At 36.5% G+C, this 71725-nt stretch overlaps 4 protein-coding genes, 1 long non-coding RNA gene and 1 pseudogene across 16 annotated transcripts; all 6 read left to right on the forward strand.

Moving 5' to 3' along the window:
* The first annotated feature begins 9121 nt into the window (after positions 1–9121).
* On the forward strand, positions 9122–17396 carry LOC147384464 (ADP-ribosylation factor-like). Of its 9 annotated transcripts, XM_086425684.1 has the most exons (10): positions 9126–9578; positions 10545–11045; positions 12240–12335; positions 12727–12919; positions 13001–13148; positions 13617–13846; positions 13953–14045; positions 14862–14979; positions 15258–15375; positions 16629–17396. In XM_086425684.1, exons 7-10 carry the CDS (start codon positions 14029–14031, stop codon positions 16763–16765), a joined length of 390 nt encoding a protein of 129 aa, XP_086281810.1. In that variant the 5' UTR covers positions 9126–9578; positions 10545–11045; positions 12240–12335; positions 12727–12919; positions 13001–13148; positions 13617–13846; positions 13953–14028; the 3' UTR covers positions 16766–17396. The 9 variants fall into 9 exon arrangements, 4 of the variants coding, with proteins under 4 accessions (XP_086281812.1, XP_086281811.1, XP_086281813.1 ...); XM_086425686.1 differs by having other exon boundaries at positions 9122–9578; positions 12727–13148; positions 13617–13778; positions 14190–14979; positions 16629–17395; XM_086425685.1 differs by having other exon boundaries at positions 9123–9578; positions 12727–13148; positions 14190–14979; positions 16629–17395.
* Positions 17397–24496: 7100 nt separating this feature from the next.
* LOC147384465 (syntaxin-121 pseudogene) lies at positions 24497–25845 on the forward strand (annotated as a pseudogene).
* Positions 25846–31418: 5573 nt separating this feature from the next.
* Positions 31419–32667, forward strand: LOC147384466 (uncharacterized). The gene is made up of 2 exons (XR_015172941.1): positions 31419–32086; positions 32168–32667. It is a non-coding gene; the product is annotated as an uncharacterized LOC147384466 (long non-coding RNA).
* Positions 32668–35038: 2371 nt separating this feature from the next.
* Positions 35039–47448, forward strand: LOC147384467 (uncharacterized). 4 transcript variants are annotated; one of them, XM_086425184.1, is made up of 13 exons: positions 35039–35169; positions 35270–35432; positions 35560–35620; positions 35701–35801; positions 38971–39028; positions 39171–39214; positions 39339–39419; positions 42781–42851; positions 42962–43072; positions 44710–44792; positions 45315–45531; positions 45732–45815; positions 47104–47448. In XM_086425184.1, exons 4-13 carry the CDS (start codon positions 35706–35708, stop codon positions 47171–47173), a joined length of 915 nt encoding a protein of 304 aa, XP_086281310.1. In that variant the 5' UTR covers positions 35039–35169; positions 35270–35432; positions 35560–35620; positions 35701–35705; the 3' UTR covers positions 47174–47448. The 4 variants fall into 4 exon arrangements, with proteins under 4 accessions (XP_086281310.1, XP_086281308.1, XP_086281312.1 ...); XM_086425182.1 differs by having other exon boundaries at positions 35560–35580; XM_086425186.1 differs by lacking the exons at positions 35039–35169; positions 35270–35432 and adding an exon at positions 36047–36116 and having other exon boundaries at positions 35560–35580.
* A 151-nt stretch (positions 47449–47599) lies between these two features.
* Positions 47600–53589, forward strand: LOC147384468 (pyrophosphate-energized vacuolar membrane proton pump 1-like). The gene is made up of 4 exons (XM_086425187.1): positions 47600–49037; positions 50618–50997; positions 51109–51195; positions 51300–53589. Exons 2-4 carry the CDS (start codon positions 50663–50665, stop codon positions 51304–51306), a joined length of 429 nt encoding a protein of 142 aa, XP_086281313.1. The 5' UTR covers positions 47600–49037; positions 50618–50662; the 3' UTR covers positions 51307–53589.
* LOC147384469 (cation/H(+) antiporter 15-like) lies at positions 52395–53426 on the forward strand. The gene is made up of 2 exons (XM_086424942.1): positions 52395–52541; positions 52908–53426. Exons 1-2 carry the CDS (start codon positions 52395–52397, stop codon positions 53424–53426), a joined length of 666 nt encoding a protein of 221 aa, XP_086281068.1.
* Positions 53590–71725: the final 18136 nt, after the last annotated feature.

The following is a 71725-nucleotide window of genomic DNA, read 5'->3' on the forward strand; positions in this document are numbered from 1 at the left end:
CCCTCATCACAGAGATCATTCTCACAAAAAATTAGCCTATTCCAAATATTTTTGTCCATAATAAGACAAACACTATGTCGCAATGTGAGTCGTAATGTGTGTCGTAGGAATCCCACCCTATATATATATATATATAGGGTCAGGTTCAAAGGACAACCATTTTAACACACATATAGACAACGTGTTTTGTCTTATATGGGCAAAAATGTTTGGAATGGGCTGATTTTTTGTGAGGATGATCTCTGTGATAAGGGGATCATCCTGGCAAAAAATCATCCCATTCCAAAACTTGTAACCCCATCAAAATTGATTTACAAAAATTGGACGGTCTAGAAGTTTCATAATGAGCTGATTTTTGGCAAGGATGATCTCCTCATCACAGAGATCATCCTCACAAAAAATCAGTCCATTCCAAACATTTTTTGCCCATATAAGACAAAACACGTTGTCTATATGTGTGTTGAAATGGGAACCTGACCCTATATATATATAGGACAACCATTTCTACACACATATAGACAACGTGTTTTGTCTTATATGGGCAAAATGTTTGGAATGGACTGATTTTTTGTGAGGATGAACTCTGTGATGAGGGGATCATCCTGGCAAAAAATCATCCCATTCCAAAACTTGTAACCCCATCAAAATTGATTTACAAAAATTGGACGGTCTATAATTTTTCAACAAAAATTGGACGGTCTAGAAGTTTCATAATGAGCTGATTTTTGGCAAGGATGATCTCCTCATCACAGAGATCATCCTCACAAAAAATCAGTCTATTCCAAATATTTTTGCCCATATAAGACAAAACACGTTGTCTATATGTGTGTAGAAATGGTTGTCCTTTGAACCTGACCCTCTATATATATATATATAGAACAGCGTTCCTAAGACTCATATTGGGACTCACATTGCGACACATCGTTTTGTCTTATATGGGCAAAAATATTTGGAATGGGCTGATTTTTGTGAGGATGATCTCTATGGTGAGGAGATCATCCTTGCCAAAAATCAGCTCATTATGAAACTTCTAGACCGTCCAATTTTTGTTGAAAAATTATAGACCGTCCAATTTTTGTAAATCAATTTGGATGGGGTTAGAAGTTTTGGAATTGGATGATTTTTTGTCAGGATGATCCCCTCATCACAGAGATCATCCTCACAAAAAATCAGCTCATTCTAAACATTTTTGCAATGTGAGTGAGTCTCAATATGAGTCTTAGGAACGTGACCCATATATATATATATATATATATATATATATATATATATATATATATATATATATATATATATATAGGGTCCCTTTCAGCAACAAACATTTTGACAAACATTTTGGCAAAACATTTTTCAAAACATGGGTTAGAGGTTTTGGAATGGGCTGATTTTTGGTGAGGATGATCTCTACGGTGAGGAGATCATCCTCATCAAAAATCAGCCCATTCCAAAACTTCTAGCCCCATGTTTACAGGTTGAAAAATCGTGGACCGTCCATTTTTTGTAAACCATTTTTGATGGGTTAGAAGTTTTGGAATGGGCTGATTTTTGGTGATGATGATCTATTCCCTGTAGAGATCATCCTCACCAAAAATCAGCCCATTCCAAAACCTGTAACCCATATTTTGAAAAATGTTTTGCCAAAATGTTTGTCAAAATGTTTGTTGCTGAACATTTCCCATATATATATATATATATAGGGAAATGTTCAGCAACAAACATTTTGACAAACATTTTTCAAAACATGGGTTAGAGGTTTTGGAATGGGCTGATTTTTTGTGAGGATGATCACTATGGTGAGGAGATCATCATCACCAAAAATCAGCCCATTCCAAAACTCCTAACCCCATCAAAAATGATTTACAATAAATTGACGATCCACGATTTTTCAACTTGTAAACTGGGGCTAGAAGTTTTGGAATGAGCTGATTTTTGGTGAGGATGATCTCCTCACCGTAGAGATCATCCTCACCAAAAATCAGCTCATTCCAAAACCTCTAACCCATGTTTTGAAAAATGTTTTGCCAAAATGTTTGTTGTTGAACTGGACCATAAATATATTATATATATAGGGGTCTCGTTCGTCACCCTAAGCTTTACCCTACACTTTAACAAACGTGTTTTGTCTTATATGGGTTAGAAGTTTTGGAATAGGCTGATTTTTGGTGAGGATGATCTTCTAATCGTAGAGATCATCCCACCAAAAAGCAGCCCATTCCAAAACTTCTAACCCATGTAGGACAAAACACGTCTGGTAAAGTGTAGGGTGTTAAACATTTCCCTATATATATATAGGGAGCGGTTCGGCAGCCCTAAAGTTTGCCAAACATGGTGCCAAACATTTTTTGTAAATCACTTTTGATGGGGTTAGAAGTTTTGGAATAGGCTGATCTCCACGGTGAAGAGATCATCCTCACCAAAAATCAGCTCATTTTAAAACTTCTAACCCTAGTTTACAAGTTGAAGAATCGTGGATAGTACAATTTTTGTAAATCACTTTTGATGGGGTTAGAAGTTTTGGAATATGCTTATTTTTGGTGATGATGATCTCCTCATCCTAGAGATCATCCTCACAAAAAATCAACTCATTCCAAAGCTTCTAACCCATATTTTGAAAAATGTTTGGCACCAAACTCGGCAAACTTTAGGGTTGCCAAACTGTCCCATATATATATATATATATTCATATCTGATTTAATCAAGATAACTAGTTCAACTCATATTTTATCAGGGTTTTGAACAAGAACAAATCTGTCAAGCACTTTAACAAGATAAAGGCACTTCGAGGGGCCTAACCTCCACAATAATTTGAACTCAAAAGCAAAAAATCGTGTTCATTAATCTAAAATCAACAATATAAATAGATGCAGACCCATAAACTGAATTGTAACTACCCACTATGCAGCAACAAGGTTGCTGACTTAGTGATTCATAAACTGAATTATAACTACCTACTACACAATAATAAGGTTACTAACTTAATGACCCATAAACTAAATACTTAGACTGGAAAAAACAGAAAGTGGCCTAACGACCCACAACCTATGCTAAAGACTCGGACCAACAAGACCAAACACATAGACTAATTCAACAAGAACATTCCAGAAATTAAAAGCTAGCACACACAAACATCCATTAGATCAATTGGACGGCTGCAATAAGAGAATACCATGGGTCTCATGACAAACCCTCCCTCTTCGAGAACCTTGTTCGCAAGGTCCCCAAATCTTGTCTTGAAATCATGTAGGGTTTCCCATGTTGAGCTCTCGTGTCCTAACATTTGCCATTGTACTAGATCTTCGGTGATCGCCTTGTTGTGTGCTCATTTCAATTAGCGATCTAAGATCTGTACCGGTTCGGGATGAATGGATCCATCAAGATTAACGGGAGGGAGTTTGCTTTGTGGAGTGATTGAAGAACCCAATCGTTTTTTTAAACAAGAAACGTGGAATACCAGATCGATTTTGGATTCTGGTAGAAGAATTAATCGATAAGCAACACTCCCAACTTTTTTCTCGATTTGAAATGGACCGTAAAATTTGGGGGCAACTTTTTGATTTCGACGAAGGGAAGCGGAAAGCTGTTTGTATGGCTTCAACCTGAGATAAACCCAATCGTTTTCCTCAAAGTTCTGTTCCGTGTGTTTGAGATCAGCATATTTTTTCATCCTATCTTGTGACTCCCGCAAATTATCTTTTAAAGTCCGCAGTGCTGCCTCTCGACAAGTTATCGTCGACAACTTGCACCTTGGTAGTACCGGGGATATACTAGAGGATTTCTGGTAGAGGGAATCTGTAGACTGCTTCAAAAGGACTGGTTTTTGTATAGGAATGGGTATTGGTATTATACCAATACTTAGCTAACGACAAGCGAACACTCCATGTGCGTGGTTTCTCCCCAGCAAATCGGCATAGATGACCTTCTAAGCATTAGTTAACAATCTCTTTTTGTCCATCAGTCTGCGGGTGATAAGTCGTGCTTAAATTGAGATGCGTCTGTTGTAACCTGCAAAACTTAGATCAGAAATGTGAGATAAAAATGGGGTTGCGATCGCTGACTATGGATTTTGGGGGTTCCATGGAGTTTAAAGATGTGGTCAGTGAAGAGTTTGGTTATTGTTTGGGCTGTATAGGGATGGCTTAGGGCAATGAAATGGCAATATTTGGTGAGGCGGTCCACTACCATAATGATGACATCTTTAGTGTGAGACTGTGGGAGGCCTTCAATGAAATCCATACTGATGTCGGACCATGGTTGGGTTGGGATTGGGAGTGGCTGAAGAAGGCATGCAATGTGGCAATGTTCTACTTTGTATCGTTGGCAAACGTCACAATCACGGATATAGTGTCGTACCATTGTTTTCATACCAGGCTAGTAAAAATTTCTCCTTACCCTTGCTAGAGTTTTGTGATAACCCGAATGCCCTGTTAATGGTGTATCATGCATTTGATGTAGGGCCTCCCGATGAATGTTTAGACAACCACCCAGATGAATATGCCCTTTATACAGGACTATGCCATGCTGTAAAGACAAATTCTTATGCTGCAATGTGCCCTGTTGTAACTGTTGGTGCAGTGATTGCAGCTGTGGATCTCTCAGGTAAGTTTTTTGAACTCGTAGTACCCATGGAGTCTGTGCTTGAGTTAAAGTAACTCCCTGGACTGATGTCTCTGATTGATGCATTTTGGACAGGGCATCTGCTGTTTTATTCTCGCACCCTACTTTGAATTCAACGCTGAATTCATATCCCAAGAGTTTGGATATCCACTTTTGCTGAGCTGGTGTACCGATCTGTTGCTCCACCAAATATTTTAATGCTTGTTGATCTGTCCGAATGTTGAATTTCTGTCCTAACAGATAAAAATGCCATTTTTTAACTACTAGCATAAGGGCAAGAAGCTCTTCTTATAGGTAGAGAAGTGGAGGTTTTTGCCCTATAGTCCTTGGCTGAGATAAGCCAACGGGGTGACCTTCCTGCATAAGTACAACACCAATCCCCTCTCTGGAAGTGTCACATTTAATGACAAAGGTTTTTGTAAAATTGGGTAGGCCTAGGACAGGTGTGGTAGATAGGGCTGTTTTGAGGTGGTTAAAGGCTAAGGTGGCTTTTTCATTCCATTGAAAGGAGTCTTTCTTGAGAAGTTGGGTTAAGGGAGTGGCTTTGGTGCCGTATCCCTTGATGAACTTGCGATAATACCCGGTTAGGCCTAGGAATCCTCTAAGGGCATGGACAGTTTTTGGTAGGGAGCATTACATCATAGAAGCAATTTTAGAAGGGTCGGCCTTAACTCCATCAACAGAAATAACATGGCCAAGGTATTGAATTTCTGAACACCCAAATAGACATTTTGACAATTTAGCATAAAGTTCGTGATATTAGAGTAGATCTAGGACAATACTGAGATGAACTAAATGTTCATTTAGACTATTACTATAAATTAGGATGTCGTCAAAGAAGACCAACACAAATTTACGTAAATAGGGTCTAAAAATATCGTTCATCAAGCATTGAAAGGTGGAGGGAGTGTTAGTGATCCCAAAGGGCATCACTAGAAATTCATAGTGCCCCTGGTGAGTTTGGAAGGCTGTTTTTGGAATGTCTTCGGGTGCGACCAAAATTTGATGGTACCTAAAGCGGAGGTCAAGTTTGGAAAAAATTACAGCCCCACATAATTCATCGAGAAGTTCATCAATAAGGGGAATATGGTACTTATCTTTGACAGTGACCTGGTTAAGTACTCGATAGTCTACGCACATCCGCCAACTCCCATCGGCCTTTCGAACTAATAGGACTGGAGAGGAGTATGGGCTTTGGCTAGGTTAAATAGTTCCATTTTGAAGCATTTCAGTTATTAACTTCTCAATTTCTCATTTTTGGTAGTAGGGGTATCGATATGGTCTAGTGTTGATTGGTCCTGCTCCATCAAACAACTAGATCCTGTGGTTATGGCTGTGGTATGGTAGGAGTCCCTTGGGCTCCTTGAAAATTTTCGTGTAACGGTGCAGCACCAATTGTATCTCCTTAGGAATTTTTGCTATTGTTGGGCCTGGTACTTGCTCTATTAGGTGTATAACTAAGCCTTTTGGATGCAACCCATTACTGGAACAAAACTCATACATTCCATTAGGGTCGGGGTTGATGGGCTTAATCCTTGTAGTTCTATCGAAAGATCTCCCCACTTAAACCCCATTGTGAGACTACTGAAATCCCATAGAATAGGGCCTAGTGTGCATAACCAATTGACTCCCAATACCATATCACACTCTCCCAAGGTTAGTAAATAGAGAATTGTATAGAACTTGTTACCTTGTAAGATGAAGGGTACTGTCATACAGCAACCTTGGCAAGGTAGGCGGTCTCCATTGGCCACCATTACTGTCATGTTTCGATTTTCCAACATGGGCAGTTTGGCACGTCTTGCCACATTCGGATTAATAAAACTATGGGTGCTTCCCGTGTCGATTAAGACTGTTACACGTTGATTGCCCACATAACCGATCAACCTCATTGTTTTAGGTGCTGGAGCAACTGAGATGGCATGAAGAGATATCTCTACATTTTCATTCGGACTAGTGATCTCCTCAATTTTTTCTTCCTTTGGTTCCTCCATTCCACCTAAACAGTCTCCTTAAGATTTGTCATCCTCCAATCCTTCTAGTAGGAACACCTTGGGCGTTCTGCATCTATGCCCCGAAGAACAATTATCTTCACAATAGTAACATAGGCCTCGTTCACGTTTGTCCCTCATCTGGGTTGAGGAAATTCTTTGTATAGGTAAGGTTGTATTGGGTCTAGGAGGAGGTAAGGCCCAATTATGAGGGCGGTAAAGGTGAGTAGGAATTAATAGGACGTGGGCATGGTAGTCTGGGAAAGGTATTTAAGGATTGAGGGTTATTTGGGCTTGTGGTTTGTGTGTTGGGCAGATGTGGTAGTAAGCACCTCCACACTTCATCCTCGTAAATTCTTGCTAGGTCGAAAGGTGTGGGAATATCATTGGGCCTGAACATGGTTACTATTGTACGAATTTCATCCCAGAGTCCACTCAAAAAGGTGTTTACCCGATATTCTTCCGTTAAATTAGGAATTCAGTTGGATAGCAGCTCAAATTGAGATTGGTATTCTTCCACCGTGGAAGATTGTCGCAATTTAGTAAACTCAACCACTGAATCATCAAAAGATGTGGGCGCAAATCTCATTTGCAAGGCATCTTCAAAGCTGTCCCACGTAGTAACTGGGTGTGCTTCCTCCAACCATTGGTACCATGTCAAGGCCCTTCCTTCCATATGGAAGAAAGCCAATTGCACCATCTGTTGGTCAAGAACATTATGGAAAGCAAAGAACTATTTGGCCCTGAAAATCCAACCAATGGGGTTAGATCCATTGAATTTTGGGAAATCTAGGCACATAACACGTCCTTGGATCCCAGTGTTGGAGTCAAAAAAGGGGTTGTCATGGCTTTTATAATTGCTTCCTTCTGGTTTCGAATTGGTGTTATGAGGTGAAGGTTGGTTCAAGGTGTGGGATATGGTTGCGTAACTGTTGGCTAGAGTGGCAACTTGTTGGATTAATTCTTCCAACAATTGTTGTTGCTGGTGTGGGATAAGGTTACTTGTGTTTGGGTTTCTTTGATGGATGCGTTTTCAGCTCTCAATTGGGAGACAGCTTCGAAAAGTTGGGTGAGTTGAGTTCCATCAGCCATGGATTCGATCTGGGACCTATGGGTTATGGGCCCATAAAGTAATCCGAGAATTGTCTGGCTCTGATACCACTGTCAAGCACTTTAACAAGATGAAGGCACTTCGAGGGGCCTAACCTCCACAATCCAATTTGAACTCAAAAGCAAAAATCGTGTTCATTAATCTGAAATCAACAATATAAATAGATACAGACCCATAAACTGAATTGTAACTACCCACTATGCAGCAATAAGGTTACTAATTTAGTGACCCATAAACTGAATTGTAACTACCCACTACACAGCAATAAGGTTACTAGTTTAATGACCCATAAACTAAATACTTAGACTGGAAAAACATAAAGTGGCCTAACGGCCCACAACCTATGCTAAAGACCCAGACCAACACGACCGAACACATATACTAATTCAACGAGAACATTTTAGAAATTAAAAGCTAGCACACACAGACATCCATTAGATCAATTGGACGGCTGCAATACGAGAATACCATGAGTCACATGACAAAATCCAATATAAGGTTCTGATACCAATTTTTGGGGAAAAAAATAGTATAGGCATAATATTCATGGACCTAAGGTTTGATCTTGAACAAAACATAATCCGCGAAGAACGCTTTGTTCTTGATTTGTGAAGAATAGGCTTACTACCCCAACTCTGCCTACACCTTTGATGATGGGAACTTCTATCTCAATAATAAAATAATTTGTGTGTAGAAAGGGGGGAACAACCACCTATTTATAAAAGAGGATACTAGGTTTTCTATCCATCGTAAAATTCTAGTATTAGGTGAATACCACTTAAGATTTGATAGGATGTTTACCAACCCATCATATTTGATGTTGGTAACGAATGCCAGACCACAAACATAATTTTCAATTTTACCTTTAATGTTTTGAACAAATTACAATCCAGTATTTATATAAAATTTGTATATGTGAAAGGGCCACAAAATAATTTTAATAATGAAAATAATAATAATAATTCCAACACTGCCTTGTTGATAGAGTCACTTAGGTATAATTCAACTTTTAATATCTTCTCCTGCATACTTTGTTTTTCATGATTCAAAATTTGAACATCGAAACTGGCACTACATGCCTATAAATCACTACTAGAAAATAGTAAATTTGGAACAATGGCTTATAATGATTTTAAGTCGTTTATAAGTATAAGATGGTTTTAAGTCATTTTAGTGGGTGTTTGATACCATTTTTTAAAGCAGCTTTTTAACACTTTTTGCTATTAAAATGTGCGTTTGATAACACTTCAAAAATCTACATTTCGAAGTTTTTGATTTTTTTAAACTGCAATTTTGAGAGGCGGATGAAAGGAGCTTCTTAAAAGCGTTGAAGTAAAAAGACGTAAATACCCTTCATCAAATAACCAATTTCCAACAAATGTTCGACTGTATAACAGAACCCAAACGATCATTTTTCGTCTTCATTTAACCTAAACTCACGACAACAGGCATCTCCGATTGACGCCATCGACAAAACCCACACACGACGGTAAGCATCTCCGATCAGCAGGCATCTCTCTCTTAAGCCATCGATTCTTTATTCAACCTAAACCCTACAAACACCACAAGATCACAATTGACGATGGCAGGCATCTCCGATCGACGTCATTGACAGAACCCACACAACTCTTTCTCTCTCTCTCAATCGGACCACTTCTCTTCTTCTCGTCTCTGTTGACAGAACCCACAAGATTTTAACTCGATCTCTCTCGTTTGAACGAAGATTTTCAATAGCCTAACTCGATCTGTCATGGCCTAATCCTTCTCCATCACTGCTTCTTCTTCTTTCATTTTGTTTGTGAGACATAATTCCACGTCTCTCTCTGAAGCTTTCGATTTTTCTCCTTGAAAAGATCGATTAGGTACATTTTTTGAAGCTTGTTTTGTTGTTCGATTAATTGTTGCTTGTTTTGTTTGAATTAATCGAGTAATTTTTGTTTGAATTTGTGTGGATGTTATTTACATAGGCATGATTTCATATATTTGTAAAAATAACTTGAAATTTTTCTGTTTGTAAATTAACTACACAACTCAACTCTCAGTATTAACTTGGAATTTTTATGTTTGTAAAATTAAGTTGGGATTTTTTTATTTGCAAAAATTAGGTACCTGACTCTCATAATTAACTTGAAATTTTTTTATTTGTAAAATTAAGTTGGAATTTTTCTGTTTGTAAATTAACTACCCAACTCTTATAATTAACTTAGAATTTTTCTGTTTGTAAAATAACTTGGTTTTTTTTCTATTTGTAGATTAGCTACCCAATTCTCAGAATTAACTTGAAATTTTTATGTTTGTAAATTAGTGTTGATATTAATGTTGATAGTTAATATGTCATTGATATTAATGTTGGGTGCGTATCTATATTTGGTGAGATTGATATTAATTAATGTATTATTTTACTTTATAGAGACATGCAAGACTCTTTTGTGTGGACAGATGAAGTTAATATTATAATTAGGAAAATTTCGTATGTCCATTTTTAAGAAGAGATGCAGTCGAAATTTCTATAGAATTATAAAATTTTTATAATTTTTTAAAGAATTATAAATTTTTTAAAATTAAAATAATTAATTTTATAAATTTTTAATATAAACTTATTATATTTAATACAATTATATATTTATAAAGATATTCAGTAATTTTTTATGCATTCTGTATGCATTATCAACTTTAAGGGTATTCTGACCATTTTACCCTAATATAATAAATTTTAGAAATTATATTAAATAATAATTACTAGATTTTGGTAAATAGTGCAATACTTTTACAAAGTTCTATTAGATAAATTTTTCAATATTTCAGCTTCTGACAGTAAATTGTGGCAGCTGAATCAAACGGGACTTAATTTCCAAAATCGTTTTAAAAGTTGCCGTTTATCATGAAAATCGAAAACTCTTCAGAGCTCACATTCTACCTGGATTAAAAAAAAATGTGAAGATCATTTTTGATCTTCGATTTCGCTTTTCATCTTCACAAAACCCTAATGCTTAGCCCTTTCAGATTGGAACGAACCCTAAAAGCTCAAGATTTCTTCCTTCTTCATTATCTTCTGTTTTCTCTTTTCAATCTTCACAAGACCCGAATGCTTAGCTGTTTCAGATTGGAACGAACCCTAAAACTTGAGATTTCTCTCTTCATCATCATCATCTTCCAACATCTCTTTTTCGATCTTCAATTTTGATTTCGATCTTCACAATACCCTAATACTTAGCCATTTTGGATTGGAAAAGCCTAACGCTCAAGATTTCTAGTCACCAATGATTGACAGAGCACTTTTGATCGATTTTTTACTTTCCCTTCAATGGATAACAATATGATTTACTATGGTGAGTTCAATCATCTACATTCACCTAATTATATTTTTTGTTTTCTGTTCTATTTGATCTCTGCTGTAATTTTTGGTAGCATTTCTTTCTTTCTTTTTTTTCTTCAATGCCTCTGAATTTGTAACTTCTTATAGCTTGTCTATTCCATTTATTTGATGATTTCTAGGGTTTTATAAAATTTAAGGCTTTATCTTTAAGTCCAATCTGGTAATATTAGAATTACAATTCCTTGTAATTCTATTTAAATACAGTAATGTGTGCAGTTTGAACCAAATGATTGGTTTCTTTATGTAGTTTCTAGTATTTGAATCCAATCATTTTACGTATCTGTGATGAACCATGGGTGAGTAAACCCCATTTATTTTAGGTGCGGGCTTAAGTTGAAATTCTTCATTGGATTTGTCTAAACTATGATGTTTCTTACATTTATTGATGAAAATAATGCAACAAAAGGTCCTTCAATGTGCATGGTGGAGCTGTATCTTTGGGACTTTCTTTGGGTTGCAGTGGAGATCGTATCTTGGTCTCTTTATTTAAGGGTTTCATGATTTTTTTACATCTGTTTTTGATGACCTTTGTACCTTATTTTCGAGTTGATGAATGATTTAAGATGACGAGTGCTGAAATGACAATTTCTGGTGATATATTGGCGGTCACAAATTTTGAGTAATATTAGAATCAGATTGAGATGATCAACAATTTAGAAAAAAAAAAAAATCATATTCCCTACATAAAAATTGAAAGTGAGATGGTGATCAGGTATTTCTATAGGTTTACAGTTTGTTTGATCTATAGATTTGTGCCATTATTTTAGAAGGTGTTTGAGATTTAAGCATTGAAGATTGTAATGGAGTCGGGGTTCATAAAAATGTCCATATCTTATTGAAAACATTTGTAAGCTCATGATACATTACAGAAAACTCACATACTGAGGCTTTTTGAGAAAAGGTGGATCTTTATGAAGTATACACCTTTTCTAGCCTTGTGTATGGTTGCAACTATTGTGGGATTCCTTTAATTCTCCGAACTTGCTAGCTAGTGGTTACATTGTCACTCAACTAAAATTAAGCTCACCCCATAAAAGGTTTATTGAGAATTTATAGGAATTACTTAAATAGAAGGTTTTATTATTTGTTTGAAATAATTTAAAATAATTTAGTCTTTGTTTTACTAATCTTTTGGTTTACTTTGAAGATTTGCAATTTGCTAGGTCTTTGGTAAGGAAGGTGAAGTTGCAATATTTACAAAATCAAGCTTATATACTAATTATAAACTGGTCTTCAACTTAAGGTGTCCTCGTATTTTGGCTTATGCTCAATTTCGTTTCATATTTCTTTATTCTCTCATAAAATTTGTTATCTCATATTTATCCTGAATATGTTCTAATTGTAACATGTGTGGTGGTGTTCAAGTCTAATTCAAGTAGAATTCAGTAAGGGTGTTGTAGGATACCCTATAGTTGGATTTGGATACATTCATTAGAACCCAAGTAGTGTCTAGGTCAGATCTTGACATAATGGTACCTGACCATACTCTAATATTGCATGCACTTACATCCCCTGTAGCCAATATGTCTCTGCATAAGAGTAGAATATGTGTGTGACACATTTTTCATTTCGAATCACAACCTAATGCCATGTTTTGTTAAGTTGTGCTAATTATTCTCTTTGATGTTTTCCAGACAGCTACCATTTCCATTGGATTGTCTTTATGCCGATCCTGACCGCAAGGTGACATTATTCCAAATTATCCCCCTAGGTTAATTCTTCGACTGATAATAAAGTGGTCTTATGAACCAAAACTTTTCTTTTTCATGCAATGATACATTGGGCTTATATTATGGTTTTGACTGCACATTCTTCAACCCAGCCAGTGTAATTTTTTCTAGACCCAAATTCCGTTCTATAATGTGTCTGATATTCATCTTTCAGTGGGTTAATACTGCAATGTTACAGGCTAAGGTATTTTCAAGATTTGAGGTTCTGTAGAAAGCTGTGAAGAACTATACCATTGAAGCTACCCCAAATGATAGAAGTAGTGTCTTGCAACAGGTCTGCAGCAAAGGAAAGCAATTGTTGTATGCAAGGAAAGACGAAGGGACAGGTGATCATGCCCCTTTAAATGAAATCATTGTTCAAAATGTTGACCCCTTCAAGAATATCAAGATACATGCTTATATCCAACTCCCAAAACCACTCATCACTTGCTACAACTAAACTTGGTGTAGCAAATTTGCTTAGTATCTGCATTTCCTTGTACAACTAAACTTGTTTTTTTTTTTTGCTCTCTCCTTGGTACTTATTAGTACTTTGGGAACTAAATTTCAACTTAATTTCACTTCTTATCAGGATGTATGGATATGTGGGGTTTTCCAATTCAATATTCTTTGCAAAGCCACTAGCAGAGCTTATAAAACCACAAATAAGAAGATTCTTATTTGTCTAATGCATGCAATTCTTCATATTTTTATTCTCTGTGGATGTTTTCTAGGTTTCATTTAGATGCAAGTTACAAAATTTAGTGGTTAGCTTTTGTATGAGAGCAATCTAATGTATTAGCCTCTGGTTTCAGTGGACCGTGGAATCCTTATTGGAACAGTAGGGGTTCCTTGAGCCAAAATGTATGTCCTTAAAGCAAGAAATTTTGTGTTTGTGTGCCATGAGTGTTGTGGTGAATTGGCCATTTTATGGGACAACCACATATCCATGATGGTGAACAATCCATTTTCTCAAGGTTAGATGGGATATTTGTTGCTTATATCCTTCTTTCCAGAAAACTCCACATCTTATGTACTTTATGAGGTTAGATGGATTGCATATATTTATTTACACTATGGAGCTGTGCTTATTCTATTGATTGGCATACTAAATTTTTTTTTTATGATTTTCCAATCATCTTTTAATGTAGATGGATCCTTTGAATTGAGTATTCAAAAATCTTGAAGGTTCCAATACTGGAGGCACAAAATCAGCAAAACAAACTAATGAGTTTCTTAGAAAGGTAAGGAAGCCGAGCACATAAATGGCACAAGACCCAAACTAGTTTCCAAGATGATTTTCCTGAGATTTCATTGCGTAATTAAGAAGTATTATAACTACTGATTGTACAAACAAAGAAATGACCTCCATATGGTTCCAAATGCAGAGGAAGATTAGATTGCCCATAGAATATAAGATCGCGTTTTACGAAAATAAGTGAGTATTATAACAACTGATTGTACAAACAAAGAAATACCTCCATCAAGAAAACTTTGTGATTTTCTAATTATGTTGATGTTCCTCGTACATGGTGATGGCTGATTTGGTGGTAATGCCCCCATCCACCATTTTTTTTTTTTGCATTACTTTACTTTGTAAGTTCAATGTCCACAGTGTGAGTTGTCTTGAGGAGATGGTTGTTGGTTTTAGTAAGAACGAAATAAGTATGAAATTTAATTTATTTTGATGCATTTTCATCTAAAACTTTTGTCTATTTTATTTTTGTAAACGATGGCAATCTGAACTTTAGAGCCATTACTAATTTTACTATGAAAACCGAGCAGAAAACTTTGAAATCTTTTATAATATAACTTGCCTTTTTTTCACATCGTCACTCTAGACTCACTCTAGACTTTAGAGACAATTTCATTTTATGGGTCTGCATAGACTATTTGCTTGTTTTCTATTATTTTTGTAGTAGGTCATCTCGACTGCTTTTTCTTTAATGATATATTTACTTATAAAAAAAAATTATATTTTGACTATAATTGCTGCAATTGTAGAGAGTAGATTTTTGCTGAACTGATGCTATGGTCCTCCCATGAATGTTAAAAAATAGATTAGGCCACTATGGAGGCACTATTTCCAAAGTGCACGGTCTCATCTTTGTTGTTGACAGCAATGATAGGGACCGTGTAGTTGAGGTAAGAGATGAGCTCCACAGGATGCTTAATGAGGTAATATCTTCCTTAAAATCAGACATTTGTTTAATCACTTTCATAAGCATATTGAAGATCTATGGTCTAATTCATTTTAACATTTTAGTGGGGATTCATTTCTAGGATATTGTAGGAATTTACTGTGGCTTGAGTCTCGTTCTCTGTCATAGTTTTTTTATATTTAAAATCATTACTAATTAATGCCCTTAGATATTCCAGTCATATTCTTTGGGTTTAATTTCGCTAGTGTTATCATATATAAATGAAAATTTATTTATCTATTTGGATGGTTGTAGGATGAGTTGAGAGATGTTGTGTTACTTGTTTTTGCTAATAAGCAAGATCTGCCTAATGCAATGAACATTGCTGAAATTACTGATAAGATGGTTTGCATTCCTTGCGGCAGTGAAACTGGTAAGATGGTTGTTTTTTGTGATTTAAGTTGGGGGTTGATCCATTCAACCAAGTTCAGGTGGCAGTTGAAGTCACAATTGTTGTTATAAGATTGCATGATTTTCTTACTTCGTCACAAATGATAAATGCATTAAAGGCTTTTGACACTAAGAAAATTGTTAGGGTATGTTTGATTGCATGGAAAGTGACTTTCCATGGAATTTGAAATCCATGGAAAATAGGTAGGGTTGGAAAATCAAATTCCATTGTTTGATTTCACTTGGATAAACTCATGGAAAAATATGAGACAAAAGAAGAAGAGGAGAAGGAGGAAGAAGATGAGAGGAGGGGGAGAGGAAGAAGAAGATGACGAGGAAGAGGGAGGGGGGAGGATGTGGTTACGGTGGCGGAGGCGAAGACGGAGACGGTGGCGGCAACGACGGTGACGGAGGTAAGTGAGGAAGATGGGGGGGAGAACGTGGTGGTGGTGGTGGCGGAAGAGATGAGGGATGGAGATGAGGGATGGAGAAGAAGGAGAAGAAGAAAAAGAAGAAGAGAGAGAGAGAAGATGGTCGGAGACGAAGCCGACGGCTACAGCGAGGTTAGTGTAATGGTGGTGGTGGTGGTGGTGGTGATGGTGGTAGGGAAGAATTGAGGATGGAAAATATGAGTGGATTTCATTTTCCCACCCATATGGATGGGAAAGTGAAATCCATGATTTAGTGGACTTTTTGAATGGGGTGGAAAATGAATTTCCATTTCCATGAGCAATCAAACACTTGAAAAATGTCATTTTCCATGGAAATTGATTTTTCACCATATTTTCCATGTGCAATCAAACATACCCTTACTAGAAATATTTATTGTTTATGGTTTCCATGTTATTTATAATTGGAAGATCATTTTACATAACTTGCGCCTTGCAATACCTGTTCCTAGAAATTTAAAAATCTTTTTTAATGCAAGCAATGGATCCGTTCAGGAGCCAAGTGGTCTATCCTAAAATAAAGAATTTTTTTTTATTTTTTTTATTTAATTAATCAGCTATAATCAACATGTTAGTTTGCATCCCTGAGTTCTCTTTACAAATTCTGAGAAATCATGGTATTCTAATCACGGGTACATCCAGAGCATCTATGCTACATCTGGTGAGGGATTGTATGAAGGGCTATCTCCTTCTATTGTATACAATAGAATAGGAGTGTCGAGGTTGCATTATACATTGTGATATCAATCTGGAAAACATTCTCCTTGACAATGAATTCATCGCGAAGGTGTCAGATTTTGGAATGGCAGAGCTCATTGGACGAGATTTCCGTTGGGTTTTGACCACAATGAGAGGGACACGGGGATATGTTGCACCCGAGTGGATATTGGGCGTTGCAATTTCTATGAAGGCCAATGTTTATAGTTATGGAATTGACATTGCTAGATATCATAGGTGAGTGGTGCAATGTGGAAACACCACCATCTGCAGGCAAGAGTGGTGTGGGAAACTAATCGAAGGTAATGTGGAAGAAGTGGTGAATGATAGGCTGATAGGGGCATATGATTGGGCTGAAGTGTGTGGGGCTGGTGGCAGTGTAGTGCATTCAGGATGAGGAGAGTACGAGGCAAACAATGGGTTTGGTGGTAAAGATGTTGGAAAGAACAGTGGAAGTGCCCATGCCTCCAGCACCACAGTTTCTATATGCACTTGTGTATGGAGATTCCTTCTGTGGATGGCAGGAGCTATCAAATGGTAGTGTTTGTTACGATGACAGCAGCCAACGTCTTTAGCATTTCGTTTTCGTTTGGTTGACGTCTCTTCACTATCATTCATTAGCAACGCAAATGAGTTCATGTGTATCAAGTTGCAACAAAATGCAACATTTGGCCGAATTAGCTTTTGCAATAGCTCAGCAAAGTTGGTGGGAACTCTTTTTCTTTTTTCCCTATCAACAGAAATTTAATGATGTTTAATGATCAATTTATAAATGTATTTATTTTGCAAAATAGGATCAATAAAACTTAGTTACTAATTATTTAATCCATTTCACATTCCATTATTAAATTTGAAACTGCTCAGGAGCATTTATCTTTTGCCCATTTAGAACGGTTTTCAACAATTTCAAACTCCAAAATTTTGGAACGGTCTTCATCCATTTCAGTTCATTAGCAATGCCTCAATACAAAACGGCTCTATAACCATTTTAAATTTTCTTAGTAACGGTTCCTAATAACCGTTTTTTTTTTTTTTTTTTTTTTTTTTTTGTTGTGGTGTGCCAATTTGATCGCGTAAGCCCGAAATCCAAAGGTGAAGATTAATTTGAGAGTATTTCGATCAATCAAGTGTGACCTACTTAAGGCAATAAAAATTAATCAATCAGATGATATAAAAATGGGTATTTCCTAGCCATATAGACCAAACGACCAAATATAACCATGCGTGACCATTTGGCACATATGGCGAGGACATTTGTTTTTCTGACTTTCGTTTTGTGGTGCACAGGTATAAAATTGCATTGGCCTTTCTTCAAGAAGGGCCAAAGATAAATGGTTCTGGCCGTTCCTTGTTTATGGCCAAGTCAGTTAGGAAGTTAGTCTATCCATGTGTGCACGAGATTCTTCATAGAAAATGACATCACAAACCTCCAAAGTTGGATTTTACCTCATCTAATCCCTTCTTAATTCCTTATGTACCCATGACTTAAAACTCATAATTTTCTTTCGCCTAGGTGTTTTAGTAACTTCATTATCCCCTAATATTAACCAAAGTTATCTTTGGTCCCACTTAGAGAGAATTATATCTGTAGACATGAGATTTTCATTTTCGAATCTCTCTTATACTTTGGGCTTGGAGTCATCACCATTCGTTTTTTTGGAAAAGGGTGTGAATGGTCACCCTGAAAGTAGTTTTCAAAAATATTTTTTGTTACTGACTTTCGTACAGATAAGGTCCATTGGTCCACCTTAAATCTAGGTAAGAGGGTCCATATTAGGGCATAGGAAAGGTGTTAGACATTCTACTCCCTCCACTTTTGATGGTAACCTCAGATTCAGTCGATTTGAAAATAAAAGTAAAACAAATTGAAAATTTGATTTGTACCATCGAGTGCAAAGGACTTTGATTTCAGTTTAAACTAAAAAAGGCTTCCTTATTGAAAAAGGGGTCCTTCTATGGTCCATACCTTTGAACAAGTTTATAAAAATGTAGACTTTTTTAATCAAGGGCATATTTCCATAAGAAAAGGGCCTAAGGCCTTAGTCTCAAATTTTTGGTGGTGTGTGTATTAATGTAGAGATTTTAAAAGCATTTTCTTTCAAAAACTCCTCAACTTTTACCCTTTCGATCAAGTTGGAACCCAATCTACCGGAAGTAGAGGAGGTTTTTTTGTAGTCATAAAACCAAAGAAAAGTACAAATAAAAAGAAAAATGGGAGAGAAGTAAAAAGGAGAGATTTGGGGGGAGAGAGAGATTTTTCGTTCTTTTTGTCCAAAACTTACATTGTTCTTAACTTGACCTTCTTTGACTTTCTCCTTCCCTTCAAGAAATGAGCCTTCTTTGACTTATCTTAATTCACTTGTATAGTAGAGATTGTAAAAAAAGGATTTAATAGTTGAGAATAAGATGAGGGAATAGAGAGTGGGTAAAAAGAGTTGAGACTTGTTTCTCTTTTTTGAGCTTACATCTTGGGGGTCCGTATGTTGAGAAAAGGGGGAGGGGTTTATAAGATTTTATAGGTTGTTTTTAGGGGTAAAATAGTATAAAAAGGTGAAAGAAGGTAGAATGGTGTAAGATTTGGTGGAAGGGCATTTGTGGAAGAAGGTGTAAGTGGGTCATTTTTTACCAAAATGAATTGGATCTTTCAACCCATTTGGATTTATTGTTAGGTGGGTGAATGGGTATGGTGTTTGATTAAGAAAATGGGTTGTGTAAGGGATTATGTGGTTAGATTTTGGAAAGGTGAAAGATGTAGTGGTGTGGAGATGGAGTGTTTAGATGAATTGATTGGGAAGAAAGGGTGTGGGGATGGGTTTAAAGAGAATGATGAGAGAAGGGTATATGTTGTGATGTGGGTAGGTGGTTTTATTAAAGAAAAGTGATAGGAGTAAGTAGTTGAATGAGAGAGGTGGGTTGATGTGGTAACAAGTGTCCCAGTTTGACGATCTTTGATGATTGATTGTGAACTTTGGGCTTCGGTTGAGAGTTGGGCTTCAGTAAAATGGTTGGGCTTGGGATAATGGTTGGATAATGAATTGAATAGGTATAGTGTTGAATTTTAAGTCCAATAGGCTTAGGTAGTAAGTTGATTAGGCATAGTGATGGGTTGAGTTGAATTGGACTAAGGTTGGATTGAAAAGTGGTGAGGTATGCTTTTGGCCCATAGGCCATGTAAAAAGGGGCCCTAAGCCTTTTATTTGAAAAAAAAAAAAAATTAATTTTCTTGTTTAGAGGTTTGGACTTAGGGGCTCATTCAAATTTTGTGAATTTTGAGACACTTCGCATAGATGACTTTACCAATTCGGGTGTTTACAATTGCCCTTCTTTACAAGAATTGCGTGTAGATAACTGCAAAGAATAGATTAAACCCTTATTTGTATGGGTTTTGCTCGAACAAGTTTTGAAAACACCAATTTGGTTTGACTGATTTGATGATAAGAAGTGGCTACTCAAGCACAGGGTCTGACAATGATAGCCTTTTGATTTTTTCAACCTCGACATTACAAAATCCAAGAAAGTTTTGAACAAAACATTTTGAGACAACTCGAACCATACAATCTTTAGGTCTTGGCTGAAACTTTAATTTTTTGGAGAAACTGGTAATAAACTTTAAACCATGGATGAGGTATCTCAATATTCAAATTTATACCAGGAAAATTGGATGAATAGTTTGTTAATTCACTTCTTATTTATAGACTTCTCATATCTTTTTTTAGCAAATTTCCTTAGAATTTTGAGGATTCCCAAAGATTTTTGGGATCTATATTGGATTCCTTTCTATTTTCATAGTTTCTATGATCTTCAAAATTTTCCCTTGACCCCTTTCTATTTTTTTTAGATCAATTGTTATTTCCATGATCACCCTAAAATGACATTACAAGGTGACGGGGCATCCACTATGACAAATCATGTTGTCATAGTCACTAGTCCTGGTGTGACTGGTAATGTAATCTCTCCCAATGTTCGAGTTGCATCTCCATTGAATTTTCCTAGAAGATAACTTTATTGTGCTTTGTTTCTTTATCAACGTTCATCTTTTTGAATGCCTCGATGAAGAGAATGTGTGTTGAACTTTCTAAGTCCACCAAGATGCAATGGACATGATTTCTGATAAGTAATGAACTAAGTGTTCTCGTGTGGCTCGTGTATCCTTGTTCTTTCAAATCTTGAATCATGTTTTTCAAAGATTTGAATTTTGAAGTTCGATGACCCGATCCTTGTGAAATTCATACCTTCTAATCTGGTTTCTTGTAAAGGGGTCTGAATACATTGGCTTTGACCATCTGATGAAGGGTTCATTCTGGATTCGTTGGAAGATGCGATCCAACAAATCATTGTGTGGAGTGAAAATTTGAGACCCCTCATGTCTCGATCTTTTTTGTTCTTTCATCTCTTGTCTTGCTTCAGGTTTGACAACTTGTTTCTCCTCGCTAAGAAAATTTTTCGGTGGTCTGAAGAATTATTGCAAAAGTCAAAGTAGTATTCAATTTATCTTCTTCTAGCTTCGTATATTTTTCTACTTTTCGTAGAAGATCCTCCATTTTCTCTAGATTTCTTTTCATCATAAAACCATAAAGATAAAATTGTTTGGAAGTCCTTTTTGGTATGCGATAATGACAGTGAAGTCATCGCAATTGTCGATTTGAAGGAGTTCCATCATAAAATAATGAGTATACTACCTTATGGTTTCTCCACTTTTCTTCTTGATATTGAAAAGTGAGTCGACCAATTTTTATTGTCGTCTACTTCTCATGGAATGCACCACGAAGTTCATACAGAGACTAGAAAAATTGTCAATCAACTTTGGAGAGAGTCGATAGAACCAAGTTAGTGTTGTTTGGTATAAATTTGAAGGGATTATTCAACATAGAAGAACATATTTCCCTTCTTCTAGAGCCATCACTTGCTTGTAATGGTATAGATGCTCCATTGGGTCAATAGTCCCACTATAGAGATTAAATTTAGGAATTAAGCAATTCATATGCATCTTCCCGATCATGATTGTGGTTGTGAATGGTGAATCTTTCAGCCAGTCATGTGAGTTGTTCAGTTGATATGCCCTTCTCAAGGACCATCATAACATTGAGTTCTTCTTTCTACTTCTTCAGCATCGAATCTAGTTCATTACGGTTAATGAACTCACCATTATTTTCTTTCGTTGCCTTTGATTGCTTTATTTCTAGATGATTTGTGATTTTTGATTCCACCTCTCCAACTTGATCCATGATAGGAATAAGAAGATTTATATTTTCTTAGGGTAAATTATTTTCTCATCTATGTTGAAAATCTTGGTTAGGTATGTTGTTTTCCCCTTGAGGGTTTTCTGCCTCCTTACCGTTGAGTTGAGTTTGTAATCTCTTATTCTCTTGGTGCAAATTCGTCATTGTTTCTTATCGTTCTTATATCTGGTTTTGGATCGTTATAAGCTAATTTTGCTTAGCTTGAAGAATTTATGTTTAGTTTTGTGGTTGGTTAGAAATACTGGATATTATAGAGGGGTGATGAAGAGGAGGATGAAAGGTTTTTTGAGTTGTAAAGAACATATTTTACACGTGTGAGATCACCTAAGAAGGATGTCCATCTAGTTTGACTTCAGCTAAAAAGTTAGTTACCTCGTTAGGAATTAAGAGTCTTCTTAATTGAGAGTGCTACTTTGCAAAGTAGGCCTCTAAATTGATCGTGCATTGTGTTTGCATATGTTGTGAATTTTTTTGAAGGGTAAAATAGATAAGTCTATTTGTTGAAGGCTTTTAGATGAAGGGAAGGTTTTTTGTGAAGGCTAAATTTTTTTTAAGATGAGACAATGAAGATTCTTAGTGGAAGGATAGGGCTTTTGGTTGGTAGGTTCTTTGGGTTTTTATTCGTTCCCACGGACAGCGCCACAAAAATATAGGAGAGTTTTCGGATCTCACACTCATTGAGAATTGCATTGTTTGGATCTCATACTCCTTGAGATTCATATTACTAATGATATTTTGATTATCGAATTCCATGTTGATTTATCTATTTCTCTGATTGAAACATTTTTTATATCTTCTTCTCCTTTGATCTCACTTGAAATGATACTGATGCGGTGTTGGTTAAATAGCCTCCGACAATCAAATTAGTGGTGGATAGAAAATGTAGAGTAAAGAAAAAGTTTAAAAGTAGAGAATTGTAAGGTGTTGTACCCTGGGTTTGAGTGGGAGAAGCCACTCTATTCATAGAGTTGGCCTATTAATACAAAACATGTAATCACTTCCCATGTTGTATGTTATTAATGACTCATGAAGTCATAATGGTCTTAGAGCTCCTCTTTTTGGTTCATATGGTCTTAAAGTTCTACTCCTCTTAACTTTCATAACTTACATGAGGAGTGACTTTTATTTTGTAACTACTTCAACTTAGTGGCTACTTGATTCCTCAAGTTGACTCAATTGGGTTTTCTACCTGAGATTTGTTCTGCCAACATTACTCTTGACTAATATTCGATGATAATTTCTTTCTTTAACACTTCTTTAATAGTTTTAAGGGTTGAATTCTAAAGCTAGTGTAAATAATATTTAATCGAGAGGTTGGCTCCCCAAAAGGGATCTATCCTTGCTTGGATGTTATATTAAGGGATTGGCTCCTTGAGGAAGCTGAATCACCTTAGGACGGGACAATAAGAAATTGGGTCCTTGAGGAGGCCGAAACACCTTAGAATGGAAAACCAAAGGGTTGGCTCCTTGAGGAGGCCAACCCACTTTATAACGAAGTGACAAGGGTTAGCCCTTTGAGGAGGCCTAAACTACCTTATAACGAAGTATCCAAGGGGTCGACTCTTTTGGAGGCCAAATCACCTTACGATGGAGTGAATCAAGGGGTCAGCTCCTTAGAAAGCCGAACCACCTTAGGCACGAATAAAGGGTCGAATCCCTTTGTGGCCGAATTGATTGAAGGGTCGATCAATGATGGGTCAGACCCCTTGGGTGACCGAACCACTTGTATAATCGGGTTTGGGTCGGGTCAAAATACTTCCTTTTCTAATCCCTTTGGATCAAATATTTTTGGTTCCTACATGAGTATCAGCCTCATCCAACCCACACCCAATATGTTGCAGCCCATTCCAAGTTAGTTCAAGTATGATGGTCTGAGTTAACTCGAAGAAACTCAACCTTTACTGTGTTGAGTAGAATCTGCCAAATTTCCGAGTTGCAAGGACAAGTTTATTTACTACTCAACGCGTTTTGTAGATGGCGAGTTCAATATAGGTGGCCAGATGGATGGTTCCATTGACCTACTCTCACCTAAACACTAACGACAGTCTTTCTTCTCACCATTTTCCAGGATACTTCCTGCTTCTTTGGCTGATTCAGAGATACCTCTTCATGTTTTAGTAAATATTAAAATACCCCCATGTTTTCAAACCGATTACATTTCCTTTGACCTTGGTCTACTACGTAGATAAATGAAAATAGCTTAAATGCCATCATCTTCAACCTCTAATTTTTTTCTTAAAATATCAATCATCTTCAATTTTTAATATAATAAATTATTTTTAATCTATTTAACCTCATCTTCAATACATAAATATTATTTTTCTTCCCAAATCCATATTTAATTCTTCTTGTTCTTCTAAAAATTACATGCCATTCTACTTCTACAAAATATCTTGTTTGTTCTTAAGGCTTGATGGTTGAAGTACTTAAATTCATAAGGTTGAAAATGAGTGTAAAAAAATTTACCCTACTGCTTTTTTGGGGGGAAAAAAAATTAAGGGTCTTTGAAACAAATAGAAGAGAATGGCATTTAAGTCATTTTATTAGTATTTTAGAGAAGACCAAGGGCAAGTGGACATATCATCAATTTGAAAATATATAGGGTGTATCTCGAATATTCACCCAAATAGAGAAGGGTATGTCTAAATAATCTTTCATTTTCTTCTGACTGGACCCAGTCTTCTGTTTCTAATATCTATTTTGGTTTTTTGACTCTCACGCAGCCAAACGAACACTGCCGGCCTAATCCAGAGGCCACAGGTTCTTCAAAATATCTCTTTCTCTCTCTACCAGATCTGAAGAATCTGATAAAGAATTACAGATCGCTGATTCTTCAACCTAATTAGATCATCAACAACATGAACGATCTCTTCTCTGGATCTTTCTCTCGATTCAAAGAGGACGATGGAGTTGAAGAACATCGTCAACACGAATCTCCAAGGCGTCGTGGTGGTAGTGGTGGTGGTGGTGGTGGTGGAGTACAGATGGCGGCCATGGGTGTGAATTTAGATAAGTTCTTCGAAGACATAGAAGGAGTCAAAGACGAACTCAAAGAATTAGAAAGATTGTACCAACAACTCCAAACCTCACACGAAGAGATCAAAACCATCCACAACGCTAAATCCATCAAAGATCTCAGATCTCGAATGGATTCCGACATCTCGCTCGCTCTTAAAAAGGCAAAACTAATCAAAGTCCGTCTCGAAGCTCTAGATCGATCCAACGCTGCAAATCGTAGTCTCCCTGGATGTGGACCAGGTAGTTCATCCGACCGCACACGTACATCTCTAGTTAATGGTTTAAGAAAGAAACTTAAAGATTCCATGGAAAGTTTCACCATACTTAGACAACAGATCTCTTCTGAATACAAAGATACAGTTAAGAGAAGATATTTTACAGTAACAGGGGAGAATCCAGATGATCGAACGGTGGAGAATTTGATTTCAAGTGGAGAGAGCGAAACGTTTTTGAAAAAAGCTATAGAACAACAAGGGAGAGGAAGAGTTATGGATACAATAAGTGAGATACAAGAGAGACATGATGCGACGAAGGAGTTGGAGAAGAGTTTAGAGGAGTTGCATCAAGTGTTCTTGGATATGGCTGTATTGGTAGAAGCACAAGGAGAGCAATTGGACGATATTGAGAGTCAGGTTGGTAGAGCTACTTCTTTTGTTAGAGGTGGGACCCAGCAGTTACAAACGGCTAGGATGCATCAGAAGAATACTAGAAAGTGGACTTGCATTGCCATCATTATTCTTCTCGTTATCATCTTAAGCGTGGTGTTGCCAATCGTTATACGGAACATCAACAACAACAACAACAACAACAAGAGCAACAATGGGAACAACAACACCAATACTGGGAACAACACCACCAATACTGGGGGGTAAAATTAAATCTGTTGTGGAGTATGTCGTTAATTTGCTTGGTTTTGTTTCTTTTCTGTATTTGATTATATGATCTGATTTTATCAATTATTGTTTTTATTTAATGTTGTTTGTTCTTTAAAAGTTTTTTATTATTATTGATTCCTATTTGATTCGTGAAGATATCTAGAGCTAAGACTAATGGTATTATTTTTGTTTCAATTATTGTCGATTTTGATTCTAAAACATGTGGAATCGGAACCAACAAGAATTTATCCCTGAAATTAGAAATTATCGATTGCACATGTCTCAAGTATTAGTCGTATGGTCTATAAGAGGCCCTCGGTTCCAAAGAAAAGATTAGAAAGGCAGTGTTAATTTACTTAGTCAGGATCCCAAGATTACTATTTGATTTTTTTTTTACAATTGCTGTAGATTTTGATCTAAAATAAATGAAATTGAAACCAACAAGTAGTAATTGATTCAAAGGAACTCACATGTTGTCCATTCTTATCCTTTGATTCTTTGATTGAGAGCATATTAAGAAAGTTTGGATTCAGTAATTATAATTACTTGATAAATGTTCAGTTTGGATAAATTCAAGAAAATTTTGTAAAAAATCGATAAATTCAATCTCTCTCTAAATCTCATCTACTTAAGATGTTTGGATATTGAAAAAACTAAAATTTTTAAGGTGAAAGGTAAAAATTTTACTATACAAATTCAATCTCTCTCTAAATCTCATCTACTTCTTAATGTTTGGTTATTGAAAAAACTAAAATTTTGAAGGTGAATGGTAAAACTTTTACCATATATTCTATAATTAACCGAGGGATCATCAATTAATTCATCGAATTAATCAGCTAACCTCTAATTCAAAGAATTTTATGATTTTTTTTTAAAAAATTAGGAGGATTTTGTGACTATAATTGAGAGAGAGGTTTCTAATAAACTTAAAAACAACAGAATTAAAGACATTCAATTTCAACCATTTTGTAAAGTGAAAGTCACATTTTTTTTAATTATTATTATTGTCAATTCTAATTTAAAATAAGAATTGAATCGACATTGACAAGAATTTCAATTCTGATTATTATTGTTAAAGACGTTCAATTTCAACCATTTTGTAAAGTGAAAGTCACATTTTTATTAATTATTACTATTGTCAATTCTGATTTAAAATAAGTTGAATTGAAATTGAAATTGACAAGAATCACAGGCACCTTTTCAATTCTTTTTTTTTTTTTCCAAATCTGATCACCACCATGTTACTCACGTGCCTAAGGTGTTGATTTTTCTTTCAATCTTTACTTATGTAGTACTTAAAATTCACTACTGAGAACTATAGGAAAGAGTACTATAGAAGATTCCCCCTAATTTTTTTTTTCCTCTTATCGTCCTCTGTAGCACTTTGTCTAGGTCGATTGTTAATAATTGAAAACCTTGAAAGGTTGTAAAAAAGTGATGTATTAGATGAAAGGTTATCTCAATCATTTGAATCATCTACCTCACCAATTTAAAGAGAGTGAGTGGGTATTAAGAAATAAACAAAGTTTATTTAATGGACTTAAATCGGGAAAAAATTAGGGGGTTTTATATGGACATCCCCCCAGTAATGTTCATAAAGTTTGTTTTTTTTTTTTTTTCTATTTCTTTCGAAGTGGATTTCTCTCAACTATAGAGAAATACTAAAAGAAGTTGCGATTTAGAGTGGTGTCCCATTCCAATGACAATATATGGTGTCAACGTGGCACATTTTGGTTGGAGATTAAATGAACCAAGTGCATGTCATGTAGAAAATGGTTTGGTTAGGAGTCCAATGTGTTTTAAACTTCTATCAAAATGTGAGACATTGGTCCTATTACAACATATGATGTCTGTGTGATGCATTTTGATTGAAGATTAAACACATCAGGCTACGTGTCATGTAGAAAATGGCTTGATTTAGAGTCTGGTGTGTTTTAAATTCCTACCTAAACGTAGACACTATTCCCATTCTATAGGAATGGGACATGATACTTGAGTGATTCTTAGGAAAGTAGTGTGATCAAAAGCGGCGTCTCATTCCTATAATAACAAATGGCGTCTACGTAACACGTTTCTAATTGGAGATTAAACACATCGAACTGTGTGCCATGAAGAAAATGGTAAAATGGTTTGGTTAGTAACCCAATGTGTTTTAAATGCCTACCAAAATGTGCCATGTTGACACTATTCCTAATCTATAATAACAGGATACCATACTTGATTTGACCTATCAATGAATATTTTTCAAATCAAATATAAACTATATTTGAATTTGAATCTTTTTTTTTTTTTTTCTAATATCCAAATCCAACAGATATTGCAAAGTAATATTGAATTCGAATCCAATTAACTTATCATCGAATATTTATCAAATATTCGATTCATCTAATTAGTAAAACGGATTAAAAAACAAATCCACAATTCAACTGATGACATGCCTACCTGTACTCAGTCTTCCATTATAGACTAATACATAATGAACTGAATGGCCGCATCTTCAGCCTATAGAAAAAGAAAAAGCCATGAGAGTGTTGATGGGATACTCCCTCGGTTACAAAAAAAAAAAAAAAAAGAGCCATTGATTTTTTTTTTTTTTTTTTTCAAAACTAGTCATCTTTAATATTTTACCTAACTATTCTACCTACTCAACCTTCCAGCCTTGAAGCATGATAGGTAGAAACCATTGGGATTTTCAGTAGAAAAATCAATAGATTTTTTTAGAGGATTAAGGAAAGGTGGAAAATGATGGAAAACCCATCTTTTCTCTCTCCAAAACCAGTCATCTTCAACTTAAATATTCTACCTACTCAACCTTCAAGCCTTGAAGCATGATAGGGTTGGATAAGTAAAACCACTAGGATTTTCAGTAGAAAAATCAATAAATTTTTTTAGAGGATTAAGGAAAGGTGGAAAATGATGAAAACCCCCATCTTTTTCTCTCTCCAAAACTAGACACCTTCAAGGCTTCAACCCTTAATTTTTCACCTCCGAACCTAGATCTTCAACTTTTAGACCAAAGCAGTTGAGATTTTGGAGAAAAGAAATTAGTAGAATTTGAGGTTTAAAATTGAAGGGTTTTTTTTTTATGACAAGTTAAGACACAAGATTGAAGACTATGGATTCAAGATGAGGTTGAAAAGAAGGGGAGTTAAAATAGCTTAACGATGAAAGAATTTTAGAGATAAAAGAGTTTATTTGCTAGTGGTTGAAGATAAGAGAGAGGGTATTTACCTCGAAAGATGAAGAGCCAATCGTTGAAAAATATGACCAGCATCCTTGCTTCCAAGCCCTCAAATCCTAAGCATCCGAAGAGAGTAGAGTGGAAGAGAAAAGAAAGATCGAGAGATCTATGCATAACAAATAAAATAATTTTATTAAACTATCGGATTGGGTAAGGGTGCACATGGTTTGGATTTGTGGCAAAATCTGAACCCAATCTGGCATGATGGGTTCTACAACTTTGGAATCGAACCAATACAATTACCCTATAGAACTAAATCAATCCAAACGAACCTTCGTTTAGATCGATTCTCATACTTATTGTTTTCTATATTAAAATTAAAATAGTTAAAACTTAAAATTAAGTAAAATAAATATTAAACAAAGCATCACACATAACACATAACACACATAAATAAAGTATTGACATACTTATTATTTCAACATAAACAAAGCATCACGCATAACACATTAAAAATGAAAATCGTGAAAAAATTAGAAAATAGATGAAAGAAACTAAGAAAGGTGGTGAGTGGTGAGGTGAGGGAGACGAACGGCTAGATTTTCTTCAAAGAACTTGAAGAAGAAAGAATAAGTAAAAGAAACTAAGAAAGGGGTTTGAGATTTTGAGCATTGTTTGAATGTTTTACATTTTGTCTTTTAAGATTATATTTTGCTTTTAATATATATATATTATATATCTATGTAAATATAAAAATTGGTTCGGTTCTCGGATTGGTTTTGGTCTATTATACACCTAATCCGGAACTGAACCAAATTAATCGATATTTTTTTTACAATCTGTATTTGAACCAAACCACGCTCAATCCAAACCAAACCAATCAAATCCAATAGGCTTCAAATTGGTTTAGTTTTTGGATTTACCAGATCTAGTGTGCACCCATTGGATTGGGTGCATCAATATCCGAATTTGTATCTGAAAATATGTTGAATATTACTATAATATATGAATCCAAAATCTGAAATTTTCAAATAATATCTGATTTTTCAAATATGAATCTGAATTTAAATTCAGATTTCAACCATTTATCGAAAGGCCTATACTTTATTCTATCCAAAATGGTGTTTGGTTCCTATAATAACATACAATGTTTGCATGATGTGTTTTGGTGGAGCGCCACGTTAAACACTACCTCCCTACAATTTTTTAAGTAAGTGCTACAGATCTGCTCCCAATACTAATGAATACAAGAAAAAATTGATTTTAGTTTTATTAGTGACTTTTCATCTTATCCAACTTAATCTATATCTCATTAATCACGAGAAAACTACAATTCTTCTTAAAAAATGACAGAAAAAATAAATAAATAAAGAACTTTAAAGAAGTCAAGAACAACTTTTAGAGTTCCATAAGAAGTTGTAGATGCAAAAACTTGCTCTATCTCGAGATTCTTCTTGAATGATTGATTCCTTCTTTTTGCTTTCTTGGGTGTGCCTGCAACAACAAATCTCCGACACCCAAGTTAAGAACTTGGTATAAAAATAGAGTAGAGCTTTTAGGAGAAATTATTGTGTACCTTTTAGTGCCCATTATCATTGTATTTATAGGGTTCCAACCTTAGGATCCTCCTTAATTTCCTTCATAAATTCTCTTTCTTAATTATTTTAGTAGTTCCCCTCTAATAAGAATGTATCCACCCCTTATTCTATGTTAATTCATTCATTATAATTAGGGGTTTTTCCTTTATCTTCGCGAATCCCTGCCATTATCGTAATCGAATCCTTAATTCTCTGGGAACTTGATTGGCTAGATCTCTCCTCTGTATTCCGAACTGACTACCTTTGAGGTTCCCCTTCTCCTTACGACCTTTAAAGTTATCTCTTTCATATGTCTGAGCCTTCCCTTCACTTGTCTTTTCGTATTTCCATCTTTCATCCTTTATCAAGAAGTAAGATTTGATAGGTTGGATTCTTCTGGCATTCTCGAGTATCGGAGTTCAAAACTTTTCCCTTTTATGATCCCAATGGGCCACGTGTCACCCTTTGATGACATACGAAAAATGTCCTTCATAGTACCCCCTCTTGGGCTTTTGGGTTGTAACTCGAATACCCGAGACCGATCTATCATCAGGGGCACGTGGCAACCTCACATTAGATCATTAATATTTGTCGTCTCTTTTGAATTCCGTCTTTTGATCTTCATCACTCTTTAATTCAAAAAATATAATCGTTGGGCTTTTGTGCTAGTGTAATAATGACTTTCTCATGAAAGATGCTACTGACTATCGAGCCTTAATCATTGCATGTGTCAGTTATGGTGTATTTATGCTCCGTTCGCATGTGGTTTCCTCTCATTGGTTGGTTTCGCACACGCATTCATACTGCTTCTCCATTTTTTGGGCGCAATTAATGCTTCGACAACCCATTATTGCATCAATCCTCAAAGCAATCCTAGCCTCTCTCTTGACGCACATCTAGATGATCCATGGATCCATAAATACCCCTTCCTTCTTTACATTTTCTCTTCATGATTTCTTGCTCTCTTCTTCTTCACTCTCCTTCTTTTCTCTTTTTCTTTCTTTCTCTATGACCATACTTGCAAGTTCATTTCTTTGCTCGGTGCCCGCTGCAACTTGTGAAGTCTTTTTACTATTGAAGAGTTCTCAAATGTCATAGCCTTGTTGACACTCACCCCCCCCCCCCCCCTCTCCTCAAGCTCTTCTTCTTCTTCTTTGTTTTTTAATAACCAAAGGGAAGTCCTACGATCCCTCTTGTCCTCCTTTGTCTAAAATCCGGGAAGCTTTTGCCAATGTGGGAACCTCTTATTCGAAGGAGCTCTCAACTTCTTAAGAGATCCCCTTGTAATGCTACTATGGTGTATTGGGGGCAGTTCAAGGCTAGGCTCTGAGTCTTTCTAAGATTGACTCGGGAGGTTTTGAAATTTTATAGAAAAGCTCCAGGGCAAATGAATGATAATTTTTACCATCTCATCTATGCCATCAAACAAATGAATGCTTGGTTGGAGGAAGGCCTACAACTTGGGCTCCTCTATATCAGAGCCTAATTCTCCTTGGAGGAGGGGGAAACCATCCTTGTTCGAGCCATCGAACTTGGATAATGATTGATTTTTATTTCCCATAATGTTGACCAGTCGGTAGGAAACTACGCCAGGGGACGACGTCCCCCCTCTCACATTCAACTCCTTCAAACAACAAGTGAGTTCTCTTAGTAAACTTCATTTGACCTTGTTTTCATACTTTTTGTGTTTCTTAATCCCATTTTTTTTCCTTTTGCAGATATGGGTAAATACAAAAGTATCCCTAACTTAGTAATAATTATCTACATTCTCTTCGATAAATAATTGTATCACGAAGTTATTGACTTTCTTGTCCTTGTTGGTGTTGTATAGTATTTTGGTCCCATCCAATTTGGCGTCTGAATTAGACACAAACTTGGACAAACATTGGAGTAAGGGTAATAAAGGAAAGAAGAATAAAAGAACAGAAGATTGGGTATCCACAAGAGAAAAAGCAACATAAAAAATAAACATTTTGTTGATAGCGAATGGGCATTTACTTTGTCCATAACAATTTTTTAGGGACATTTTGGTATTTTTCTAAGACATTTTGTAATAGAACCTCCCTATAATTCTATAAATAGGGAGGTCTTGAGCAGTGCTAAGGGACTTTTTTGCCTTTTTCAGATTTTTGGCTCCTTTTTGGCTTGGCTTGGCTTTTTTAAGAATAATAGTGTAGAAAATCTGTTAAAATCTATAAAGACTCAAGGAATTTTATTTGATATTTCTTACTAAATTTCTAGCTTTCTCATTGTAAGTCTTTAATTTATTAATTTTGTAGCCCTTAATTATATTGTAAAATAGTGGATCTCAAGCCATAAGACCCTTTTCTCTACTCCTACTCTATTTCTTTTTATGCAAAAGTCCATGTGAGGGAGACCACCCTGTCACTTGAGGAGGTGAATTTTGATCCACCACCCTTGGATAGGAACAAGGAAAAAGAACTCAAGGATGGCGCCACCACCATTGTTTCGACTGAAATCAATTTGCTATAGCAATTCCTATGGACGATGCAAAATTTGTAGAAACGAAATCGAGTTTTACCTTAATTGACTCTGCTCTACTGATCTAAAGTAGCTCCTAATCCCTCCTGTAATCATCAGTGTGGTACCTACCAAATAATCCTTCGACACCCAAATTAGAGTTGCAAAGATCACAATATTAAAAAAAAACAATTTTAGTCTTTGTCCTCCCGACCAAAAAGATCATTTTTCCTTCATTGATTTCTCTATTTATAGGTTCTTCTTTCAAATTAAGATTTTTTTTCCCTTTAATCTGATTGTAAGGATCCTAAATGGAATTTGAATATCTGAGATTGAGTCCAAGATTCTTGAGAAATCTCTTCTGAGATTTCCGAACTTGACATGCGTAATATAAAATTATGCAAATGGTCGAATTAGGCTTACCCTACTAAGTAGGTCGGGTCTCCCCTTATGCTGTCCTGCTCTATCGGTTAAACTAGACGCTACTACCTTGGTCTACCTTATTGCTGGGCAGGATTGGATTTACTAACTCGCTCCAAGTACCACTTACTCGGCTAGGTGTCACGGTCTAGATAACGTACCATTATTACCCTCCACAGGAAGTAAAAGAAGAAATCCCAAAAAGAAAACATAAATTTGGGAAATGAAGAGATTAAAGAAAGTGTTGATAATGAAGGATTTTAGCCTTCTCAGGAAGATTTGGGAGATGGAGAGGTTTAGGTTTAGGTTTAGGTTGTGGGTAGGGGAGGATGGGTTTTGTGGAAGGTAGAGGTCGTGGGTTGGAGAAAATAAGCCGTTAGATTTGTGTTTATCTTACAAATAGCTATACAAGAAATCCAATCAGATCTTTTTCATATTGGATTGAGGTTGATCCGAATTTGATAAAACAAATTATCGGATTCAAATTTGATCTATCCTGCTACTGGGCAGGATTGGATTTATTGACTCTCTCCAAGTACCACTTACTCGGCTAGGTGTGTCACAGTCTAGATAACGTACCATTATTACCCTCAACAAGAGGTAAGAGAAGAAATCCCAAAATGAAAACATCAATTTGGGAAATGAAGAGATTAAATAGAGTGTTGATGACGATGGATTTTAGCCTTCTCGAGAAGATTTGGGAGATGAAGAGGTTTAGGTTTAGGTTGTGTGTAGGGGAGGATGGGTTTTGGGGAATGTAGAGGTCGTGGGTTGGAGAAAATAAGCCGTTAGATTTGTGTTTATCTTACAAATAGCTATACGAGAAATCCAATCAGATCTTTTTCATATTGGATTGAGGTTGATTTGAATTTGATAAAAAAATTATCGGATTCAAATTTGGTCTACCCTGCTGTTGGGCAAGATTGGATTTACTGACTCGCTCCAAGTACCACTTACTTAGCTAGGTGTCACGGTCTAAATAACGTACCATTATTACCCTCCACAGAAGATAAGAGAAGAAATCCCAAAATGAAAACATCAATTTGGGAAATGAAGAGATTAAATAGAGTGTTGATGACGATGGATTTTAGCCTTCTCGAGAAGATTTGGGAGATGAAGAGGTTTAGGTTTAGGTTGTGTGTAGGGGAGGATGGGTTTTGGGGAATGTAGAGGTCGTGGGTTGGAGAAAATAAGCCGTTAGATTTGTGTTTATCTTACAAATAGCTATACGAGAAATCCAATCAGATTTTTTTCATATTGGATTGAGGTTGATTTGAATTTGATAAAAAAATTATCGGATTCAAATTTTGTCTACCCTGCTGTTGGGCAAGATTGGATTTACTGACTCGCTCCAAGTACCACTTACTTAGCTAGGTGTCACGGTCTAAATAATGTACCATTATTACCCTCCATAGGAGATAAGAGAAGAAATCCCAAAAAGAAAACATCAATTTGGAAAATAAAGAGATTAAAGAGAGTGTTGATGACAATGGATTTTAGCCTTCTCGGGAAGATTTGGGAGATGAAGAGGTTTAGGTTTAGGTTGTGGGTAGGGGAGGATGGGTTTTGGGGAAGGTAGAGGTTGTGGGTTGGAGAAAATAAGCCGTTAGATTTGTCTTTATCTTACAAATAGTTGTACGAGAAATCTGATCAGATCTTTTTCAAATTGGATTGAGGTTGATCCCAATTTGATAAAAATATTATCGGGTTTATAAAATTCAATACAAATCCAATCCGAAAATTCAAATTGTAGATCCAAATCCTACCTTTTAAGACCGGATCGGATAAAAGCTGGATGATTGCCAGTCCTATTTACAAGGTTGCTCTTTTGCTCCTGTAGCTGTTGGGTGAGCTTTAAAATTGTTGACCTTCAAAAAAAAAAAATATTTACACGCTTGACATCATGTATTTTTTCCCAGAGGCGAGGGGAGTCAACTCAATAGGAGAAACGGAATACCGAGTTTTAAAACGATGGAGTTGGAGCGATCCGACCTCTCCTGTGTCTCACAAGTCTCAAGTACGCACAACGCCATTTGATTTTAGTCCAAAAATCTCTCTCCATGGCGACTGTAAGGATGATAGGCAAGTAACTCTGCAACTCCCAACCCTTTTTGTTTATTTACACTTGTCTTCTTTTTCTCAGCTTCAAATATCTAACTACCATCTCTCTATCTGCCTCGCTTTCAATATTGCTCTTCAATTCGTACAGATATAGCCGTTAACTTCACAGGTGTGGCAATCTAACAAACAGTTGGTGAACTCAATTATTTGTATCTCCATATCTGCTTTTATTTGTTTGTTATTTATTTATTTATTATTTTATTTCTGAGATTCTGAGAATCAATCACAGATAACATGTTCAAGGGAATCTACAATGGAAAGCAATGCCATATAGGAGATATCTCTGCTGTTATTAGTAGGGCATGGAGTGCTGGAGTCGACCGAATTATCGTAAGTTCTCCCTCTTTAGCATTATTGAATACGAACCTAACCCAAAAAAAAAAAAAAAAAAAAAATTACCTGCGCATCAATGTTGGGGAAAGTTAAACCCTTATTATTCCATGTTTTGATCAGAATGATTCATCTATCTAGATCTTCATCTCCATCAAACACCCAACCATTAGAAATTGGTAATTGCTTCCAAGTAAATTTGATTATCCCATAGCCTTATTAACCAAGCTTTGCCAAACGTGTAGTGTTGAAGACCACCAAACAAGCTTTGAAACTTTGGCCAATTGCACTGACGGGTTGAGCAACTCAGCTATGGTGAGTTGCTTTGTGGCTGGCCTAAAAGAAGGGCTTAAATATGATGCAAATGTTGAAACTGGCTTCCCTCACTACTAGAATTGGGCATGAATGACTACAAGAGGAGAGGGTGTTCTTAGAACAAGACCATCAACATCCAAAGTAGATAAGGAGTTTGACTATCGTGGGTGCTGCTAGCCCACCGACAAATTCCATCATTCCCATCAAAAGAGTATCTCCAATGGGGATGTAGCACACGGCGAAAGGTTAAAAGTTTTATTGTGATGAAAAATTCTTACCTAACCATCAGTGTAAGGTGCAAGAACTCTATCTAATAGATGGATTTGGTGTTGAAGATTAAGGTGGTAGTTTTGGAGCGGAGTTTTAACCCAAACAAGTTGGAGGTTTCACTAGAAATTTCCTTGCATGATCTGAGTGAAATCTCTCTGCATCTCTGACTGGGTTGTAATACCTCAAACGATGAGGAACAAAGGTATGATTGGGAAGAAGATATTAATGGTACTATTTAACTTTGGCAGTACCCATAACTTTCTTGACCCAGTGCTTGCATACTAGGCTGGTTTAAATATCATCAAAGGAAAATGGTTTGAGGTTATGTTAGCTACAGGTGAGAAAATTGTTAGTGAAGGAAAGGTTTGTGGGATGGCATTAATGCTACCAGATTAGCCATCACAACTGCCATTTACCTACTTTCTATTGGTGGTTGTGACGCAACTATTGGAGCCCACTGGTTGTGCACATTGGACTGATCGTGTGTGATCTCTCTAATATCATATTAGAGTTTCGATATGAATGGGAAACCTTACGGATTTCAAGGGGAATCAATGAAGGGGTTGGAGGTGTTAGATGAGAAGCAAATTAAGAAATTGAGTGAGATGGGTAACCAGGGATTTGTCTTACTGTTGTTTAGTGATACCGGACTGCAGCCTCTGTAAACAAACAATTGTAGGAGATCTTGATTGAGTTTTCAAATGTCTTTGAGGAGCCACATGATCTTCCACCTTTGCGACCCAAGATCGTAGAATCCCTCTTGGTGAAGGACTCATCCTATGGATGTTTCGCTCTATAGGTATCCACATTTTTAGAAGACCGAAATAGAAAAAAGATCATGTGAGATGCTGCACACAAGAATCATATTTCCTAGCCAGAGTTCTTATTCCTTTTGTTCTAATGGTGTGCAAACATGATGGAAATTGGACAATGTGTGTGGATTATTGCACACTTATCAAAGTGACAATCGAGGACAAGATCCCCAACTTCAGTCATTGATGAGTTTTATGGAGCTATTGTCTTCTCCAAACCCGTTCTATACTCAGGTTACTGTCAAATATGTGTTCACCCTGATGATGTCCCAAAATGGCATTTCAGATCCATGAAGGCTACTATTACTTGTCATGCCAATCGAGCACACAAACACACCATCAACCTTCCAGGACTTAGGAATGTGGTATTTCGACCATATTTATGCCATTGGGGTGTTGCATGAACGCAAATTATATGCTAAAGAATCTCAGTGTCGATTTGGGTGCGGACAAATAAAATACTCATGTAGGACAAGTTGTTTCACTGCACGGGGTAGCAGGAGATCCTGATAAAATTTCATGCATGGTTAATTGGCCAAAACCCAATACTGTGAGGGCTTTGCGTGAATATCTTGGTTTAACTAGGTACTATTGAAAATTCGTAAAAAATTATGGAAGATATCAGAGTTGCTAAAATCATTTCTCAAGAAAAAATACATTATTCTGGACATGAGAGTCGCAAAACCTTTGAGACTTGAAACAGACAATTGAATAAGTGGCAAGGAGCATATGAGGTTATTGAAACATGGGAACGTTACCAGAACATTTTGGAGAAATTCCTTTATGCAAAACCTTGAGGACCTAGTTTCTTAAGAGGAGGGGAATGACACATGAATTATTTTCATCTACGCGGGGGTTTAAATGTCAGTTGTTTAGTTTAGTAGGTCAAGTCTGCGTCCTTTGTGGACTTTTTTTGTGAAGTTATTCATTCTGTTTCATTGGTAATAGGAGTCTTAGAGAGCAATTAGTAGAGTTATCTAGTATGTTTCATTGGTAATGGAATTTTTTGCAAGAAGTGCTATTCTCAATCTTAGGGCTCATACTCTTTTGGAGCAAGTTGTTCTTTAGAGGAAATTTCTTCGAGGACTTCTTGTTTAGATGGGATTTGTTAACTGTTAGGCTTATATTGAGTTTTTTGTTCTTGTTCGCTGGACAAGATTTTTTATTGTTGATCTGTCTGGTGGCCTCCTTGGTCACTTCTATTTTCTTTCTATTAATTAATTTTATTTTTTTTGCTTTGCCTATTGAATAAAACATCCCACGTGTCACTCATATTGCTCTTTAGATCCATCTCTTTGTCTTGACTGTAGTTGCATTAAAACTATCATAATTCTTCTATGATGGATGTTGGAACTCATTTTGTTTCGCAGAGATTGTTGCAAGAGATTCCTGCATCTCCTTAAACTGGGCTAAGACTTTTTAAAAAAACTTAATTTAAGATATTATATGTTTCGAATGTTTCAGATTTATTTCGGTGTCGTTTTGGTTTTTCAAAAATCTGAAACATCGAACCGAAACGAGATTTTAAATCATGATGGTATTGCTCTGATATCATTTGATAAGAGCCTGCCAATACACCAAAAGCACTATGTGTTAATGATACAAAAAGTTTTTGCCTTATATTTTTGGGGTCGTAATTACAGTTATTTTCAGCCTTCATCTCTTTGGGGTCGTAACAGTACTACATTGAGTCATGACTTGTATAGAATGGAATCGTTACTGTCGGCGATGATTTTATATCATATGAATTTTTTGCATCTTTGTCGAACAAGGTCACTGGTGGTTCTCTTGAGGAGTCAAAGGAGGCCCTTGCCATTGCTGAAACTGATGGTTTGTCTCCCTTCTCCATTTGGTTTATTCTCTGCCTTCGGTTAATATTTTTTTTTGCTTCTTTAGTTTTATGCGTCTTTCTAGTAGTCTTTCTTCTACAGTCATTTATTAGTTGTAGTTCCTTGTTGATTGTAATTTGCAGGGAGGCTTTTCTGTACAGTTGGTGTGCATCCAACCAGATGCAAGGTTGTTTTTTCCTTCGCATTTTTTCACTCTTTTCCTTTATTTCTTTTTCTTTTATTTTTAAAATAAGCGTACAATCTGCAATGTGATTACAGACATTAGTGTATATTGCTCTTGTTTTATTCAGGAATTTGAGGATAGCGGGGACCCAGAAAAGTACTTCCAGGATCTCGTGTTGTTGACAAAAGAAGGAGTTGAGAAGGGAAAGGTGTGTATTTTGCTTCTTAATCATATATACTGAATTTTCTCTGTACTTGATGAATGGGCATATCATTTTGAAGACCAAGCTATTGCATCGACTGAGTATGTCAACTTAGTGTTGCTCTACTTGTGGACCAATTCAAGATTCAGAGGAGTACTTGACACATTTGTGGAACTTGTCTTTGTAACTTATCTCATGGAAGATCCATGAAAACTACTTCAAGGTGGATTGAACATATGGAACTGAAATAAGAACACTAGTCTACAAATTTAATGTTTTTCTCAAATTTTTCATACAAAATAATACCAAGACATCCAAATTTAGTATGTGATTGTGGTCCTCTATGTTTGTTTTCTACGTTAAATTTCATTTACCTTGCTGGTCCCAAACAAGCCTTTAAGAAATTTATAAAAATCATTGCCAGCTTAGAGACCAAGTTCCCATGTAGGGTGAAATGTGTCCTGATTTTAAATCTTGAGGTCCTATCTGCTATGACAAAAAAGGACATCTCTAAACCCTAGCTACTTGGTATTTGGACCTAATCAAAATATCTAAGGGTTTCCACATAGGACATCACCTAGACCAAAGGTTAGTGCGTCAAATGATCCTGACCATGGTTTAAAATGCCGTATCGATTGAATGTTTCGGTTAATGAAAAAACGATACGGTATTGGTTGATACAAAACGATACATTTTGATACATACCCGATACATTCCCGAATGTTTCTTATCGGTCTTGGTCGATAACGATATGTATCTACTAATACATTTGATATTTTAAACCATGATCCTACCAGTTAATTGTTTACATCCGAACTGTTAATTTGACATGGGTCGCCACGCATGTGTGTGTAGGGGGGGGGGGGGGGGGGGGTCGGGGTAGATGACAAACATTGTTCAATAACTATATAATTATGACAATGGTTTAAAATGTTATATCGATTGAATGTTTCGGTTAATAAAAAAACCGTTACGGTATTGGCCGATACATTCAATACAAACTGATACATTCCGATACATACCCGATACATTTCCGAAACATTCAATGTTTCAGAGTCAATGTTGGCCGATACATTCCAATATTTTAAACCATGATTAGGACAACAGCATCTAAAGCATTGATGACTTTATTAACTTGCCAAGGAAACTGTTTTGTTCTTGTAACCTTCTTATCATGTCACAGTTCACTACCAGAAGAATTTTACATTTCTGATGACTTATGTGATACTTAGCACCATTTGAAGGATAAGCTTTGGATTATACAATTGAATGATCTAACCAGAATCACATAATATGCTTGAAGACTTTGGCTTTAATTTTATTTATTTAGTTTTTTTTTATAGGTTGCATTAATTTTATTACATGATGATTTTCTAGCCATTATTACAGCGTGGAGCTACTTATAGCATCACATTTCAGTCCCACGCTTGGATAAGGGAGGGCTGTTATTTATTTTTACCAGTATAATATTATCAGAAAAGAAGGAAGGAGGCTGAGAACTGACCTCATTCAAAGATGGAAGCAAAAATTGTGAAAAAATGATCAATGGATACCCAACCACTCCAAACCTATGTTCTTCTCATTACAAACATGATCCGATGTCCACAAATTTCTTGCGCTAAAAGAACAAGTGCCTCATGATACTAATGACATTATGGTCTGCAGTCTAAATCCTATCAACCAAACACATTCTACCTTGAAAGCTATGCGATAATTCAAAATTGCATGAGCTGGAAAATCAATTGTTAAAATGGAAGGAATTGATTGGGAAAATGTCTTTAGTAAGAAAACATCATCTTGACTATACATCCATGTCCGATTGTCATCTTCAAGAGGGGTGTGACAATAGTGGAGGACAAATGGTTAAAACGTCTAGCAATTGGCACAACCTCCCAGCCATTTATATTCCTCATGAATCCAAAAATACCAAGAAATTTTGTCTTTGTTGAACCATAAAACTTTGTATTGGTAAATTCTTCTTTTGAGGAAATGGTGTAAAGATTAGAAAATTGTTCTTTAAGAGGAGAGTCACGCACTGGTGGTCCACCTAATATCAAATCCCGACTCCTTTTCCCACTTTGAAAGCAATCCTCCTTCTGATTTGAGGTAAACATTAAGGAAAGGTTAAACATTAAGGACACTTTCCACCTTTCCAAACCCCATACTCATATAATAATCTCACCTTGTTACTTACCCATCACATGATTTTGATCTCATACTTCAATTGAATTACACTCTTCCACGGACTATCGTGGTTTACTCCGAACCTCCTCATCCATCTTCCTAGAGATTTGAATTCATGTGACCTAAATTATGAAACCCTATACCTATGCTCTTTTCAGGGGAACAAATGGTCTTCCATTTGACAAGATGAAATGTTCAATTCCATTGTTTATCGTTCCATAGAAAATCATGAAAAACTTATTCAAGTGACGTAGCGGAAGCGTGTGAATCAATAGATTTGATAGATCGTGTTCAATGGAACACTCAAAATCAATTTGAATCAATAGATTCAATTGATAAACAAGCAATAGCTTGAAATAAAATAAAGTATAAAGTAAAAAAAAAAGTAATTAAAATAGCAAAGATAATTGAATTGATTATTGATTGATTGATATTTTTTTCGGATTTGGAGCTCCTTATATAGATAACTCCATCATAACAATTTGTAATCCTACTAAAATACTAAAAATTAATATTCCTAACCTATCTATAACATAATACTAACTTCTTAATCCTATTAGAACTCAAATTGGAGACTTCTAAGCACTTCTAATTGTAGTCTAAATAATAAAAACGAATTTAAACAAATTAGAAATTGACAAGGAATGTACTCTTAACATAACTATGAAATAGAAATCTTACTAGAAGTAGAAATAGAAATCCTACTAGAACATAAATAGAAATAGAAATAGAAATAGAAATAGAAATCTAACAGAATTAGAAAACTACTTAGAATTTTAGATGTCCTACATCATCAAGTGAATTCATACTCTTGGACATGCTAAAGGGGGAAAGAAAATAAATGGAAATGCTAATTAGAACACTTCTAATGAGAGTTATTTCACCTTAGTTGGATAAGATCCTAGTATTCCATGAACATAGAAGCGTACTCACTCTCTTGTTGATTGAGTCTCAAATAGCCGTAGTTGTACTCTTGCAAGGTAGGCAAACCAATGTAAGATGCCGGAAACGTACCAACTTTGTATCCACCAATATCTTAATGTTGTGGGGTTCTCCATCCCAAAATAAGATGAAGGACCTTGAAATAACCTTAGCTGAATGATGGAGAAATCTAGAAATACAAGCGTGTTGTTTTCAACATAAGTTTCTTAACTTTCTCATTGTTGTTACTTTTGCAATGCAGGTAGTGGCAATTGGTGAATGTGGATTGGACTACGACAGACTTCACTTTTGCCCATCTGAAATTCAGAAAAAGTAATCACTCCCAGTCAATTTTATTTTGGAGAATTTAATTTAATTTTTTTTTTTGTTTTAAATTCTATTTTTGTTTACTTTTTTTCTTCCACTAATATCTTCAAAGTTAGATATTTTGAGAAGCAGTTTGAATTAGCGGATGCCATGAAGCTACCTATGTTTTTGCACATGCGTGCGGCTACCGAGGATTTCTGTGACATTCTAGCACGCAATAAGGACATGTAAGTCTACTAGACCCTACAAATTGCAGAAGTGGATGCTACTTGATGGATTTTTTAATTAACGTTAGTTTTCTTTCAATGTCAATGGGTAGGCTAGATTCACCATAATGATTGATGTAGGATGATGAGGGAAGAAGATAAAAAAAAATGGGGGGTTACGGAATTTGGTTTTGGATTTGGGCTAGGATAGGGTAAATGCCTTGTGGTGGTTGTTCCCAAGGTCTTAGGGTCAAACCCCTTGAACCCTTTCTTACGCTAATCACTAACCCCGCTTAGTAAAAATTAAGTGGACAAAAAAAAGATTAAAGAAAGAAAGAAAGAAAGAAAGAAAGAAAAGAACAATATATTTACCTTGGAATCACCCCAATGATTTCCATGGCATCAACCACATTAAATGCACTAATATTCAAAACAAGAAAACAATATTGTTTTTTTTTATTCTTTCATCATTCTTTATTAAAAAACCCTAATACAATCTATATAAAGAAAATAAATGTAAGAATCCTAATCAAACTAAAATATCAAATAAATAATCTAATTTCGTAACTTTATCTCTCTTAATTTTTAACCCTCATAAACTTAAATAATGAAATTATAAAGTTACCAAACTACTCCTAAATATTATACTAAAATCATGAGCCAACAAAACATGAAAATAAGTCCAAAAATATAAAAATAAGGTCTTAATACAAATCAAAACTAAAAAAAACCCAATTTAAAATAATCCTGAATGATAAAACGATAAATCGATAAATCTAGACCCAATTAAGTGCAAATCTAAATAATTAAAATTTTTTCGTCAGAACCATTGACCGCTGACTTGATTGGTGTTCCGCATTAATCATGCTATGAAATATTACAAGTCAAAGTTATAAATTAATATTAAGGCACATGGTTCACATGCAAGGAATTGAGATACACCAGCGATAAAATTCCATTTGATTTGTTGATTTTTTTCCTGGATGTTGGTCCTCTTTCTTTTTCTTTTTCAACAAATTAGAATGATGTAATGGATCAGATGGTTCTAGAAATCATTGTGTTGTTTTTGACATAATATGTCCCAAACATAGGTCTAGACCTTCCATATGCATCTTAAGTTCTAATGTTTTGTCTAAAGATAGTAGATATATGTTTTAATTCGACATTAGATTTTCCCTTATCCTTGTGAAGGACTTTTCTTTTTCTGTCTATCGAATAAAAAGGACTTGTTTTTTATTTTATTTTCTTACTTATACCAAATCCTCTATCATCTTTATCTCATGTAATGCTACTAGAGTTTGCCCCTCTTTGGGGTTAAAGTAAAAGGGGAAAGATAATACAGTTAGAGATGTATTATTGAAAAAGGGGAGGGGTGGGGAGGAGAGGTAAGACAATAAAATTGAAAGGGGTGAAGAGGAAAGACAATAAAGTGGGATAGTGCGGACACCACTCCATTATATCCGAGTTGGATACCCCACAAAACTGTAGTTGGAGTGGGTCTCACCATTATGTTTTATTATATAGATGCTTCACCTAATTACTGGAAGGAAGTCGAGCATCAGTACATATTGTTGTCTAGTGGTTGCCTTTGCTTGCTTGGACCATAAATCATGTTGTTGTGGATGGACCATATCCTATTTCTTCTACTTTTTTGACAGGTTCAGTGCTGGGGTTGCCCATTCATTCACTGGTTCTGCAGAAGATCGTGATAAGCTCTTATCATTCAGTAATCTGTTTATAGGTGAATGAATGCTCATTTGGGGTGGATTCAATGTTTCCGTTTCATCAGTTACACCCTTTTTTCAAATTAGTAGCATCTATTATTTTTTTATTCATTACCAATAAAATAAAAAATAGAAATGATTATATATATTTAGAGGACATGGAAGACATTGAGTGGATATCAGCCAAAGAGATCTGCTACACCATTAGTAGCCTAACCATTAGATTGTAACCATCCAAACTATTAACTTTCTTTGAGGTCTTGGCATATTGTCTGTCTATTGAAACATTAAGATGGTGTGAATGGTTTCTTTTATTTTTAGATTAAAGAAACAAAAAAAGATTTTCCTTTGGTTTATGTATTATACAATCTTTAGTCTATTTTTTGCCTCAATCAACCAGCATACACAATGACTTCCTCTGTTTATTTTTTATTTGGTTTTTCTCTCTTGAACACTAATTATCATTTTCTCCAATTTGATTTTCTGTTAAGATACAAAGGCCTTTAACTTTTTTACTTCATCATTGTGGGGATAAACAGGTATAAATGGTTGCTCTCTAAAGACTGCTGAGAATCTTGATGTTGTAAGAGGAATTCCTGTCGAAAGAATGATGATAGAGACAGATTCACCATATTGTGAAATCAAGAATACTCATGCTGGAATTAATTTGGTAAAATCTGTGTGGCCCGCTAAGAAGAAAGAGAAGTACGATCATGAGTGTATCGTTAAAGGTCGCAACGAGCCTTGTCTAGTAAGGTAAGCAGAACTCACACTAGATACTAAATTTTCTGTCCATAAGATTCAAATTGGTGAAGACTCCAGAGGCCTATTTGTTCGTTTTTTTCCTATTCATTCACATATATTTGTATAAAGAGGTTTGCTTTATGTTTTATTTTCTTCCCGTCTAATTCATTGATAATATGTGATGGTCAAAATGACATGGGCATCCTTTCCAGGCAAGTTCTTGAGGTGGTGGCAGGCTGTAAAGGTATTGGTGACATAAATCAATTGAGTAAGACCATATACCACAATACATGCAGGTAATTCCTGTAAGTGGGCTCTTAAGTTTTTAATACATTTATGGCAGACTTTCGCATCTAATCTAAGCAAGATTCACGAGGTGGTTGAACTGCCTATTTCTGGAAATGGTTTCCCTTTACTTTCTTTTCAGATAGTTTTGTTCTCCTTTAACCATGAGTTAAATCACCAGTTTCTGAATTTAATGCAACTCAAGTTGATGGTTTTGACTGGTCCAACACTGTCATTTGGCACTTCCTATGTTTATGTCCTCAGTTGTCTCTAGGACTGTCAATGGATCGGGTCTGGATCAGATTGATCCTTATCAGATCGGGTTTTTTTTTTATTGGATCTCACTATTAAGATCCAGATTCAATCCATTAACAATTGGATTAGGTCCAGATCAGGCCAAACCCAATTATATATTTATGTTGGTCAGGTTCAACAGCCAACATTTTATCCTATATGGGTTAGAAGTTTCGGAATGCGCTGATTTTTTGTGAGGATGATTTCTATGGTCAGGAGATCATCCTCACATAAAAATCAGCCCATTGCGAAACCTCTAACCCCATCAAAAGTGATTTACAAATTAAAGGTAAAAATTAACCATCCATGATTCTTCAATTTGTAAAGCACTTTTGATAGGGTTTTCAGAATGGGCTGATTTTTTGTGAGGATGAGCTGTATGGTGAGGAGATCATCCTCACAAAAAATCAGCACATTCCGAAACTTCTAACCCATATAGGACAAAACGTTGGCTACCAACATTGGTTTTTTTCGTTGGCTATTGAACCTGATCCTATATATGGATATATAATCAAGTAAACATTATACATCTCAACAACTATATAATACAATTTATATATTTTCTAACATATTATCAGTTTGGATCCTTATTGGATCGGGACATGTTGGTCTAGATCTGATTCAATAAGATAACAGATCGAAACCTTAAGGGATCGAATGTAGGGTCTGATCTGATACATTGACACCCTTAGTTGTCTCCAACTGCATCAATGAAATCACAGTGGTGGAGTAAATTTTGTAGCAATCAACAATAACAAAAAAAAAAAAAAAAAAAAAAAAAGTGGTATTCAATTTGGCTCATTCAGTCACTTGGTGGCAACAATTATAACAAATTTAAGTCCACTTTCATCAGAATTCCATGACAGCGACCATATGATCTTCACCATGCTTTTTGTTGCTCACCTCAAATCCTTTATCACAACTAATCCAATTCCTTTAGCGGTTGTTTTTTTTAGCATTGTAGAGATGTGCAGCTTATTTGAGTAAGACTAATTGGTTTTGCAGGGTCTTCTTTCCTCATGACTTGGACTCTGAGGCAGATGCTCTTCTTGCTAGTAACCATGATGTCCAGTGAATCACCTTATGTGTTTGCATAATGCAAGCAATGTTTGAGGTATGCTTCTCTTTTTTCGCTGGAAGATGGTTCAGGCCCCCCACCATACTGAGGAATGCATTAACTGTAATTTTTTTTCCTATATGGGAGAGATCATTTAGTATGGAAATTAAAGTTCTTCAACAGCCATTTTTGAAGGCATATATGTTGTATAACATTTCTGCTTCTGAATGATTGGAGCTTGAAGTCAACCTCACTTGTAACAATTGCAATGATTGCCATCAGCTATCAACAGATATGGATTTGTTATTGGAGTGGAAAATATTAAAACCCTAACCTAGATTGAAGAAAAGGGGAGAGAAAAGAGAGAGAATAGAGAAAAGAAAAGTGGAGATCATTAATAATGATCATGTCTTTAGAGAATTAACTTCTTTATATTAGAATATATTTGGGGTGATAGAAATACCCTTATACAATGAATAAAAAAGAATAATAAATACATAATAAGAGTGAATAGACTGTTCTACCCTTACAACACTTCCTCTCAAGTTGGTGCATAGATATCTACCATGCCTAAAAGAACATGGAGTTGAAGACTGTTAATTCCTTTAGTGAGAATGTGATATTCTATATTTACAAATGGTGTGGACACGATACCAGGCATAATTTTTTCTCTGATAAAATGACGATCAACCTCTATTTGCTTTCTTCTATCATGTTGAAATAGATTTTGTGCAATTCTAATTATTGCTTTATTGTCATAGTACAACCTCATGGTACCTTCCATAGGAACGCCAAGCTCTTGAAAAAGAGTCCTTAACCATAAAATTTCACATACTCCATGAGTGACAGACGTGCACGTAGCCTCTACATTTGATCGATTTACAACGTCTTGTTTCTTAGTTCTCCATATTGCCAAGTTACCACCTACCAAGTTACAATATCCTGGTGTAGACTTCCTATCATCTAGAGATCCTACCCAGTCTGCATTTAGTGAAAGCTTCTATCTTCATGTGCTCATTTTTCTTAAATGACAGCCCCTACCAGAAGAGGATTTGAGATGCCTTGAGATAAAATATGCCACTTCTAGATGATAGGTGTGAGGAGAGTGCATGTATTGGCTCTTGACATAGAAGGCATCACCATAGTTCTAAATCACGAGATCTAGCCACTTCTATGCTAAGGAAATATTACAATTGTTTGAGGTCCTTGATTTCAAACTCATTAGCTAAATACTTTTCTAGTCAATCAATTTCCTCTTCACGATTTCCTGTCACAACAATGTTGTTTACATAGACAATAAGAAGTAAGAACTATGTTCCTGCCTTCTGTGTATTAACAAACAGAGTGGTTTGTCTGACTTTGTGTATGCTCCAGATTTAACATTGCCTTACTAAATCATTCAAATTATGTTCTTGAGGGATTGTTTCTGACTATATAGAGAATCTCTTACGCTGTGTTTGGATTGAGGGAAGGGGAGGGAAGGGAAGAGAAAATTTGCAGTTTTCTCTTCCTTTCTCCTGTTTGGATTGTTAAGTTAGGAGGGAAGAGAAGAAAAATGGAGGGAAGGGAAGGGAAAAATTGCCAGATTTTGTTCCCCCCGAAATCGGAGTGACGAGGAGGGAAGGGAAGAGAACAAAATTTCGTTTCCAAAATTGTCCTCAACATTTTCTTAATTTCCAAAGAAACATGATATTGGCACCCCAAATTTTACTAGTTACACCCTAAATTATAAAACACAATGAAACCCTAGAGAATGGACGAAGAAGACGAAGAAGAAATCTAGAGAAGACGAAAAAGAAACCCTAGAGAAGGGACGAAGGCGACGACCTCGACTAGGAGACGAACTTGACTAGAAACGACCACAACTAGGAGACGAACTAAGGTATTCTCTCTCTCTTCCTCATTATTCTGATTTTTTCCGAAATACCAATGGTATTATTAGCAAATATTCTGATTTTTTTTCTCTCTCCCCATTTTGATGGTTTGGGTTTGCTGCATTTGCTCTTGAAAGTTTTGAAATTTAGTCATTTTATTTAGATTTGTGTGTTTTTGTAGATTTTAAAGGTTTATAAAGTGTTTGGTGGTTGGAAATTTGTAGTTGAGAGTTTAGAGATTTGGGTTTTGCTTAATAAAATAGATTGTTGATTTGGTATCAAAGATTTGGATTTTGTTTAATAAAATAGATTGCTGATTTGAGAATTTGTAGTTTAGATATTTTGGTTTTACTTAATAAAATAAATTACTGATTTGGTATCAGATATTTGGGTTTTGCTTAATAAAATAGAATGCTGATTTGGTATAGCAAAATACATGATGGAAGTCGAAAATAATAAGAAGTAATTTATGCTCAAAAACTTAATTAGGAAAGAATTTTTTTCTGATTCTATAGAATTACAAACGGAGAATGTAATCATTGCTTATAAGAAATATCAGAGCATGTTAACCTTATCATTTATCATCAATGACACACCACAAAAAATTTGTGTTGGTTGAATGAATCTAGTTTCCCCATTCATTTCAGTCTAAATCTCCATGTTCATCAACCCAAAATCCCAAATGTTTTCATGTCTGTTCTCACTACCTCAATCCATTTTTTTTGACTTTCTTCACTCTCTGTGAAGGTTTAATAAGGGTACTACTAGTTACTCTTTGTTTTGACCAAACATATGGCGATAAAGGTTTAATAATGGTGATGATGATCTCTTTATATGGATCAAATCAGCTTACGTCAATATAAGGGCAATCGCAATTCACAACTCTCATTCGATCATTTCTGTTGCCTGAATTAAGATTCATACTGGTGGTATCAGTTCCAAACTAACAGTCTACCATAATTTTAATTATTGTTTGCTTTACATGGGCTAGATAGAGTTTTGGAGCTTAAACTAGTGCACACAACACTGAGGCAGCCAGTTTTATTCTATCTTATCTGCCCCAAATGAATAAAATGGCATGTTAATAAATCCCTATACGCTTTGTTAAATTCATGGGCTTTGATGGTGTTTTTATACTTGGTTGGCAAAGGGGCATGATGCTGCTACTGTTTTAAAGAAGCTTGCCTCAAGGTTGTAGTCTTTGAAAAATGTGGATGGTTCACACTTTTATGCATTATGAATGCTTTGTATCAGAGGCATGCAGCTTACATGCATATGTTGTTGGTGGTAGGTTGTAGTAGTTTAAAAAAAGTTTAATTTATTTCAACTTTTGTATCCCCACCACACAAACACACATATATCAACGTATGGTGCACACCACTTACACAGGGCATTAGAAATGGTATAGAAGGTGTTACGCATCCCCCTTGGTTAAAGCCTCACACACAGACACATAAGGTGTAGAGTGCTTTGTGGAAGCCCATCCTCATGGCATGAGCTGCAAACACCTTTGGGATTTTGAATCTCTAGTTTTTTTTAAGTCCAGGGTTTATTATGGCCTAATTATATCTTTGCTTTCTTCTTAAAGGTGATCGCTGACAATGTTGGTGATAATGTTGGGGATATTGCTGGGATGGGATCTGATCTTTTTGGCTCTTATGCTGAGTCCTCATGTGCTGCTCTTGTTGTTGCCTCCATCTCCTCATTTGGGATCAACCTTGGGTTCACTGCAATGTGTTATCCCTTGCTCATCAGCTCCATGGGCATCCTTGTTTGCTTAATCACCACTCTATTTGCAACTGATTTCTTTGAAATCAAAGCTATCAAGGAAATTGAGCCTGCTTTGAAGAAGCAACTCATTATCTCCACTGCTCTTATGACTGTTGGAATTGCTCTTGTTAGTTGGGTTGCCCTCCCACCGTCCTTCACAATCTTCAATTTTGGAGTCCAGAAGGTTGTGAAGAACTGGTATGCTCCATAACTGTTCTTCATGCTTTTTCAAGATATTTGCAATTTTTTTTACATATATTTTGGTTGTTTCAAAATAATAAAATATGTTGACAGAGACTCCAATTGCAGGGAACTGTTCTTCTGTGTTGCCATTGGCCTATGGGCTGGACTGGTTATTGGATTTGTAACCGAGTGTTACACTAGCAATGCATACAGGTAACTAATCTTAGTAAACCTTCCGTTCCTCTTCAATTCTGTCGCATAATAATTTTCTTTTCTCTCGTTTCCATTGATTTGGACCAAAGATGTCGCTTGGACAGGGAATAGGAGATAAAAGCGACTCACGGTACTGTGGTACAGAGACTGATTTTGACGATGACATGCCTCAGGTTTTAAATTTCAATCTCTCTGGTGGATTTGACTTCATTGTGTCTCCCTTGATCGGTAATTTCTATTTTAGCACTTTTTGTTCCAGTGTGAAATTGTTTAGGATTTGTTTGATTCTGTGGTTTACTATTAGATGTTTCTTCTTATTCATTGTGTCCATGAATTTGCTATAAAAAAGGGTTGAATTAAATGATTTTGAGGATTTGTTAGAATCTGAGTGTGGTTTACTATTAGATGTTTCTTGTTAAATTTTATTTTGAAGGGTTGAATTACTATAGAAAATGATTATGGGTTATGCATTTTCTATTGTTTTGTTGCTTGAAGTCTCATTGTCAACTCTCTCTCACTCTCAATCAATGCCTGAATGTTTTTTTGTTACCACGTTTAAGATATATTTGGCAATTTCTTTTGATAAGCATTTTGTTACTAGAAGAAAGGGGGGATCGGGATGACCAGCCTGATCTACATAATGGAAGTGTCTTCAGTCTGTGAGAGGATCTGGTGGGTTTGAGTGTTCCTTGTATGTTGTGTCACTTCTGCTTTTGTACCCTTATTCCTGTTGTTTATCTATGTATTTGTGTTTTGATTATTATTTTATTTTTACTGGTTGTATGTTATGGGAATGCCCTAGTTTTGAATGGTTTTTGGTGGCTAATTAGCCAATCACATATCAGCTGCATGTGCTGGTTCCAGCCATGCTTGCTGTCCTGTTTGTGTGAATGGTCAGTAAGCTCACCTATAGAACTCTGATGCTGGTATCTTGTAATGGAAATGAAGCTTCTTTTTATTTTCACTCAAACGCCATCGCCTACATTTGCAGCAGTGTTATATTGTCCTCAGATTATGCACCTAATGATCTTTAATTTTTAGAAGTTATTCTATCCAATGTTAAAAAGAAAATATAGAAGAAATTACTTAGCAATGCAAAGTATTTATAACTCCTTAGTATGTATAGATAATGCCCGAGTGGTACTAAGTACAGGCCAATTTATGCAGGAGTGGAAAGAGAAGCCGAGTGATGCAATATAATGGGGTTGGACATGGAGTCAACCTGGGCTGGAATGGAGAAATGTTTGGACATGGGGATATGTAAGTCCATTGGTGTGAGCAATTTCTCTTGTAGAAAGATTGAAAGGCTATTAGAACATGCATCGGTCCCACCAGCTGTGAATCAGGTACCATCGATTCCATGGGTTACTATGATCGACACATACATCATCATCATCATCATCATCATCTTGTGAAGGATCTAACACTGAAGTCAGTTTTGGAGTTACTGAATGTGAACATATATTGTGATGATAGAACAGTGAAGAGCACTGACAAAGGAGTAGGAATGTGCAGCATTCTCGGCTAGATTGTGAAATCAGGATTGTCGCTTGCATTCATGAACAAGAGAGTATCCTTGGACTCATCAACTTCCTTCAAGTCTCTCATTCAAACAAAGATAGCCCAATCTCAGTGTATGCTCTCCACCTTGTTGAACTCAATGGTGCAAATGCCGTGTTTATAACTCATGACAGCCATCTTAAATCTTCCAGTATGCCCGCTCCAACTTCATGGTAAAGGCCTTGAAGATCTATGAGCAAACACATAATCACTATGGTAGCATTCAGGCATTCACAGCTGTGTCTCCTTCCAACACGATGTACCGTGATATTTGTGAACTTGCACTAGAAAAAAAGGCACCACTCATTATTGTTCCCTTCCACAAGCCAGGATGGAGAGACTATACTCAATATAATGCATCTCACATGGTGAATTCTAGTCTCCTGGCCAATGCACCTTGTTCGGTTGGAATCCTTGTTGATCAAAACCCACACATGAATGTTCTACCCCGTTCCTTGGCCTCCTCAATGAACCATGTTGCTATTATTTTCATGGGTGGAGCGGATTCTCATGAAGCGCTGTCCTATGCAGATTTCATTGCTAGGAAGCCAAGCACTAGCCTCACTATGGTACAGTTCCTTTTGGCTGATAACATCAACAACAACTATGATGATGAGAAGGAGATGAAGTTAGATGATGAATTTGTGGGACAGTTCATGATGAAACACTAGTGATTGATAGAATCAATTTTCAATTTTGTTGATTGTTAAAAACATGTTCATATTAACCCATTTATGTCATCAAACAAACATGAGTATTTCATGGAAAATCATTGTTTTTATACAAGTATAATATACAGGGATTTGAAACGTGAAAATGTATTACTCCAGCGAGTTCTAGTTGGGGACCTAATTTTTTTTTTTAAAAGAACACCCGGATGTAAAAGTGTATGGGAACCATAGATACTTTCCTTGAGATACAAGTGAAAAAGCATCTATGATTCCTATCCACTTTCACGTTAAGATGTGGGATACGAGGTCCAATCTTGTGATCAGTCTAGCTAAGTACACGCTTTGTTGGTGGTCATTGGGCTCACCTTGTGGCATAAAAATAAAACAAAAACATGATCCAATGCTTTGATGATGTAGAGGATGAAATTCCATGAGCTTTCATAAATTAAATATTTAAAAAAAAAATTATTTTTCATTTTAAATTTTAAATTTAGGAGTACCTGGAGGTTCGGTGGTCATAAGATCCAATTTCTTTCTTTTTTATTTTATCTGAGTTTTTTCAAGAAATCTAGAGGTGTCGGATTGCCAATGTGGTAATCCATTTTTGCAAAACAACCCTTAGGAAAGCTTAAAATCTTATTAAGCTAAGTAAGGAAAGTGTTTTTCATAACATTAAATTGTCCAAATCATGGGTCATGCATGGAAAATTTAACGGGTCCTTAAAGCATTTAATCCTAACCTCAAATCAATTAATTTTGTTCGAGTGGCTAGAAATGCATGGAAGGAGGTCGTAATCCAAAAAAAAAAAAAAATACATGGAAGGAGTTATTCTATTTTAAGGAAAATTATTTAGGGTGTGTTTGATTAACAAAATCCTTATATTAGAGAGATTCTATTGCCACACCAACTTTTGCTTAAGATGTTCTTAGTAAAAGTGGGTGTGGCAATAGAAACTCTCATTTATACGCATTCAAACGAAAGGTACCTCAAATTGATCTTGAATGTTTGGTTATTTATATTTTGTATCATTAAACAAGAAGAATTTTATTTTTTAGATTATGAAGGGTATAATAGTCATTTAACAATAATAATTTCTCTTCTCTTCTCTTATGAATCCTAACCAAACAGGAGAAACATGATTTTTTCTCTTCTCTTCTTTTTCAATCCAAACAGGGTGAAGAGAAACTTCCCTTCCCTTCCCTTCCCTTAATGAGTTTCCCTTCCCTCCCCTTCCCTCAATCCAAACACAGCCTTAATCTGAATACTTTCTTTTCTTCTCCTGCTAATTGAAATCCTAGTGGGGAAATATATGCATTTCTTTTTCAAGTCTATGGAGGAGGCATTCTTTACGTCAAGCTGAAATCAGAATCATTTCCATGTCTGAAGATCATGATAAACTCAACAGTATTTTTTGATCTTTTAAGGTATAAAATTTGTTTTTGAGAAAATACTTAAAATGGTGTGAATGACAAATGGAGGGAGAAGAACATGAATATATGTTGTTCGACTGATTGTTATTATTCTGGTTATAACTTAGGGTTGGGATCCGTGGATTCATGAGAAAACACATGATCCCAACCGTTTAGATAAAAAATTTAACGGTTGAGATTTATGTGTATCTTGATAACACATATCTCGGAGATACTCGTCCTGAGGATAGATCTTAACCATTGGATTTTGTGTTTGAACGGTTGGGATCCTGTGTTTTTTCCACGAGTCAAGGGATCCTGACCTATAGTTAGTTATATAGTTACACTCTTTGGAAAGAGAAGATAATAGCTATTCTCTTGTATCTAAGGGACATACAACCGTTAAATATGAAAATAGAAGGAAAAATCATTTCCTTGAAGCTAAAAAAGAACATGCCCATTTAAAAATTGAAGTAATGCTAAACTGACTTCCTATGACAGTGGGTTCAACACTGCAGTGACGTGGCAGTGGGTGCAGAAGCATAGATGTTTTTCCTGAGTGAAAAGCATTTATAGTTCAGTGCACACCACGACCTCAAAGCCGTGTCAAACGCAGGGTTGTAGTAAGTGTAGAGTGGCCCTTTAAAAATTGTAGAAAGATGCACTAAAAAGTCCTAGTTCAAAAAGAACATTTGGCAAGAAGAGATGCTTGAAAAACACTCAAAACATTGCAAAGAGCGCTACCACCTCGTGACTACTGAAAATTTCTACTCAAAATAGCATTAAGAGTTGCCATCCAAGTAGCGTGACATAGTTCACGTCAATGGTTTGAGATTAGAATGCCTGTGAGATGCACCTGGGTTAAACCTCCTATGGAGTTCCATGTCCTCGTCTCAGATGGGTCCCTGAGAGGCAATGTAGGAGGAGAGGGTGCCATCATTAGAGACAGCTCATGCAATACTGTAAGAGCTATGATTGAGCAATCCCAAGGATCTTTGGTGCTGGCCCACGAGCGACAAGCTATGCTGAAAGGGATGGTATTAGCTTCGGAGCTAAGTATTTAGATGTTGAAGGTGAAATCTGACTCTAAATTGGCCATAAACTGCATCAAGGGAGAGTGCAAAACACCATGTAGAGAAGAAAGATTGATCAAGGCCATCAAAGCTAGAGTAGACCAGTTCCACAAGATAGAGTTCAACTTCTGCTACAGAGAGTGCAATCAAGCGGTGGACTTTGAACCAAAGAGGTTCATTGTATCTAGTCCAAACCTAAGTTCATGATCCCAAATTAATGGACCTAAGTGCATGGTTCAAAATTTATACAGGTATGTTTGTTCATAAATTGATGTTCATTCATGTTTAATAAATCCTAAATTAATGAATTTGGAAGAATACACTTAAGTTGGAAGAATTTGTAGGGCATATATCAATTAATGGTGATATATTACACCATCTACATCTCCACCACTATACAAACCTAACCCCATTGGTTTTGGCAATCTCACATATCTCACACAATTCCTGCATCTTTCAATTTGCTCTCCAATCTTTTGTAAGACTTATTTTCTTTATCATTTTTCTTGGGCATACTAAAGAACCATGGTACAAGTTCCCGTTAAGTAGTGCAAACTTGTAGAGGAATATGATCGAGTCCAGGCTAGGTTGAATCTTGGAGATAGTGTTGTCGTGTTCCCTTGTACAAATAGGAGGTTCCAACCATCTTCAAGAATTGTTTGCGAGCCATGACAATGTTATTCTACAATGTGATCAATAAGAAGATGAAGGTTTGTGCGGATGATATAATTGCCAAATCTATCTTAAAAGAAAACCACCTTGTCAATTTACAAAATTTTTTCTACCGTTTGAGGAAGTATAATTTGAGGCTTAATTTTTCAAAGTATGTATTTGGGGCAACATTTGAAAAGTTATTGGGTTTCATTATCAACAGAAGAGGAAGTGAAGTAGATCTGGCTAAAACAAAAGCAATTATCGAGATGCCAACACCCACTACATAAAAGAAAATAAGAGGTTTTTTGGGAAAGATTCACTACATTAGCAAGTTCATTACACAACTCATTGATATCTATGAATCCGTTTTCAAGCTTTCAAAAAGAATGAATCTATAGAATAGAATGTGGACTACTAGGAAACATTCAACAAAATCAAGAAATACATCTTGAACTCACTAGTCCTAGTTCCTCTTACTCCAGGCAAACCATTGTTAATCTATTAGTACTTGAGACGTGTGTACTGGGGCAGCATGATGAAATTGATTGTAAGCAAATGACGATAGATTACCTCAATAATTTTTTTACGGATTATGAGGCAAAATATTTCCTTTTGGAAAAGACATGTACTTTAGTATGGGTACCTCAAATATTGCGACATTATTTGCTTAGCTACAAGGTGATACTCATGACTAGAATGGATTTGCAGAACGATCAACAAAAGAGAGCGATTTACAACCCAACGAAAGCAACGATGAAGATGTAATCTTGCAGACATGCCTAAGCTTTTTTGAGTTTTCTTAGGCCTAACGGCCAACTCCCGCCCCATAGGACACTCTTCCCCACCAACAAGGGTCCATGACTGATAAAACTGAAAAATACCTATGAGCGAATAGTCGAAGAAAAAAGGGTGACAAATGAGGTACAATACAGAAAATTTTCAAATAAAGAAAAAGTTATATAGTTACCTCAAGGAAAGGATAGAAGAAACGAGTAGAGATCCCTTCACCTTTTTGCCTGAAGCTCTCTTCACAACACTGGTCAGCCCTCCAATGATGATACCATAAATCATGCCACCCTAATCATACTCATCAATGCCGTCAATATGCTCTATGGCTGTAAGAAAAATTGTGTCAACAACTGTTTTCTTGTTATTAAGAAACAAGCACCCAACATCAACAAGAAAAGATGACGGAGCATGACTACACATTTGGGATGATCATATTTAATTATCTTTAAGAGGCCTCAACGAATGAACCTTCTCTTAAGCCAAGTTGTCTCCAAATGGTCAATCTTTTCCCAACCTTGTGGAGGAATAGAATGAAAGCCAAGTGTGCCATCTCATTGCGAGGTACTCCAACCAATGGAATGGGATGACCCCCAATAGCAATACCGATGAAGTTAACAAAGTCAAAAGAGTGAATGTTGAGGTCAATGCATAAGTTTGGGGAAACCACCATTCCCAAAGTGTTGTAACCAGAATACGATCAATGATAAACCGAGGAAGCTTAACAAAAGAACCAAAACTGACCAAATTCATATATGCCTACAAGTCCAGGGAAACCTCCTCATACATAATGCAAAAGTGCGCCAACTCTTTTTAAAGTTAGCATGAGGAATGGACTCAGAATGCTTGTTTGAACACACTGAAATATGATGGTGTAGGCCTGCCAATAATAATGTGTCATGAATACAAGTGGCAACCTCTATCGGAATAACAGCTCGGTATGGCCCATCGGGTAACAACCACGTCCTCAGACTCAGAATCTAAATTCCAACCTTTTGAAGGCCTATCCTCATTTGAATCACTTGAATCTGAAGGTGGACAAGTACTACTCTCACCTATATTGGATTAACCATTCAAAGCCTTATTCAACTGCTTTAAGAAGTAGATGAGAGTCATCTAAGAAATATAAAAATCCATATAAAAAAAATTCATTCGGGCATTTTGTCAAACATTTGTCGAACAACCAATCCAAAAAATAAAATAATACCCCAACATGCCCAAACCCAATTCCCTATCCTACCCAAGCCAACCTATGTATTACCAAGCACTAAATGTGTTAAATTTGATGTCCAAGTCCGTTTGGACATTTTATCGAACACGTGACAAGCTAAGATGATACAAACACCAATGCCCCATAAAATGCTCAATCTAATCATTCCAATCCACCCAATCACCCTCAAGAGGGGATTGGAGTCAATTTATCACTTTTTCTTTCAACAATTTTAGAGCCATACATTGCGCCTAAAAATTGATTAGAAGGTTTCAAGAGCTATACATCGAGCCATGAAATCAAGAATTGCACAATACCTCATCCCTATCAGACTCAAAGCATGGGAAGTTTACCTTTTATCTTTTCTTTTTTATTTTTACTTCAATCTGAGCCTACTGAGGCTAGATTGCAAAAACATACAAGATTGAGCTCATGCAGACAAATCAGAGTTTAAAGTCTACGTCTTTGTAATTCATTTTCAACAACTCTTAGAAAGAGGGGTAGTTGTAGATACCCCAATTTGTTCGAATCGAGCTCGAGAGCTCTCGAAATCCAACAAAGTGAAGTCCAATCCAAAGTTTTCAATTTAATCAAGTAGAGCCTCCTCAATGGAACCCAACTCTTCAAAATGTGTTTTAAAAACTTAAAACCAAACTGGTTCATGGGTTACCCATGAACTAGGTTGATTTTCATTTGGATCTTGGGTCACCCATAGCCCTACCAATTTTGTATAGAACCTTGGGTGAATCATTATCATATGCAATTTTACATAGAACTTCATTCACCCAAGGCCCATTTGGTTAAGCAATTTTGTTGGGGATTAGTGCACTTGAATTCTCTAGATTTGTTTATGGAAAGCACCTCTTAATCCTTCCCTTAATTGTGTTTTTTTTTTTCCAAGAAAGTCCTAACACTTGCCAATTTTATCCATGCATCAAGTCTTTATTAAATTTTCAACCTTGGGTGTTTGGTAATTGTATTCTTCTTCTACTTTTGCCATTTGGTCACCCTTGGTCCCCAGAAAAAACCAATTACCCTCTTGTACTTATTTTGTTGAGACACAATTAAGGTAGATTGACCATTAAGCTCATCATCCCAATCCTTAGTTCAAGGATTTATCTACTAAAATCCATGAAAATTGATTAGAATTAATGGACCTTGACTCTTTTTCCCATCCACAAGAAGCTTTTAGAACCTCTAGGTCTTTTAGTCTTGTACCCTCAAATTGTTAGGAGTCTAGTTAGTGAATTCTTGTAAAAATCCTAATTCTTATCACAAATTACATGCCATTGCTATTAGGTTCTCCAGAGTTTAACTACATTCAAGGGACTTCGACACTTCTACCTTCCTTATAGAATTCTCCTGAATCTTATGAGCTTTTACACTTTTACCTTTTGATGATCATAATTGGTATGATTCAAGGGGATACAAAAACCATCAAGAACAAGTTGTTTGAGGACATTTGAAGTCTTTCATTGAAGTATTCTTGGGAATTTTTTAAAGTTAAAAAAATTGGACACTTATATCTCTAAGGGTCTCCCTTAAGCCTATAAATAGAGAACCCATACAAGACAAATGAGGAAGGCAAGTTTGAGTATTAAAATTCTATCCAGTTTAGTTTTTATTCATCCTAGAAACCTAAAACAAAAACAAAGAAAGAGTCCAAGGTGGGGAGAACCATTTATATATTTATTTTTATGTAATAATTCCTTAAAAATCCCACTTATATCTTTTTTCCCTCTTTACTTTTCAAAATCTTTCAACTTCTAGCCATGTAAGGGCAATTAGTTGCTTTTGTTTTTTAGTGACATAAGGATGAGATAATGAGTCTTTACAATGTGAAATAATCTCCCTCTTCTAAGTCCATAATAAAATCTTTAAACAGTATTTAATTTCATAGCAAATTATTTCAATTCTTTTAAATTCCAAGTGTAGAGGAAAATGATAGAGTAATTATCTGAGCTGTACATATGTCCAGGCTGATTAAGTGGTATCATGTGTAAATTAGCATGCGGGTGCTACCCAGCAGCAAGGCAAGTCAAAGTAGAGATCTCCCTAGTCTGGCTAGAAGGGCAACACATCACTAATCAAGACCTGGTCTGCCAAGTAGGGAATACCTGGTCAAAGAATACTCGTAATCTTGACATGCATACATCAAGCCTAGAGATCTCGGATGAGATCTCTCCAGTATAGTATAACCAATTCAAAAGATTTCCGTTTCGTTTGTGGATCCATAAAATCAAGAATTCCTCAACATCACCGATCGTGAGAGGAGGAAAACCTGATTCGCAATAAGGATCTATAAATAATACAACTAACATAGAAGAAATGATCTTTTGACAGATTGGAGGTCTAACCAGTTCACTAGAATATTCCTCTACTTCTTTAACTTGAGTGTCAGAATGGTTTTCATAGGTACCACGTCGACACGAAGAGGGAGGTGATAAGAATGACTTTGGATCTATGAGACAAAGTCCATCAACACCGTTCATAAGATTCTGACCACACAAAACTAGCACCATTCGTGGGAAACAAATAACATATTGATTTCAGTTGAAACAATAGTGAGATCCACAATAACCACCGAAGTCAATGCACCCTCACCCATGACACCAGCCACTGATGCTCAACTCTTGGTAATGCTAAAAACCATGAGAAAACAATAGGAAGATATACAAAAGAAGATGGATGATTTAACCAAACAAAATTAGTACCCGAGTCAGCGTATCGAGAACCAGCAGCTAGCGATACAAGATCTCCCATCGAGAGATCCTCAGCCTTTTATTGAGGATGTTCGTGCTTCGAATACAAAAGAAAGTACTCAACTATTGATCCCAACGGGAGAAGGAGGGACAAAATTTGCTACTATTACTACTCGAGTAGAGCCCACAATGGGTCTGATTCGAGAGGAGATGATGAAGAGTGCTGATATTGGCACTACGACAGCACAAGCTATCAAGAGAATTCAAAAGTCTCCCTTTACAATGGAGATCTTGGAAGAAGAAATTCAAAATTTTTTTATGCCGCCACACTTCACCCCTTACTCAGGGACAAAAGACCCAGTGGAACATCTTTTTCACTTTCGGTAGATACTTGCCTTGTGGGAAGGTAACGAAGGATTGATGTGTAGACTGTTTCCTTCTAGTTTGCAGGAGAACTCATTAACATGGTTCTAAAAGTTTCCATTTGGTTCAATAGCTTCTTTCGAGGAGCTTTGTACTACCTTTCTAAGTTGTTACATTGGCAACAGAAAGAGTGGTAGAGACGTAGATGCCCTGCTAAGTATGAGAATGCAGTTTGAAGAGAGTTTCAGAGAGCTTACAAAGAGATTTAGGGAAGAAGCGATGTCCTTGGAAAGTTGCGATGGGAAAACGATCGTGGTGGTGTTAAGAAACTCTTTGCCATCTGGTTTACGGTTATATAGGTCTCTTGTGAAGAAGAGACCAGAAGCAATAAGTGAACTGTTCAAAATAACAGAAAAATATATTTGCCTAGAAGATGATCCCCGAAATTCGACCAGAAAGAATAAAGTAATACATATTGTGGTGAAGTACAATAAGCAGCATCAACCACAGAAACAGAATAGAAAGAGATCGCTCAAGCAGGACAAAGAGCAGAAGAGAGAGGAGACATATTTTTCTATGCTCCATAGTAAGATTTTATCGCTAATCGTGACTGAACTTTATTTTGAATGGCCAGTACCACTTCTTCGAGATCAGATAAATCGAGATGAGCAATACTGCAAGTATCACAAGGTACCAGCATAAACTACCAATACGTGCCAGTCCTTGATAAGATTTTTACAAAGGTTGACAGAGTAGGGCAGAGTGAGAGACCTGTCAAAAAGATAGATGGAAAATTTACCCTGAGATAGGAATTAGAGGCCTGATTAGCTACCTGTTAAAGGATAAGATGGAAGGGTAGCAGTGATACATATTGTCCTTAAGTAGGAGAACAAAAGGTTAAGCCAGAACATAACTGACAAGAGACGATGAGCAGAGCACCTTGCTCACGTCTACACAATAAGAAGCAGGCTACAAAGCAGATAGAGCCCTATAGAGAGTAAACCATGGCTATCACGAATAAGGACTTAGAGGGGGTAGTAAGATCCCATTATGATGCATTGGTGGTAATCCTCCAAGTGGGCCCCTTCACTTTCAAGAGGGTGTTGATCGACAACGATAGTTTTGTTGACATTCTATATGCTTGACCTTTCTAAAGATGGGTTTTAACAAAAATGTGCTTATCCCAGCAGGAGCACACTTGATTGGGTTTGATGGGATATCAAACCAACCATGGGGAGAGATCGTCTTGCCCGTGTAAGCAAGATTGACGACATTGATGATCGGGATCATGGTCATCGAGGCAAGCTTCTCATACAATACCATCTTAGGTAGATGGTGGACATATGAGATGATGGCTGTTTCCTCTACATACTACCAGGTCTTGAGGTTCCCAACATAGCAAGGGATGTGGGATATACGAGGGGATCAAGTGGCTGCCTAGGTGTATATACTGGACAAAGAGGGGCTCTTCGAAGATAAAGATCCAGCAATAGTAGTTATAATGGGGGAAACTAAGCCTGGAGAACCCCCATGCCTAGAGAGCATCTAGATAGTGGATGTGGGGAAAGGTAGGTTTATCGGAGTAGGTGCAAAGCTAGCACCAAAAGAGCTAACAGACTGCCTAAGAAGGAATTAGGACGTCTTTGCCTGGTCTATAGAAAAGATGTCAAGGATTAGCCCAGAAGTGATCTACAAAAGGTTCCTGATAGTAAAACAAAAGTCAAGGAGATTAGCACCACGATTCAAAGAAGCAGTAAACAAAGAGGTTAGTAAGTCGACCAGAGTAGATTTCATTAGGGAAATGTAGTTTCTTGATTGGATAATGAAGATCGTAGTAGTGCTGAAGAAAAATGGGAAGGTTAGACTCTGTATTGACTTTACCAATCTAAACAAAGCCTGCCATAAAGATAGATTTCCTATGTTAAGGATAGATCAACTGGTGGATATGACTTTAGGTCACAAAAAATTATCTGTTATGGATAGATATTCTGGCTACAACCAGATACAGCTTAACCCAACAGATCAAGAGAAGACATCCTTCACCACTGAGCAAGAGCTCTATTGCTACAAAGTTATGCCATTTGGGTTGAAAAACATAGGTGCAACTTATTAGAGGCTGGTAACAAAACTCTTCAAGGATCTATTAGCTAAGACTGTAGAAGTCTATATTGATGATCTGCTCGTGAAGAGTAAGAAGAAGGAAGATCATGTCGTTGATCTAGAAGAGGTCTTTTTTCGATTGAAAAAAATTAGGATGAAGCTCAACCTAGAGAAATGCACTTTCGTGTTAACTTCGAGGAAGTTCTTTGGCTACTTGGTCACAAAAAAGTTATAGAAGCCAACCCAGATCAGATCAGAGCACTACTAGAGATGCCTTCCCTGAAAATGCAAAAACAAGTTTTGAAGTTTATAGGAAGAGTAACAGCCCTCAATCAATTCATTTCCAGAATAAATGCAGGCCACTGAACAAGCTGTTGTGGAATAATACCAAGTTCGAGTGGACAGAGGAGTTTGAGCAAGCATTCATAGAGCTGAAAAATATCTGGACATACCACCTATATTCTCCAAGCTAGAAGTAGGAGAGGAACTAGGATTAGACTTAGCTATTTCAGAATGTGTACTCAGTTCAGTATTGGTCAAGGTTGGAACAACGATAGAGCAACCTATTTATTTCTTAAGCAAGACTTTCATTGATGTCGAGACACACTATTCTTAACTTGAGAAAATGGGATTAGCCTTAATTTACACAACATTGCACCTAAGACTGTATTTCCAACCGTACTAAGTACAGGTCATCACAAAATACCCCTTGAATCTATATTGTAAAAGACAGAGGGATTGAGTAGAATGATAAAATAGGCTGTACAGTTAGCAGAGTTTGGGTTTGAGTATAAGCTTAGAGTTTCATTACAAGGCCAAGTAATGGTAGATTTCTTAGCAGACTTTCCAGTGGAGGAAAAAATAGAATTATTGTTAGAAAAATTGGAACATGTTGAAGAAGGGCAAGAAACGAACAACTATCTAGGGTAGAGAGTTTACGTGGATGGCCCTTCAAGTCTGGAAGGATCATGAATAGAAGTGATGCTGATCACTCCTGACGGATCCAGGATAGAGAAAACTGTCAGATTGGGATTCAGAGCATTGAATAATGAAGTAGAATATGAAGCAATGCTACTCGGCCTCAATTCATTGGCAGGGTTGGGGGTAACTGAGGTGATAGTCTATAGTGGCTCGCAGCTAGTAGTAAACTATGTCAATGAGACATTTGAAGCGTGAGATCTTAGAATACAACTTTATCTAAAGAAAATTAGGTCTGCCATACTTTGAGATGGAAAAGTTAGAGTATAACACATACCTCGGACATATAATAAGCAGTAGACGTCTTAGCCTTCATAGCCTCAATGCTGGTAAGAAAAAATAGAAGAGAACTACCAAAAAAGTCTTGCGATAAACAAGCAGGAATTGGCTAGTGTGGTAGCTACTGTTGGAGATCTAGGGTGGATGAGCCCAATTATCGCCTTCTTACAGCTAGGAGAGTCGCCCGACGATCCTAAGGAGGCAAGACGAATGAAACGTAGGGTAGAGAGATGCACTATCCTAGATGGGATTTTGTACAGGATGTCAGTAAGAGGGATATTCTTACGTTGTCTAGCGCTAGAGGAGGCAAAAAATGTGATAAGCGAGATCCACGAAGGAGATTGCGAAAGGTTTTTGGTCCACAAAGTATTCTTTTAAGGGTATTTCTAATCGTATTTGCAAAAAGACATTGCTCTGCATGTCAAGCATTGCGACAATAGCCAAAGACATGGGAAGTTAATTCGACAACCAGCAGTACAGCTCAATTTTCTCATCAGCCCCTTGGTCGTTTACACAATGGGGAATTAATCTAGTAGGCCCATTGCCTAGGGTACAAGGTAACATAACTTTCTTACTGGTAGCGATAGATTTCTTCACCAAGTGGGTAGAAGCATTCCCTCTAGCCAGAATACATCAACAGGAAGTTCAGAAGTTCCTATGGGAAAACATAATCTGTCGATTTGGTCTTGTCATACATAATAGTCTTAGACAAGGGGAAACAATTTATAAGAGGGCAGATCAAAGAATTTTGCAGAGAGCATGAGATAAGGCAGTTATTCTCTACGCCATAGTATCTGCAGGACAACGAACAAAGTGTTATTAGGCATACTGAAGAAGAGGTTGGGAGAAACAAAGGGAAGATGGACATCGATTTTACATGGTGTGTTGTGGGCTTACGGGACAATTGCTAGAACTTCTATAGGAATGTTTCCATTCGCTATGGCTTAAGGGATGGAGGCGGTGATACCAACAAAGAATAAGTTCCCTATAGTAAGGTCCAGATTAGTGCAAACTGATTAGAACAAGCAACAGATAAACACAAAGAGAAACACGAAGTGACGCTGATAAGGTTAGAAAGTTATCATCAAAAGTTGCAAAGCTATTTCAATAAGAAAGTTCACACAGGAAGTTCAAAGAAGGAGAACTAGTACTTTGAATATAGAAGAGCACAACAGTGGCAAGCTGGGTCATAACTGGGAAGGGCCATATAAAGTAGTAAGAGTAGGCCAGAAAAGAGTTTATTACTTAGTTATAATGACTGGTCAAGAGTTGTCTAAACCATGGAATACATGTAACTTAAAAAAAATATTATCAATAAATACATCTTTTCTGATCACTAATAGTTTACGTGTAGATTTTGCACTAAAGTTGGATCCCACCTGAATTCGGACCTACATGGATCTTCTCTACCTTAATTGGCAGGGTAAGTAGCTAGTTGGGCTCCTACTCTGATGAGAGTAATTTAGCACTGAAGACGGATCCCACCTAGAACCGGGCCTACATGAGTCTTCTCTACTTTAATTGGTAAAATAAGAAACTGATCGGGATCCTACTCTGACGAAAGTAATTTAGCACTAAAGATGGATTCTGCCTAGATCCCGACCTACATGGGTATTTTCTACCTTAATTAGTAAGGTTAGAAGTTGGTCGGGGCCCAACTTTGACACGAGTAACATAGCACTAAAAGTGGATCCTACCTGGGTCAGGACTTATGTGGGTCTTCTTTGCCTTAATTGGCAGGGTAAGAAGTTGGTTGGGGTCGTAATCTGTTATGATTTTAAGAACATTGAAAATGGATCTCACTTGGATCCGGGCTTACGTGGGTCTTATTTTATCTTAATTAGCATAATAAGAAGCTGGTCGGGACCTTACTCTGTCACTAGTACAATAGCACTAAAAATAGATCCTGCCTAGATCCAGGCCTACATGGGTCTTCTAAGCCTTAATTGGTAGAGTAAGAAGTTGGTCGGGGCCCTATTCTGGCACGGGTAATATTGTACTGAGTTGGACTCTTCCAAGAATCCAGTCTTCGTAGCTTTCCTCTACTTTAACCAGTATAGTGAAGAACTAGATGACCATGCTCTGTCTAGAGTGACAGAGCAAAGAGATTTGTTTAGTAGAAAAGTAGATCCTTGAAGACATCTAATATACCTATGGGTAGGAAAAAAGTTGCTGAAAGTTTGCATTTTGCCTTAGAATAATAAAAGCATTGAAAAATAGTCGATTCAGAAACAACGAAGTAAAGCTAAGTTAGAGCCTTTTTTAAGGACAATAACTTGAGAATAGCTCCCCAAGTACATAAGGTGCGAAAAGGTTCCACCAAGTAGAAATTACTAAAGGTAGAACCTAGGGGGAAGAGGTAGCAAGACATAAAGTTCAAGAACAACAACTGAGTGTGTAGCACAGAAATGTAAGTAAAACATTTTAGGAGTTGAGTGTACGACACAGAAACGTAAGTAAAACATTTTAGCAGTTGAGTGTGCAGCACAGAAACGTAAGTAAAACATTTTGTTAAAGTACAAGTTAAATTTAAAAAAAGTAGATTAGTAGATTATGCATGCAGCTTAAGTAGTATGAAGAAGTAAAGTTCATATTAAAGACATAATAGAAGTTGATGTGAAAACAAAATTTTCTCATTAATGATTAAAAAGAGGTACAAGAGAAATCCCAAGAATGGAATAGTACAAAATACAACAGTAAAAATAAAGCACAAGCTGAAACCAAAGAGTAGATCTTCATTCGTTAGCAGGTGATTGATGGTAGAAGTCTCAATAGTAAGATTTAGAGGATCAATCTCAATAACAGGATTTAGAGGGTTGACTGCATCGTCTTGATTGACGTCGATAATTGGGGCGAGAGGTTAGTTAGGAGGTAGGTTACTAGCCTGAGCAGGTGGACGGGTCAGTCTGGTTTGGTCCAAATCTATGGTATATTCAGCCTCCATAAGCTCATTAGGGACTCAATTCAGGATAACAACTGGTGGGACTTGCCTATAGCCCCAAACCAATTAAAAGCCTCTTTGAAAGAATGACCAATGGGAACTTCATCCTCATTGTCTTCCTCATCCTCCTTTTCCTCATACTGAAGTCGAGTAGCCTCAAAACCATCATGGTAGGCCTTAGAAGAAGCATCCTCTGCCAACCAAGAGTATTGGGCCTACAGTTACCCTAATAGTTTCTTAATCTCAGTTTCATCTTCTTTGGCCTGAGCTATCCTAGTCGTCTCAATACCAGTTCTAAGGGAGCCTAGCTCAAGTTTTTACTACAGTACCTTATTTTGGAGATCTGCCAGTTCTGTGTCTCTTTTGTAATTGGCTAACTCCAATTGGAGAACACTTTGGAGATCTGCCAGCTTCTTATTGTTAGCCTCCAAGACTAAGTTAGCCTTGGAAAATTGGGTCAAGTTAGCCTCCATTTCCTTTCTACTTTCCTAGAAAAATTGGTTAGAAGAGGCCAGCTTAGCCTGGAGCAGAAAGATTTTATGTTCATGCTCCCTAATTAGAATAGCCACTTGGTCCTCAGCCTCACGCCATTTTAGGAAGAATAAGGTTCCATAGAGTTTACGAGAAGAGTAAATAAGTAGAAAAGGAAGAATAGATAATTACTTGATAAAGGTCGTTGACAAACTGATCGAAGCCCAAGTTAGTATTGGCTCGGTTTGCAACATCCAATCCTTAAGAGAAATGGATTGAGAGAGTAGAGAGGTAGCCATGACAGGGTCTTCACCTTGCAGCTCTTATTGTGAACATAAAAACGGGGTTGAAAGACATTATTTTTGTTTTCATCTTGGAGGAAGGCCCCGCGACTGCCTCTAGGAGAATGTAGTTTCCTCTAGAGGAGTCATGCGATAACTGAGACCCTTTTGCTCAGACGTCTGGAGAAGGAAGGACTCCTCAAAATTTCCTGATAAACCTGCGCCTCTTATGTAGTTGAAGATCAAGGACATGGCTATGCTCTTTGATAGTGTTCGACCTCTACACTGTTTGAGCCTGAATCTTCTTAGGAAGCTCAACAATATTACAATAATAGCAGTAGCAGCATAAGTAGAAGTAGAAGTAAAAGCGACTTGCTCCCCACATACTAGTGTCAACTAACCTACTTCTCTAGTGATGATAGAGCCACGAGGGGCCAGATTCTTCTTATTCTTCTTTTTATCCTGGTTAGGGCGTGGAGTGGCCCTGATGGCAGGGGAAAAGGAGAAAGAGAGCTCCAAGAGGTCACAATGTTCATGGTGTCGAAGGACCTTGAGAGAATTGGAGGTGAAGGAAGACTGAAAATAGATGCCAAGAGAGAAAGGAGGTTTTTTGAAATTTGATGGACCTGATCAAAGGAAGCTCACCGTGTAAGTGACTGAGGCAAAATATAAGGGAAACCTTCCATAACCACCCTTTCAGTAGCTCTAGTTTGGAGGTCTACTGCCACAAACCTCTTATTTTTGTATGCTTTGCGCTATTCTTTCTTAGCCCTAGCAATAAAAGAGTAGAAGAATCTGTTAAGAGAAAGAAAGCAGAAATTAAAATCAGATTAAGTTGCAAACAGAGCTAAGAGTGAGACACAGTTAGGAATCCAAAAATCAATCTCACCCTGAAAGGTTTAAGGGACTCTTAATCCCTCACGAGGAATGCCGGGGGAGAACTCCCAGTTCTCAGAGATAAATAGGGGATCCTTGTACCACCCTTTGTCAACACTAGGGAGAGAAGGAGCCAATGCCACTATTGCACTCTTGGAGGACAACGAGTAATATTCCGGGCATTGAGGGATAGCTTTCAAATTGTATTTGGAAAGGAAAACATTGGGGGTTATGCCCATCTTTTCCACTAGATGGTAGAAGTTGTCATACATTTGACCTGGGGCATGGTTTATCTTAGTCAATACCTCCCTATGGAAGGGAGACAGAGGAAAACTACGGCCAGCCTTAATTTGGCCAACGTAGACTATAATCTCCCCCTGACGGCATTCGCTAGGTTTTTTGGGGTTATCATAGACCCAAATAGACAAAGAGACAGGGATGTAAAGACCCCTTCGAAGTTAGGTTATGTTAGTAGTCATTGAGAAAGTAAAGGAGTACATACGCCTAAGAGGGCAACCTAAATCCAACCTAAACATCGTAGTTTGGGGGTAGTACTGGTGATAGTGGGGCACATGGACGAACATAGATGAAGATCAATCCGTCTTAGTCGTCAAAGATGATTTGAAATGACATTGCATTACATACGTCAATTCCTTAAGAACAAAAGTAATGATAGAGAATCAAGACAGCCAATGAGAAAGATGTTATGTGTCTCGAGAAGATGGAAAGACTTCGCATCTCCTCAAGAGGGAGTAATTGTAGTGGAAAATAACCATACAATTATCTGAGCCGTACACATGTCCATGCCAGTTAAGTGGTACCATGCACATATCAGCATGTGGGCCCTACCCAGCAGTAGGGCAGGTCAAAACAGAGATCTCCCTAGTTTGGCTAGAAAGGTAGTATAGTACTAATCAAGACCTGGTCTGCCAAGTAGGGCAGACATGGTCAAAGAATACCCGTAATTATGACATGTGCATGTGAAAGCGCCCTCGATCCGCGGGGTGCGCGGATCCGCTTTTGACCCTTGAGATTTGGGAGTCGCCACCTAGTTATTACGGTCTAGGAACCGATCAATGACTCTAAACGGATAAAAACTAATCTAAAACAAAAAAAAACTGAATTCGGGGATCAAGTTACGGGATTGGAAGGTATTAGGCACCAACCCCGCCCGGCCAAAGCCGGTCTCTACTAAATTCCCAAGGAAATTACATTGCTAAAACCTAGATAAAAATAAAAGTAAAAAAAAATACCTTTCCGATGTAAGGACTTGGTTCCCTCAGATCTGACAAAAAGAGCTCCTTGTACCGTGCTCCCTTACTTCGTTCTGTTTCCGGATTTGACTTCGGATCTCCGAGGCAAGGTATCTCCTTATTTTTGAATCTAAACTCTTCAAGTTCGTTGCGGATTTGGGGGTGTTTTTAGAAGACTTTTGGGTGTTTTCTAGACTAAAATTGAAGGGGGGATGTTAGTTAAGGAGTTGGGGCTCCAAAACTAGGGTTTATGGGGGGCTAGGGGAGCTTCTAGACCTATTTCTCTTAGGGTTTATGATTTGATACGAAAATAGGGTGTGAGCACCTCTATTTATAGATGTTTTTAGGGGTTGATTTGGATAGAGTTAGTGTTTAATTAGAGATCTTTTAATTAGAGTTGTGTTTTAGTTAAAATTGTTTTAGGTAGAATTGTGTTTTAATTCAAATTGTTTTAGGTAGAATTGTTTTTTAGTTAGAACTCTATTAGATAGAGTTATTATTTAATTAAATCTCTATTATGACTTTTGGTCTTATTTGATTGACTTTTAATGTTTTGACTTTAGTCTGAATTGATTGACTTTCAATATCTTGACTTTAGTCTTGCTTAATTGACTTTAATTTTGACTTCAGTCTCACTTGATTGACTTTAATACATTGACCTTAGTCTTGCTTGATTTACTTTTGATTTTTGGAGAACCCCCCTCCATTATTTCTTTAATTCTTTGGATCCCCAAATGGAGGGGTCCTTAAAGAAATATCCCACGAACCCTCAACAATTTTGCCTGATAGTCCGATTAATCGATTTTTTAGGTTCAAAATTTTAAATTAATTTCATTAATGTTTAAATTTAATTATTTAATGTTTTATTTATTAATTTCGAAATTTTTATCATGAAAATTGTGAAATTACCGTTTTGCCCCCGG

This window comes from Akebia trifoliata, chromosome 15 (assembly GCF_017979445.1).
Source record: "Akebia trifoliata isolate Shusen 1 chromosome 15, ASM1797944v1, whole genome shotgun sequence".
Classification (NCBI taxonomy): domain Eukaryota; kingdom Viridiplantae; phylum Streptophyta; class Magnoliopsida; order Ranunculales; family Lardizabalaceae; genus Akebia; species Akebia trifoliata.

Excerpts from the sequence above, each read along its gene's own strand:
- LOC147384464 (XM_086425684.1), top strand. Across the intron at positions 14,980-15,257 it reads TCCACAGGATGCTTAATGAG|GATGAGTTGAGAGATGTTGT; the intron begins GTAATATCTTCC and ends GGATGGTTGTAG. Across the intron at positions 15,376-16,628 it reads TCCTTGCGGCAGTGAAACTG|GTGTCAGATTTTGGAATGGC; the intron begins GTAAGATGGTTG and ends TTCATCGCGAAG.
- LOC147384467 (XM_086425182.1), top strand. The coding sequence starts at position 35,411 with ATGGCGACTGTAAGGATGATAG. Across the intron at positions 39,029-39,170 it reads TGCCATTGCTGAAACTGATG|GGAGGCTTTTCTGTACAGTT; the intron begins GTTTGTCTCCCT and ends TGTAATTTGCAG. Across the intron at positions 45,816-47,103 it reads ATATACCACAATACATGCAG|GGTCTTCTTTCCTCATGACT; the intron begins GTAATTCCTGTA and ends TTGGTTTTGCAG.
- LOC147384468 (XM_086425187.1), top strand. The coding sequence starts at position 50,663 with ATGGGATCTGATCTTTTTGGCTCTTATGCTGAGTCCTCATGTGCTGCT. Across the intron at positions 50,998-51,108 it reads CAGAAGGTTGTGAAGAACTG|GGAACTGTTCTTCTGTGTTG; the intron begins GTATGCTCCATA and ends CTCCAATTGCAG.
- LOC147384469 (XM_086424942.1), top strand. The coding sequence starts at position 52,395 with ATGGGGTTGGACATGGAGTCAACCTGGGCTGGAATGGAGAAATGTTTG. Across the intron at positions 52,542-52,907 it reads TCCCACCAGCTGTGAATCAG|TATGCCCGCTCCAACTTCAT; the intron begins GTACCATCGATT and ends TAAATCTTCCAG.